Raw genomic sequence first — 72,089 nt, forward strand, 5'->3', positions numbered from 1 at the left:
TTAGAGATCTTAACAAAGCTTGTCCAAAGGATGATTTTCCCTTGCCCAACATAGATATGATTGTAGATCTTACAGCTAGACATGAAATTTTGTCCCTTATGGATGGATTTTTCGGGTATAATCAGATCAAGATTGCAGAAGAGAACCAGCATAAGACAGCATTCACTACCCCTTGGGGAACCTTTTGCTACACCATGATGCCTTTTGGCCTAAAGAATGCTGGGGCTACCTATCAAAGAGCTATGACAGCCATTTTTCATGATCTTATCCATAGCATTTTGGAAGATTATGTGGACGATATCCTAGTCAAATCTCACACCTTCATGGATCATCTTGCTGACCTGGAAAAATTATTTGATAGGTTGGCCCAATATCATCTCATGCTAAATCCCAAGAAGTGTGGCTTTGGGGTCACATCTGGCAAGCTTCTAGGCTTCATAGTTTCTAAACGAGGTATAGAGATCGACCCTAAAAAGGTCAAGGCTATCTTAGACATGCCTCCTCCCTAGACACCTGCGACAGCTTCGCTCTCTTCAGGGAAAACTTCAATCTGTCTGGCGCTTCATCTCCCAACTTGCAGATAAGTGTACACCATTTTCACACTTGCTAAAGAAGAATGAGAACTTCAAGTGGGATCTTTTATGTCAGCGCAGCTTCGATCAGCTCAAGCAGTATCTGACCAATCCCCCTATCTTGGTTCCACCAGTTCCTAGTCGTCCCTTGATCTTGTATATATCAACAACACCTACTGCTCTAGGGGCACTTCTAGCACAACATGATGATTATAGCAGAGAGAGAGCCATCTACTATATCAGTAGAACCCTAGTTGGTTATGAACTCAATTACACTCCTATGGAAAAAGCTTGTTTGGCAGTTGTTTTCTCAACTCAAAAGCTTCGCCACTACATGCTAAGTCATACCATCCAACTAGTCTCTAAGATTGATCCTCTCAAATATATGCTCTCTAGAACAACACTCACAGGTCGGCTAGCAAAGTGGGTTATGCTACTAAGTGAGTTTGACATCCAGTATGTGGACAGAAAGGCAATCAAAGGGCAAGCTATAGCAGATCACCTAGCTGATGCACCTCTAGTAGATGCATATCCTTTGCTCACAGAATTCCCAGACGAGCATATCTGCCTAATTGAAGAACAACCCCCATGGAAGCTTTATTTTGATGGCTCATACACCTCTCATGGATCAAGGGCAGGAATATTATTAGTTACACCTCAAGGAGATTACATTCCAAAAGCCTTCAAGCTACAATTCCCTAGCACCAACAATATAGAAGAATATGAAGCTCTTGTAGCAAGATTAAAGATAGCTGTAGAATGGAATATCACTGAGTTACAAGTCTTTGGTGATTCCCAGCTCATCATCAAACAAGTCTTAAATGAATATCAAACCAAAGATGAAAAGCTATTACCCTACAAAGAGCTAGTTGATCAGCTGACCCAGCATTTTACAAAGCTTCAGTTTACACAAGTGCCTCGAATGCAGAACAAGGCAGCAGATGCCATGGCCACTATCGGCTCGCTCTTGGAAATTCCCCAAGAAGCTACGTAGTATGAGTTTTTAGTTGAGCAGTTCCTCACACCTGCCTATGCGAATGAGGATTCAAACCGTGTTTGTATCTTGGTTGGTCCCCAATCCCCTTGGTACCATGAAATTCACGCTTACCTTAACGATGGTATCATATCCCCTCACCTCACACATACCCAACGCTAGAACCTCATCCGAAAATCATCCCGCTATGTTATCATAGCCAATACCCTATATCGTTGGGGTTATCATGATACTCTCTCTCGATGTTTAGATGAAAATGAGGCCGCGATGACATTAAAAGAAGTACATTCTGGACTTTGTGGTGCCCACACGAGTGGTATTGTCCTAGCATGACAAATCTTTAGAGCAGGCTACTATTGGCCTACCATTGAAGAAGACTCTTGTAAATTTGTCAGAAAGTGTCTCCCATGTCAGCAGCATGCAAATCTTGTGCATGCTCCAGCATAGGATCTACAACCTATTGCACCACCTTGGCCTTTTGCTTGTTGGGGCCTTGACCTAGTTGGAACTATCACACCTCTCTCATCTGATGGACATAAATGGATAATAATAGTTACAGACTATTTCACTAAGTGGGTGGAAGCAGTCCCCCTAGTCTCAGCTACAGGAGTTCAAGTCTCCAAGTTCATCTTGTACCACATTATTTTTCGCTTCAGCATCCCATCCACCATCTTCACTGACCACGGAGGTAACTTTGAAAATCTCAACATGGAAGAATTATGCACTTCCCTCTGCATCCATCACCGCTTTTCTAGCCCATATTTCCCACAAGGTAATGGCCAGGCAGAGGCAACTAATAAAACCCTCCTCAAAATCCTAAAGGAAGTTGTCAATGATTCCGGCCGTGATTGGCACCTTCAAATAAATCTGGCTCTATGGGCCTATCGAACTTCCTTCCATACATCCACAGGCACAACTCCATACTCCCTAGTCTATGGTGCCGAAGCAATATTACCTATAGAAGTTGAACTTCCCTCACTACGCATATCTTTGTGAGGGCAAATATCAGATGAAGAATACAGAGTAGCTCGACTCACCCAGCTAGATCTCTTAGATGAGAAGAGACAACAAGCCTATGACCATCTCACAGTCTATCAAACTCATCTCAAAAGGAATTTCAACAAGAAGGTGCTCCCACGACACTTTCAGCCAGGTGACATGGTCCTCAAAGAAAATATGAAAGTCCAAGCAGATCGAGAAAAGAAAGGCAAGTTTGAACCTACATGGCTTGGTCCCTATGTGGTTACTGCCTCCTTTGGCTCTGGAGCCTATCAATTATCTACACCAAAAGGAGAACTCTTGAATGATCCCACTAACATCATTCATCTTAAGAAGTTTTATGCTTGAAGATCCTTGGTATACCCAGCTTTTGAAAAATACAAAAAAAAATAGTAAAGAGAAATAAGCGTCCAATGGTGAAAACTTGGCAATTCAAGTGCCTTGGATAGGTACCTTGGTGAAAACCTGGTAATTCAGGCACCTTGTGTGCTAAAGACTAATCCATTATCTATCACTATCCTATCCCTCATCCATCCACCCACCATCCCATAAAACACCTACTTGTTCCCTTGGTGTTCCAATCAAATATCCAAAATCTGATGGAGCTTGTCAATACCTCCTGTACAGCTTGTAAATCTTGTACCAAAGCTTGTATTATACCTTGTAAATCTTGTACCATACCTTGTATATATCCAAATCTTTTCCAAAGCTTGTACCATATTCCAGCTTGTAAATAATCTTGTATCCTAGCCTGTATCCTATCACATGCACACACAGAATCCCATTTTCCTTAAGCTTTTCACAAACCATCTACCTATCCACCTATCAACTATTATAGACATCCCATCCTTCAAAAACATTTCCATCTCACAAAAAAACAAAACATGAACAAACTTGTACATTTGTAACATATCTTGGTCTGTCAGCTCATACATCCTCTTTAGCTTAGTACCATTGTACCTATCTAGCTTTCGTGTCAGTTCCTCCTTGCTCAACATCTTGCACACATCGCACAACCCTTGGTTAGCTATTCCAATACATCCTTTAGCTAGATCTCCTTTCACCAAAGTGTTATCCTTCTTAGTTCAGCTTGCCAGATGCATCACTCATCCCGATCCATCAGCTTAGGTGCTCTCCGATAGGTCATTGCAGGATATAGCTTTCCTCATGTCTGATCTTGGTCCGTTAGTACCTCGTCCTACCCATCTCGTTGGCAAACAATTCTCTTTTGGATTTTCACTTTCTTTTGATTTGAAATCTTCCCTTTTGGGTCTTGAAGTATCTTTTCCAAGCAATCTCCTTGTTCCCTCTTCAAGGTTGCCATGATCTTCCATATCATGGTATGCTGCAAATGGGGCAATCAGAGCGTAAGGTCTTGATCAGGTCTTTTGCTTGTTTTTTTTTTCTGCCTGTGGGTTACCTATTGTCGTTTCCACGCTGCTTCCTCTGGGATTCATGTGTGATACTGGGGCAATCCTTGTGTGTTTGTTTCGAGTCAGTTCGTCAATCCTCTGGATGGTTGATGAAAAGGCCTTGATGTTCTTGGTAACCTTGGCAATTAACCAACAGTCCTATAGAAAATCTAGTGCTCAACTACATGGTGGTACTTCTCTTTGAAGTATCCCCCCGCTCAAAAAGCTTCAATGGATTCCCTTCATCTCCATTATCCCCCATCCATATCCTACATTTGTCGCTCCTACCCCAGCTTATGCATCAGTATCTCTTTGAATCACTCCTCACGCTTAGCTTTAGGGATCCACAATCCTAGTCTTAGGGATCCACCATCCAAATCAATCCACCAAGCCTCATCTTTCGAGATCCACAATCCTAGTCCTAGGGATCTCCGAAACCCATCTTTCGCCAATCTGACTCTTTGAAATCCTATTGCATCAGCTTTATCATTCTATCATCCATCTCCCTACCATGGATTCCTTTTATAGCACTCCGCTTCTCCATCTCCCCCCCCCCCAATCCTGGAAAGTCTTAAGCTTGCTTTACTATTGTGCCTCTGATTTCCCTTTATCATGCTCCTGTAGTGAGAGTTTGAGCTAATTCAGCCCCTTCTCTTCGCCAACCTACATCTCAACTCGTCTCAATTTCTTGTACTTTTCAAGAAGTTGTCGAGCCTCATTTCTCTCCCCGCCACCTTCTTGAGGGGGCATCATCTAAGTCTAGTCTCTCCTCTTCTTATCCGAGACTGGGACAACCTTGTTGCTAAAACATCTTCCTCGTGTCGTCTTCATTCGAACTTCTTTGAAATAGTGTTGTCTCAACACTATGTCAAAGAGGGGAAAAATGTAGACACCTAAATTTGATTACACTACTTTGGTAATCTAATTTAGCCATCTCTAAAGGCATCATTAATTAAATTCTTATTTAATTAATCATTTGCCATCCCTAGTTGATTAATTTAATTAATCATCTATAGTCCTAATTGATAAATCAAATAATCTATTATTTATCAATTAAATCCTTTTCTCCTAAAATCCCCATTTATTAAATAAATCTATTTGATAAATGAAATCTTCAAATTCAAAAACCCCTAACCTATCTCTAATCCTCCATTTAGCCTAATCCACCCCATCCACCCATACTAACCAAGCTTAGCCACTAACTCACCCACCCTCATTAATGCCATCCACTTGCACATCTCTAACATCCCTAATCTAATCCTAAACCCAAGCCTAATCCACCCCCTAATGTTGTCACATTCCTTAAACAAGTTTAAGACTTTCCTAATCCAAACCAAAGTCTCCCCTCAAAAAAGCCCAACCACTAAGTCATGAGTGCTCTTACAAAACATAAAAGACTCTTACAAGCCCACTCATGACTCTTACACCCATCTTCCACACTCATTCCTCTTACATCCCTCTTACATATTCAACCCCACTCATCATGCCTTTAACCAACCCTTTACCCTACCCTCTCACACTCATCCTCCTTGTGACAAGTGTCACCTTCCCATTGGTGCTAAACAAGCACAATCCATGTGCTCTCCTTTGAGTGCATCCTAGCCCTCCTTAAGCCTTCATCCATCCTTGCATCTAAGCCCTCCATCCCTCTACCCCTTAGCCTATAAATTGAATCCCATCCCAAGCCATTTCATCAACAATCTTTGAGCTAAAGTTACCATGCTATTTTGAGAACCAAAGCCATCAATCTTACCCTTATAATGCCAAATTGAGAGCTCACAAAGCTACCAATTTTCCATTACCCATCTCCATTGAAGCAACTTTTGAGCATCTTGAGCATACATCCACAGCAAAAGGACACATCTACAGAATCCAGAAAGCATGGAGTGTTTTCTCTTGTGAGGTTTGCACTTCTGGTTTGCTTTCTTTGTCTAAGCATATATGTGAATTTAGTTTTTGGTTTGTGAATGTTTACTTTATTTGTTAATGTTCTTTGCATACTAATTCTTGTTCTACAATTAGTAGTAGCCAAGCCCATCAGTCCAGTATCATCCACAAATTGAAGGTGCGTATATGCTGGAATATCATTGCACCACTTCCACCCTTGAATAAGTCCCAGATCTGCTTGTGATTTTATAAATCTTCCCAAGCCCTCTGCCATAATGATAAATAGATATGGAGAGATAGGATCCCCCTGACGGAGTCCTTGAGAAGCAGAGAATAGGTCAGTAGGTTCTCCATTAATAAGAACCGAAAAGGATGGGGAAGACACACAAATGAGAACCCAATCCACCCATTCCATAGTAAATCCAAAAGCTAGAAGCACCCGACCCAGAAAGTCCCAACTAACTTGGTCATACGCTTTAGCTAAGTCTAGCTTAATAAACATAGCCTTTTCCTTGGACATGGCCATAGAGTGAATAGCCTCTGAAGCAATAACCACCCCATCAAGAATCTATCTCCCACTAACAAAACCTCCTTGTTCCTCAGAAATCAGAGTGGCAAGAAAAGGCTTAAGCCTCTTAGCAATTAATTTTGTGATAATTTTGTATGTGACATTACATAGAGCAATGGGTCTGAACTGATCCAACCTGTTAGCCCCATCAATCTTGGGAATGAGAGCTAGAAAAGTAGCATTCATAGACTTGAGCATTTGTTTATTTTGATATGACTCAAAGATAATCAATTTTAATTGATGTTTATTTTTGTAATTTGTAAAATGTTATTCAAATATAGATATTTTAATCAAATATAGACATTTTAAATCTTTTAAATTGTCAATTTTTAAAAATTATTTTTTATATAGTTTAATTTCATATTTATTTTAATTTATATATATATATAAGTTTAATTTAGAATTTAATTATTTTTATTTTTACATATCTAAACCAATGCTTTTAATAGATTTCCTTTTATTTTTTATTTATATATATAATTTTATTAGATTATACAAATTTATTTAACATATATAATTTTTATTATATTGATATTTTTAATTTATACTTTAAAATACATAATACTAATTTTGTATCAATTTTAATAAAGTTCAAATTGTTTAGCTTGGTATATTATCAACTTTATTTATTATAAGTTTGTTTGATTTTTTTAAAGCATAAATGTTATTTTTAAATTAATTTATGTTTATTTATTTTTATGCATTAGATTTAAGCTTAAGAATATTGTCTAGCTTCTTCAATTAGATGAATTTATCGCTTCAACAAAATATATCAAACAATTTAATCATTAAAATTAATCAATTTAACTCTTTTTTAAAAAAATTATATAATTTTATCTATATCTTATATATAATTAGTTGATAAATATCTTTGGTATGATAAATGTTCTTTACGATGTCATCTAATTTTAATTTACCATGATACTATAATGTTTATTTATATATTCTTTTATTGTTTTAATTAATATATATCATTGCAGTTATATAATTTAATAATATACTAACTATACTCTGTAATTTAATTTAATTTAACACTATAATATTATATTTTTCATTACTATTAATTTGTTATTTTATTAAATTAAATACATTATATTTTAACCAAAACTTACTTCAATCAACCATAAAATCATAAGGGAGGAACTTTGGCGCATGCGCCCCTTGTTTTACTTGGCATCTTTATATATGTGTGTGTGTTTATTTATTTATTACTTTTTATTTAATCTTTCTTGATTATTTATTTATTTAGTCCTTTTTTATTTTTACTATATATATATATATATATATATGTATATATGTATATATGTATATATGTATATATGTATATATGTATATATATTATTTTTTATTTTTTAAATAATAATTTTTATTATATATTTATTTATTCCCCCTTTTATTCACTTTCTATCTTATATTATCAAGTTTTATGGACAAGGAAGTGGATGCACAGAGAGAGAGAGAGAGAGAGAGAGAGAGAGAGAGATGTATGTGTATATGTATATTTATAAGTACATGTGTGTGCGCGCGTGTGTGTGCATATGCATTTACATATGTATTTACACACACACACACACACACACACACACACACACATATATATATATATATATATATATATAGTGTGTGTGTGTGTGTGTGTGTGTGTGATTGATTTTATTATTTCTTTCTTTCTGTTTGTTATTATTTTATTTTATTTTAAATTTTTAAATTTCTTGATTTCTTTTTGTTGTTTCTTTTCCTCTTCTTTGGTCCTATATTTGTACTTAATGTCATTTCTTCTTCTTCTCTTGATTGCTTTGATAGTTTTTTCTTATTCCTTTTGTTATTGTCTGATTGTGTGGGTGGTCATCTAGGTTTAACCTTGGGCAAGTTTAGTATTTATTTAATTTAATTTTTGATATTTTTTCTTTTTGTTGGCTTTTCTTGGTGGGCTTTCTTTTCCTTGTCTCTTTTGGTGTTGTTGGTTATCTATTTTTGTTTTTAAATTATTTTTAGTCTTTCCTCTAGTTGAGTCATCTTTCGGTCTTTCTGTCCTTGATGGTAGGTGTGCTCAATTATTGTGTTGTCTTTTTCGCCCTTCCTTTTATTGGATTCTTGGTCTACAATCTATCATTTTTCTCCTCTCTTCATTTGCATGAACATCTTGCTGATGGATCACGTAGCATGATCCAAAACGTTGATCATAAAAATCATTCACACAATCAAATCCAAAAATTGAATAGTAATTCCTATCCCTTGCCTATAGCCAAATAGCCCTAGACCTCTGCCTCCAAAAAGTCTCTTCCTTTGACATAATATTGTGAAAATTGACTAGTTTTTCATTTTCTTTAGCTAGAAAGGCCTAAGAATAGCCTTCCATTTGAATTCTATCCTAAATATCTTTTATCTTTATTAAAAAATTGGCTTTTTCCTTAAAAATATCTTCAAACTCACTCCCATTCCATTCGTCAAATTTCTCTTTAACATGCCTAAGCTTTTTGGAAATACGAAAGAGAGTCGTCCCTTCCACCTTAATATTCCACCAACGTTTGCAGACCTGAGCAAAACCTAGGTGTTGAATTCATATTTTCCCAAATCTAAAGGGAACTTTTTTTGTTATCTTTAAACAAATCTACCGCAAAGACCAAAGGAAAATGATCAGAGGCCACCTTAGAAATAAAAGACAGGGAGCAAGAAAAGTCTTCAGCCCAATCATGTGAAATTAGGACCATATCTAGGCGAGCTTGAATACAATTCTCCCCCACCCTCTTATTAGTCTAGGTGAAGCAAGTACCTTGAAGATCCAAGTCTATCAACCCTTCTCCATTAATAAAGTCCATCAAATCCAATCTTCCATCCAACTAACTCAGATTGCCTCCCATTTTTTTCATAGTCATAGAGAGGAACATTGAAGTCCCCCATCAAAATCCAGCCTCCATTATAATCTTTTCTTTTAAGATTTTATAATTTGTTCCATAACTTTTTCCTCATATTCTTACTATTAGGAGCATAAATGTTACCAAGTTCTAGTTGAAACCCAGATGTAAATGTTAAAACTTGACCACTAAGAAATTCTTATTAGAATCAATGAGCAAGCCAAAAACAATAGATTGATTTCACATAATTAGAGTAATTCTTGAGGCTCCTTTAGAATTGCTAGCCAACACCTCACAATTTTTGAAAAACCTTAACTTTTGTGCTTTTTCTTTATCCATTTTGGTCTCCTGAATAACCAAAATATTAGGTTTATGATCTCTAACTAGATTTCTAACCACATCCATCTTATGCAGATTGTTTAGCACCCTTATATTCTATGAAATAATCTTCATTTTTTCTTAGGGGTAAATTCCAAAATAGTAGCTTGCTCCATCAACTACATTATGTAAACTCTCCATTTCCCTCTTATTCTTGAGACTTTTCTTGCCCACTTTACTTGAAGATCTGACATCTACCTTCACTTTAGGGTAGGTCATCTCCATTTTCTTCCTCCTAATAGAAACTCCAGAAGATGACACTAAAGGGCAACCTTCCTTGTTACTTTTCTTCCTCATGCCAGCCTTCTATTTTTTCTCATCTTTGATGATTATTTGATCCTCTTGCTTAAGGAAATTTTTTGGATTAGTATCAGGAACCATATCACCCATAAAAGAATCTTCAATAATAAGTTCAAATAAGGGAAGGTTACCTTCATCAAGAAAGTTATCCATGTACCAGATCCTAGGATCTCTATGGAATTCTCCTCTTGAATTTCTTCTTCCTTGCATTCACCCTCCAAACCAATATCTTCTTGGTCTCCAATCAAGATTTGGGACAAGCAATCTAGCTGAAACTGCTCCGTATCTACCTTAGAACCATTCTTGAAAGGGGGAGGAAGAGAGGACTCCTAGTCTATTCTTAAGACCATATCATCTTTGTCTTCCTTCGCTATATTTTATATGTTTTCCTTCTCTATCTCATTATTTACAAAATCATCATTGCGGCTCACATTAATAGAATTCTTAACAAGGGTAGAAGTATTACCTTTTGGTTCCTTAGTTTTCCATACTATTTTTTGGGATTTCTTCTTTTCTAGCACCAACTTACTGGTCTTTTAAGGCTTTTAAAGAAATTTTTTAGCCCAATGACATTTTTTAGTCCAATGACCCACTAGTCTCCTCTTAAGGTTGTTTCCTTCGTTTCCTTGTAGTTCAAAGTAGGACAGGTATATATTTTTTGCACATATGAACATTGAGAAACTCAATGCGGAGTTGAGCAAGAACCAAAGTTCGATGGTAAATACATTTATTTTTGAGATATTCATTTAGTGGGTAGGAGATGGATGCTACACTATAGTTTTTATCTAATTACGCCGAGAGGTGTTCTATACAATGGCAATACAGGAATATGCCAAGATTCCTTGTCAATAAAAAAGATTTGGGAGCAGTTACAAACTTCCAAATTAAATATTAAAAAAGAATTCCCGAAATAATAGCTGGCCGAAATAATAGGAAGCCAAATGGAGGCCGAAATAATAGGCCCAAAAAAGTAAGGCCCGAAAAAGTAGGACCCGAAAAAATAGGGCCCAAAAAAATAGGGGTGAAATAATTTCAATATGATTTTTTTTTTTGTTAAATATAATTTTGCATGCACATTCATGCTTTTTTTTTTGCGGGTAGTGGGGGAATTTGAAACAAATTCATGGAATGTGAAGGGACGTTTGTTGGGGGATATGAGGAGCCTCTCAGAAATTATAAAACCAAGGCTCCTCATTTCATTTTCATTTTATGTTTTTGCAGGAAGGAAGAGGTGGAGGTTATTGGAGGATCAGATTGGAGTTTTTGAATAGGAGTAAATTGAAGTTTTGGAGTAACATTTTTGCAGGTGAGATTTCTATTTTTTATTTACATTTTTATTTAGATTTAGATGTAGATGTAAATTGAAATTCAAAATTAATTATAATATTCTACTTTGATTTAGATTTAGAATTTTGTTCATAACTATTTAGGCTTGCATTTAATAGTTTAGTCTTGCATGTTTGATTTAGATTTAAATTTGGATTCAAAATCTATTTCATATATATATATTATAATACTTTTCATTGTTAATGGTGCTTGATGGGAGTGTTTTAGGGGTGTCTTCTTTTCTATTTCTGAAATATTTTGGTCCAATATGTACTTTCCTAACCAGATCTATCCATTTTCTTCTGATTCATGCATAGAGCTTCTTGATGCTATTAGCGCGTTGCTGGGACTGAATGGGAATGGATTACAGATATATGACTGACTCTGGATCTGGATATGCATTTGGAATTGGCTCTGTTGCGGCTCCAATTTATAGGTTCCTTCCAATCTATGAGCACACTAAAATCTTTGCAGAATTCAGAAGATCCATGACAAATTGAAAAATTGAATTTTTGGAGCCTTTTGATTTCAATTTCTATTTGACTTTGATTTGGGTCATTCTATTTGGACAAAATTCCAAAGTTGCTCGGTCTTCTCAAATTTTATTTATTTTATTTCTCTATAAATGTTGTTAATAAGAATGAGTCTTGTTCATTTGAGTGTTGATAGCATCAATCTCTCTGTTTTGAAAATATAGTATTTGTAATGTTTTTATAAAAAAAACCTAAATGAATATTCGATTGTTCTGTGATAGATTATTCTGTGAGGTTCTAGCTTGGAGCTAATAAGATGCTCACTTCTAAAAACTCTTCGTAGTATACCCATGTGTCTTCTTTAAGTTCTTTACTAATCTTTATCGCCTCCCTGCAATGGATTGTTTTTCAGTATATTTTAGCCGGTGTGATTCATGAGTACGAAATCAGTTTAAACTATTGATGCAAGAATGCAAATCCACGGCAAACCCATTTTGGATTCCGTCATACTCTTCTATCAATGTGAAAAAAAATTATTTCCCACTTACATTAATATTAATTGTTATGGATTTACTTTCATTATATAATGTATGATATGAAAAAAATAATTTATATTAGAGAAGATACAAATAGTTGGAAGTCAAGAATAAATTGTTGTTACATAGTTTTAAAATCTGTATTATGCAGAACAACAAATCTTTTACATAGTTTTAAAATCTGCATTATGCAAAACAAATCTATGTTGTGTAGATTTTCTATTTTTAATTTACTCACATTTGAAACAGAGCAATTAAGTTTTACAATGGGGTGGGTAGATTTGGTAATTTAGTAATTCAATATAAAAGTCATCATTTAATCAATAAAATACACTTCAACACAATTTATTTCTGCCTTGCATCCTGAGCATTTGATATTTTAGTCATTCATTTTAATATTTTCAACTTTGATATTTTATATCTTGATATTGCTTACTCATCTTTGGAAGATGCAATGCCAAGATGAGACAAAGTTCATTCAAAACCATTAGATAAATGAAAAAAATTAATGCATTTAGTGCACAAAATAAAGAATGCATATGCAATCAATTTTTTTATCAATGTTTATGATAGCTTTTTTTTTAAAATAGAAAATAAAAAATAGAAAATAGAAATTATTCTTTTATGTATGTAGAAAAAAATTAGAAAGATTTTATGTATGTAAAAAATTAAAAGAATTCTATATACATCTAGATTTTTTGAAAAGAATTCTATTTACATCTACATATTTTGATTGAAATAACCATAATTAAAAAAATATATATATAAAATAGAAATGTTAATATATGTATGTAGAAAAAATTAGAAAGATTGCATGCATCTAAAAAGATTCTATTTACATCTAGATTTTTTTAGAATGGAAAAAAATGGATAATAGAAATATCAGTTGCATGTTTGTAGAAATAAATTAGAAAAACATGTATCTAGAAATTAAAAAGATTCTATATGTGTCTAATGTTTAGATTTTACTTTATTCTAAACTAATTATTGATGGATATATATTTTTAAAATATTTATGTAGTTTAAAGTTTAGATTTTAATTAATTTGTATGCAAATAGGAAAAAGAATAAATATTTTATATATGTGTAGATTAATTTCTATTTTTAAAATTTACAAGTAAATGAGTACTTTATTCATTTAAAGTAAACAAGTTTTTAAGTAATATATTTTTATTTTAGAAATATATTAATCATAATGTTCATTTATTATTACTTATTTAATATACTTACTCTCAAATCTAAGACAATAGAAATGATATTTTATTAACTTTGAAATAGGGAAGTGTTAAGCAAGTTCATTTACAAAAATACCAAAAATATATTTGGTCTTTGATCAAATTGGAGTTAATATTAGAAATATAAATATGATCATTAACAATTAAGCTAAATTCAATTCAAAACAATGATATTATTTAAATGTAAATAAAATAAGCCATGTTTACTTTGAAACATCAAACAACTAATTAACTAATACAATAATTAAAATAAATGAATCTATTATGACATAGAAAAATATTTTCGAAGTATAATTTCTTTGTTTTTCAATCAATATGAGTTTTTTTTTCTACTTGAAAAGATAAACCATCCTAATTGTCATCCTTAGTTAACCCTAACAGCAACCCCTACCTTAGCCCTAGCCCCAACAATGATGTACAATCTAACTATAATCCAACATTAAACTATAATTATAGCACTAAAACATATCCCTATTGATATTCTAAACTTTAATCATAACAAAAATCTCAACCCAAACCATAATCTAAACCAAAAACCTACACACTAATATTGGTTATAGTCCTAACCCTAAAATCTAACCCTTAACCATAATGTAAAAAAAACTCCAGAATATTGATCAAAATCCTAAACCTAACTATAGGGATAACCATGATATTAAACTCTAAATCCAGTCCCAAGGTCCTAACCATGGTATAAACCTATAACCAAACTCTTAAAAAAAATACTAATCCCTGATCCTAATCAGATTCCCAACTTTAAACTTGAACCATAAACCATAGTTGTAACCATAACCATAAACTTAAACAAAACCCTAAATTAATCATAGCTTAGACCCTAATCCTAGCACAAACCACAATCATGACCAAATATAAATCTTCACCTTACCCCTAATCATAATTTCAATGTTAACCCTAACATTAGTTTCAATGCTACCATGATATGAACCCTAATATAGACTTCACCTTGATCCTCACCCTAATCTTAAGTCTAATTAAACCCTGACTAAAACCTAATCTATATGATATATCTAACTATAATCTTAACTGTAACTATCATACAACCCAATGCTAACCCTCATGTATATTTAATCCCTAATCTTAACTCTAAATATTCTATAAACTCTTGAATTGACCTTGATTCTAACCATAACCCTAAAATCTAAATTGTAACCATAGCATGAAAGGTAGGGACCCCCGCTACGTGGCACAATTATGGGTCTTGGAGCCTCGCGAAAGCACTACAGAGTGAGGAAATGTTAGAAAGGTGACATGTGGTAGCATGACACAATTTTGGGCTTTAGAGCATTGAAGAAACAGTGCAGCGTAAGGAGGCGCTAGAATGGAGACTCATGGAAAGAAGAGGAAAGACTTTCATCTCGCTGGCAGAAAACTACGAAAAGAGATAACATGATGTGTTAACCTCCCACAAAAAATGCAAGGTTGACCACAAGGGGGAATTTGGTTTCCCCAAAAATGAATGATGGTCATCGATGAAGGTCTTCCTTTCGAAATAGACGTCATAGATGCATCGTGAATCCTCACCAATGAAGGATTAAGTCGCAACCATCGATGTAGATTCTCCCCTCAAAAAGGATGACTGAGATGCAACGAGGAAACTCCTCCCAATGAAGGATTAAGTCACATTCGTCGATCAAGATTGGCTTTATTTCCAATGGATGACTAAGATGTAGTGAAGAGATTCCTCCCAACGAACGAAGCAAATAGCACAAAAGGTGCGAACCCCCTCCATGTGGCACAATTTTGGGTCTCAAAGACTCATGAAAGCATTGTGGAGTGAGGAAATGTTGGAAAGGCAATGCGTGGTAGCATGATGCAATTTTGGGCTTCAGAGAATTGAAGAAACAATGTAGTATGACGATGCATCAGAATGGAGATGCATGACAGCATCTTGTGCAATTCTAGGCTTTAGAGTGTTTCGAAGACACTAGCGTATAAAGAAACGTTAGAATGGGAATGCATGGAAACAGCTTGCACTTTTGGGAAGATGGGAAGATAGCTCGCGAAGAAATAAGAGTTATCAAATCTCGCAGCATGAATCAACCTGACCAAGAAAAAATGATCCAGCGTGGTCAATGAAGAAACCGAGCCAACACAAAATGTTAGCCACCAACTTTAGCGATGTTAACCCTCTGCAAAGAACCTATCCCATTTAAGGTCTCTCAGATTAGACATCAGTGATGGGTTGAATAGGGGGAAAAAATAGCACACAATACCCTCCTAAATGAAATTCTAAATGTAACACTAATAACCATGGTCCTACTTCTTTTCCTAACCTTATCCATGAGCGTGGGAATATACATATTATTATATAGGGCACCTTATATAATAATAAATATAATCTAAAATCCCAACCCTTACTCCGCTCCTAACTATAACTGTGACCATAAGAAAACTTCTAAATATAACCCTTCCTCTAACTCTAACCCTAACCCTAACCCTAACTATAACTGTAACCCTATCCCTACCACTAACTATAACCCTGAATCTAACTCTATCATCATTGGACTTTAACCCTAATTATAACTGTAACCCTAAACCTAACTCTAACCTTAACCGTAACCATAATCGTAACACAAAACCTAACCCTAATCGTAGCTAGAATTCTAATACTCTGTCTACCCCTAACTCAAACTATAGCCCTAATTATAACTCTAACTCTAACCCTAACTCTAACTCTAACCCTAACTCATATTCTAACCCTAAACCTAACCCTAACCTTGACCCTAACCCTAACCCTAACCCTAAGCCTAACCCTTTGTCTACCCCTATCTCTAACCCTAACCCTAACCCTAACCCTACCCCTAACTCTAATCCTAAATCTAACTCTTGCTGTAAATCTAACTCTACCATAATTAGACTCTAACCCTAACCCTAACTTTAATCCTGACTGAAACCCTAACTCTAACCTTAACCCTGACTCAATCCCCTTACCCTAACCTTAACATTGATATAACTCTCTCTATATATAACCCTAACTCTAAATATAAACCTAACCCTAACCCTAACCCTAAATCTAACTCTAACCCTAACTGTAAGCGTAACCCTACCCCTACCCATAACTCTAACTGTAAATCTAACTCTACCATAATTGGATTTTAATTTTAACCCTAACCCTAACTCTAACCTTAACCTTGACTCAAAAATCTAACCCTAACCCTAACTCTAACATTAACCCAACTGTAAAATTAACTCTATTGGTAACTCAAACCCTAAACCTAACCCTAATTCTAACCCTAACTCTAACTCTAGCTCTAGCTCTAACCCTAACTCTAACCATAACTCAAACTCAAACCCTAAACCTAACCCTAATCCTAACCCAAATTGTAATGCTCTGTCTACCCCTAACTCAAACTATAACCCTAACCCTAACTCAAACTCTAACCCTAACTCATACTCTAACCCTAAACCTGACCCTAGCCCTAACCCTAACCCAAAACCTTACCCTAACCCTATCTATAACCCTAAACCTAACCCTAACTCTAATCCTAATCTTAACCCTAATTCTAATCCTAACACTAACCTTAACCCTACCCCTAACTCTAACCATAAATCTAACTCTACCATAATTAGAATCTAACCCTAACCCTAACCTTAACCCTAGCTCAAACCCTTACCCTAACTTTGTCCCTAAACATATATCTACGTATGACTATAACATTTTACATTACAATATCCCAATTTTTTTTTATAATCTAAATTAAATTCCTTATATTAAATTAAAAGATATATTTGACTCAAACCCTAACCCTAACCCTATCCCTACTATAACCCTAACCATAACCATAATGATGACTCTAACCCTAACCTTAACCATGAGCATTACTCTAAACCTAACATTAACCATAAGCATAACTCTACCCCTAACTCTAACCCTAATTCTAACTCTACCATAATTGGATTCTAACCCTATCCCTAACCCTAACTATAAGCATAAGTCTAACCCTAGCCTTAACCATGAGCATAACTCTAACTTTGGATTTGACTCTACCATAATTGGACTCTAACCTTAACCCTAACCTTAATTTTGATCCTAACTCAAACCCTAACCCTTTAACTCTAACCTTAACCTTGACTCAAACCTTAACCCTAACCCTAACGTTAGCCTTACTATAACCCTAACACTAACCCTAATCATAACCATAACCATAACTCTAACCCTAACCTTAACCATGACCATAACATTAACCCTAACCTTAACCATAAACGTAACTCTAATCTAAACCTTAACCATAACTCTAACAATAACCATAACCATAACTCTCTCCCTAACCTTAACCATAGCTCAAACCCTAACCCTAACTCCAACCCTAACTCTAATGCTAACCCTAACCCTAATTCTATCCCTAAGGTTAACATTAACTATAATGGTAACTTTGTCCCTAACCATATATCTATGTATGACTATAACATTTTACATTACAATATCCCAAAAATAAAAAATATTAAACTCCTTATATTAAATTTTTAAAAATATTTTGAAGCACAATTTTATAGTAACTTCATACAACTCTAATTAAAAATTAATTAACAATTTTATAGAAACCTTATCAAAATAAAAAATAAAAAGTAAATATTTTTCCTATTGCGCCGTGACTGCCACTAGCTTATATATACCTCTATATATATTACGCCGAGAGTAATCGTTCTCGAGGCGCCTATTTTTATTTTCATTAATCCCAACTTCGATTAGAATAACTTTGGGATTAAATAAAAATAGGCGCCTCGAGAACGATTACTCTCTGCGTAATATATATAGAGGTATATATAAGCTAGTTTAGATACATTCATAACGCAATCTAGAACTGAAATGGTTATGACAACTATATATAATAAGGTGCTTGTTTAATAGATTCATTTTTCCTATCCGACAAATACAAAAGCAATCATTTACTATTTACTGGTTCATATATAACAAGTGGTTTGATAGAAAATTGTTATCCAAGTGCATGCCAAAATCCTCAAGCTCCAACTCCTAATTTCTTACAAGGCTTCAAATCATATTGAATTTTGTATGCTTCTATACTCAGGAAAAAAAACATACAGAAATAAAAGGATTTACCTAGCAATGAAGGAGATCACAAATCAGAAAGCTCAAGACTCGGAAAGAGAAGATATGTTTTAAAAGAGAACAATTTGGAACGGTTACACAACCAATCACACATGGTAGAAAAACAGTATCAAAATTTGTTTAGTATTTTATTTTTCTATAAATTACATTGAAATATCGTTGCATGGATTGGGAGGGTCTCTTATGAGATTGAAGAGCCTCTCAACTAATAATGATTCATTAATAAAATTCATTTTAATAAAACTCATTAATAAAACTCGTTACAATAGTATATTGCCTATCAAGAAATACTAATAATTTGACTTAAAATAAGCACTCTAACTTAAAAGAATAACTATATCACTTAAACAAAGTCCACATATATGTAAGTGCTTGCAATACTCCCTCCTCTTCTCCCACCATTACCATTACTCTCTCTTCGTTTCCCACAACTTCCTCTCCATTCTTTACCTTACTTCTTCTATGTAGTATATCATCAAGAGTATCCCTGAGGTTACAACCTCTTCTTAAAACACATACAAACATCCATTTACCGCTTGTCAGTTCAAATTTGAATTCTGTATGCTCACGGAATGGTAGGAATGGATGGTCCATATAATTGACTTGAAATACATTTACAAGGAGGCATACTATAGCCGCATAATCCGAAGAATGCCTAATCCCGCCTTCTAGCAACCCTCCTCTCCCTTTCATCACGGTGAGGTTGGGGAAGGAAACAGACTCCATCGCTGCCTCCACGCTACTCCCTGCCCTTCCAACTATGCATGTCTGCTGTGCCAAATTCTGCCCAAAACAAATATTACTTCAGTCAACAAAATTAAGTATGCGAGAATAATTGAAGCAGTTTTCATTCTGGACTCTGTATTACCTTTGTGTCTTGAATCCAGCGCTGAAGAGCTGATGTTTTGTTTGCTGCTACCTCCAAAGTTTTCAATGTATCCATCTTTATCCATCTCCACGCTCTGAGCTGTTCAAGAAATTTGTCACAATTACTTATTGTTATGTTTTTTATGGAAGGTAGATTTAGAAAACTCGAGGGCTCATCTAAATAGGGACAATTACGTATGCAAAGTGAAATAAGGTTTTTTAGACCACTAACGCCTTCTATATTCTTCAGACTTGTACATTTCATCACTTCTATAACTTGAAGCGATGTTGGCAATCTCTCAATACAGGTTAGATCACGATTGTGATATAGCAGTAGAGTTTCAAGGCAGGGACAGGAGACTTGAGATAGTGATATCTTTGACAAACTTGTCGAATGTATGTCTATCCTCTTGAGCATATTTAAACGCTCCAGGAAGTTGGGAAAATGAAGCTTTAGTTGAGTTTGACAGGAGAAATTTTCAAGAGAGGGAAGGAAGCTTAATGTACTTAACAAGTCACCGTATATACCGAGTTTACTCAAGCTGGACAGATACACAATAGAGGCTGGTGCGCTCTTCATAAACTCACTTCCTATCTCCAGTGTTTCCAATTTCTGAAGTTGACCAATGCTAGCGGGAATCTCCCATATCCCTGTATCAACAACTGTGAGCACCCTCAAACACGCTTGATCTATGATTTGATTTGGCAATTGTACCAGCTTACGGCAATAGTTAAAGTTCAAATACTCCAGCTTTTTCATGTTTTCCAGCATATCTAATTTAAATCTGAGTTGTTCACAGTGATCTAAATCTAGATGTTGAAGGTGTCTTAGCTGCTTAAAAGAAACCGGCAAACTCTGCAGCCTACTATTACTTCTCAAAATTACAAATCGCAGATTTGACAGATCTCCGAAACGGCTAGGTAATGAAGTCATCATCTCACAGCCGCCTACATCCAGCCATTCCAGAGATGAGAGAGAACAAAACTCTTCTGGCAGATTCTCCAGTGCTTTACAACCATTCAGTTTAACACTTTTCAATTCCTTCAGACGTCCGATTGAAGTTGGGATCCTTTGTAATTTAAGACCATGTGTTATGAACAAGGATTTTAGATGCACTGGAGGCTGCATGCAGTGACAGCGTTCGTCAATACAGAAACCAATGCAGAAAAAAGGCAAAATCGGAAGCTTAATTTCGTTACTATCTGTGAAGACAATACTTACATTATCTGTATTAGGCCATAAATCTCTTAAGTTCACAGCATTTCCCAACGCCACATATCTCAGGCTTCTGAGTGAAAGCCACGAGGGAATGCTTCTCTTGTTAAACTTGAGCACATAAAGCCATACGGGGCCATCTGATGGGTTTGTGATATCTTTGATGAAATTTTCTCCCCTGCCAGTGAAAAGGAGATAAGCGAACATTTTGCGACGCAATGGCTCCTCAGTATATTCTAATCCATCAGCAAATATGCCTCGGATAGGCCTCTCCTGAATGGAAATCCAAGTGTACAAATGTAAAATGTAATGCGTGGACCAGCAGGTACTCATACAAACATGGTATTGAACAAAATGATAAATTGTCAGGGTGGAACTCACCCTAGCTTCTTTCTCTATGTTGATTGTATTCCCTGGAAGGAATACACGGTAAGATGAACGCCTACTTGCAAAGTCCCTTCCCAAATCCAGCAGGTGGTCATGCATTGTTAGTTTATCATCCTCGTCCACATTAACCAGACACTTGTTAACAAGTGTATCCAATCCTTGCAAGCCGCTCCACCCCGATCCATCCCATACTTGAATTGCGTGATCTCTGTGCTCTCCATAAAAGAAACAAGCCACATCTATGAACATTTCTTTCTCTTCTTCGTCAAGTGCATTGTAGCTGAGACTCAACCTCCCTGTGATATCCTCCGGCAAGATTCTCGAGATCTTATTAAGCTGAGATTCCCAGTAATTCCTCGGCTTGCCGAAAACAAGTCCGCCAAAGATCTCGAGCGACAAAGGCAATCCGTTGCAAATTTTCAAAAACTTTTCAACAATACCTTCGAATCCCTCTTGTGGGCGGCACTGTGAAAACGCATGCCAACAGAAAAGCTCCCTGGCACACAATTCATTCAGTCCCTCCATTCTGTATACAGTGGCACCCCACCTTGCAAGGACATTCAAGTCACGAGTTGTGACGATGACAAGACTGCCTGATCCAAGGCAGTCCTTACTTGGTAACAAAGCATCAAGTTGGGTCTTATGATCGACATCATCCAAGATGATGAGCGCACGAACATATCTCAACCGATTTACCAGAATAGATTTACCTTCTTCTATGTCATTGAAATCCAAGTCTTTGACTCCATGAATGTCCTTCAGAAGCTTCTTCTGCTTCTCATGCAAAACATTTCTGGTTGCAGCATCTCGCACTGCAAATACGATACTGCATCTCTGGAAAGACAAGGATTTTCTGTTATAGAGTTCCTTTGCCAGCGTCGTTTTACCCACTCCACCCATTCCTACGATCCCCACAACATGCGTATCGTTCTCATGATGATCCTGGGAAGATCCAACTGTTTTTCTTTCAAAGTCTTCGACTGCATCATCCAATCCAACAGGTTTTTGAGCTACCAGCAATGGTGTCTTTCCCAGTAGCTTAGATACCATATTTACAATATACTTCAACAGCATCGCCTCGTCTCTAAACATGTGCAACATTTAATAATACAGATAATGAACAAGCACGACAATTCAATGGTAATTGAAATAGTACATTTAAAAGATAAGGTCTGCTACTTACTTATTATTCTTGACGACAAAGCCCTTGAGAAATGAAATTTTCTCCATTGCTGTCTTCCACTCTTCAACCTTTTTGGAGGAGTATCTTCGCAGCTCTTCATATCGGGAAAATGCAGGAGCATATATTCCTTTTCCTTGAGCTACCCAGCGCAGATCACAAGGGTCAACATGATAGAAGACTGGAATAATTCTCTTGTCCGTCTTGAGCATGAAAGATAGCTCTGCCAAACACCAAGGGGATTTGGCATAGCTGGGAGAAAAAATGGCAATATGAATTGAGGCAGAGCGCATGGCTTCTTCGATATGTGCTGGAATGACATCACCCAGTTCGAGGGAATAGACATCAAGAAATACAGAGAGGCCCAAAGCATTAAGTTCATGGTGGATGTTATTGGCGAGGCTATATTTTACATCCTCTCCGTAATGATTAATGAATACTTCGAAAGAAGCATGACAAGGGCGAGGAGGGCGTGAGGAGGAAGATGCAGAAAATATCGATGATGGCACAATCTCCTCGAAAGCATATTCCATTATACAAAATGTATCAAGATTAAAAGAAAAGTCTGACAGTTTCATAAATCATAAAGAATAAATCAAATCAACCACAAAGCAAACGCACAAAAAATGCCTGTGATGAATTACCATCCGCGCGAGGCATTGTCTTGAAAGCTCAGAAGCCAAGTATTGTAGCAACAGTGTTCAACGTATCCGAATGAAACGTCCAATCATTGATTACCTAGGTAGAACCGTCTTGATCGATATTCCAAATGTAGTGGGTTTTCACGGTCAGCATGGGATGAGATATCAATGTATTGACCATTTTGTTCTATTTAAATATCACTTCAATGATTCTCGTGGCTAATATAACAGTGTTAGAAATTCAATACTCTAGTGTCATACTTTTGCCTCCGCAAAATAAATTCTTTCTTGAGTTCATTACAAAACAAGAAATGACAATGATAATGCTAATAATAATGATAATGATAACAGTGACGATGATGATGATGAAAGGCAGAAGCAAAAAACGGCACAGTGGAGGGAGTTTCCAAAGTTCATCCCAGATGGACATATTACAGGTGATTTTGAGGAACATTATTATAGTCTAATAAGTTTTTAATTAAAAATTGACCTCGATGAAACCGTCATTATATCGTGGATATTGAGGCTTTCTGTGATTTCTTCCCATGGGAGTCGAGGGACAACAGATGAAATAGGACAAGGAAATCATCACTCATATGGGAAAAACTTGGAAGCCAGCTGTTTACAATATATCCTCCTACAACGAAATAATTTCAGCCAGCAGTCTTGTTTAATTATTTAATTAACGTTCAAACAGTATTACGTTTAAAGGAAACCAGATTCGGAAAACTCTTTCAAAATTCTTTTAACTAGCTGTATGCACAAACAATATCAAGAGAACACGAAACAACATTACTAAATCTCTCCCTAAAGTTTTTTAGCAGCACTGGATGTGCATTGGTTGAAAAACATGGGCACCTTACCACATTGTGTGTGATGACATTTTTTAACTATAATTTTCAATGGTGGTGCGGACAAATTATCCATTGACCTTATACTTTGTCTGATAGAGATGCTGGTGTGTTAATTATTGTTAGTTGGACAGCTGTTATTTCTGACCCGGAAATAGCAGCACTATTTATGGGTAGCTTGGACAGCTGTTCGTCCTTATCTATGAATAGCGGTTGTATTTATGGGTGGTTTGGACAGCTGTTTGTCCACTTGCCAAAAATTAGTAAATGGTTAATATTTACTAATTTTAGAGATTCCCTTTTGGACACCTTGCAACCAATTCTATTATTGGCTGTTGAGTTGTCTTAATCTCAACCGTTGGTTTGATTTAATCTCGGTCGTTGGTTTACCAACAGGTGTAGTATAGAAAGGGGTCATTGGGTCATTTGGATTTGAAGAAGGCAGGAAGCTTTTGGAGAAGCAATTTGCAGTGTTAGCAAACAGTTTTGCAGTGTTAGCAAGGGCACAAGAGAGAAGCTTTTGTGAAGCAGTTTGCAGTGTTAGCAAACAGTCTTGCAGTGTTAGCAAGGGCGCAGTGTTAGCGCAGGGATAGCAGTGAGAAATATCAGCGGGAGAAATTAGGAGGTTGTCGGAGGTCTGCCAGTGTGAGGCAAGGAATTTTGTATCTCTTGATTTGCTGAAGTTTAATATAATTTCTCATCTGTAGAACTGGTTTTCCCTTAGGGGTTTTTCCAGGGACAATTTGTCCGAAAATATTGTGTTGATTCTGTTGCGCATTTCTTTCCGTATTTTAAGTGAAGTTGCAGTTGTGTTATTTTTCGATATTAGCTGGGAATTTATTTTCAGCAGTTTAATAATCATTTGTGATAGGAGATTAATAATCAGTGACTGCAATAGTTTGATTTTTCACATGGTATCAGAGCATTGTTAAGGGTAGAAGAGTTTTGCCCTAGGAAAAAAATTTTGATCTCTTTAGATTTATTATTGCTTTAAACCCTTGAGATGGCTTCAGCTGGTTTGAGAGATCAGGATAGATTGGATGGTGCCTCAAATTTTGGTGTCTGGAAGGCCAGAATTTCTTTATTGTTGGAAGAGAATGGTATCAAGGATTATGCTACCAGTGGTGTACCTGTACCAACGGATGCAACACAGCTTGCAGCATATAGGAAGGACGATGCCAAAGCGAGGAGGATTATCCTTGATGGTGTCAAGGATCATATTGTTCCACATATCTCGGAGCTAGATACAGCAAAGAAGATGTGGGACGCCATTCTAAATCTGTACCAGAATGCTACCACTAACAGGAAGTTGATTCTCAGAGAGAAGCTAAAGAATACCCGGATGAATCAGGGAGAAGATGTCACAAGTTACCTCACCAGGCTCAGACTTGTCAAGGATGAGTTAGCAGCTGTTGGAGATAGCCCTAGTGATGATGAGCTAGTGAGAATAGCCCTAAATGGGTTTACTAAACAATGGAGTGTCTTTGTTCAAGTTGTCAGTGGACGAGATACTTTACCGAGTTGGGATCGACTATGGACTGATTTCACTCAGGAGGAGTTTAGACTAAGTCTTGTCAATGGGGCCAACAAGAGTCAGAAAAATGAGGTGAAATAAGAGAACGTTGCCCTAGCGGGTAAAGGCAAAGCAAAGAAGGGATCTAGCAAAGGATCAAATTCACAAAGTGAAAAGAAGAAGAAGGACCTTTCTAAGGTTAAGTGCTTTGGATGTCACAAGTTTGGCCACTATGTCAGTGATTGCCCAGAGAGGAAAAAGGGTAAGAAGCAGGGGGCAGCTTTAGCAAGTGCAGAAGAACTCTCCAGCAGAATGGAAGATGAGTTTGCACTCATAGCTTGTATGGTTAGCTCAACCTCACAGTGTGTTTGGTATATAGATAGTGGGGCGTCATTTCATATGACAGGAGTTAGAGAGTACTTCTCCAGTTACAAGGAGGAGGACACCAACATCCAGATTTCTATGGGAAACTTGTCCAAACTCAACCCTGTTGGGAAAAGGACTGTTCAGTTTCAGAGGGAGAATGGAAAGATAATTCCTCTTCATGATGTGTTATATGTGTCGAGCTTAGGTATGAATTTGATTTCTGTATCTGTTCTTCAGGATAGGGGGTATAATGTACTCTTTAGAGGGACACATGTGTTGATTAAGCACAAGGATTGGAAATCACCCATAACTATTGGAGTTAGGAGTGATCGCCTTTATAGATTGCAGTTTGATACTCCTAAGGCACTTATGAGCAACAATAATCCTAGAGATCTTGGAGAGCTATGGCATAGAAGGTTGGGCCATATTCATCATGGAGCACTTAGATTGCTTCGTGAGACCGTGACAGGTGTTCCAGAGGTGAGCACAGAGCATGATGATGTATGTAAGGGATGTGTGTTGGGGAAGTTTGCGAAAGCATCTTTTCCAAGGAGTGACACCAGATCTAACGGTGTTCTTGATCTAGTACATTCAGATGTTTGTGGACCAATGTCAACGAAATCTCTCAGAAGATATGAGTACTATGTTACTTTTATTGATGACTTCTCTAGAAAGACCTGGATATACTTCTTGAAGACTAAAGATGAGGTTTTCAGTCGATTCCAAGAGTTCAAGGCTCTTGTGGAGAACTCAACAGGAAAGAAGATAAAGATTTTTCGGTCAGACAATGGAGGCGAGTACAAAGGAAATGTCTTCCAGGAGTTTTGCATCAGAGAAGGAATCAAGAGAGAATGGATTGTTCCTTACAATCCACAGCAGAATGGAGTTGCTGAGAGGAAGAACCGTTCTATATCGGAGGCAGCAAGAGCTATGCTACATGACCAGGACATGCCCCGTTACTTATGGGCAGAGGCGTGTAATACAACAGTCTACATTCAGAATAGAGTTCCACACAAGGTGTTAGGGAAGATGACACCAGAGGAGGCTTTCACAGGGAAGAAGCCAGATGTTAGTCACTTCAGGATATTCGGGAGTTTGGCATATTGTCATATTCCTGGAGATACACGTACAAAGTTAGATCAGACTGCAGAGAGGGGGTACTTTTTTGGGTACAGTGAGACCTCAAAGGCATACAGGGTTTTCATTCCGGGGACTAAAAGAGTTATTGTCAGACGGGATGTCAAGTTCTTGGAGGACAAGGCATTCAAGAGATCCAGAGATTTGCCAGCAGATGATCAGAGTGAGCAGCCAACAGAAGCTCCAAGACCAAGTCAAGGGCATCAAAGCTCAAGTACAGTTACCAGTACGAGTGTAGACTCAATTAGTGAAGATTCACAGAGTATGAAGCAACAGGTGCAACAGGAAATGCATTTGGAAGATTTAGAGGTTGACATTTCATCCTCTACAGTTGGCAGCAGGAACCATGTGATTCCAGATACACAAAGGGATACTCAAGAGTTTGTGGGAGCTCCTAGGAAGAGTACTAGACAGCAAAGACAACCAGCCAAGTTCAATGACTATGTGGCATTAGTTAGTCAGTTGGTAGATAGTGGGCCTTCTAGCTATCAGGAAGTTGCAGAACATCAGGTATGGCGAGATGCTATGGTTGAGGAATATTCTTCAATAATACAGAATGATGTGTGGGAGGTAGTACCTAGACCAACAGATAGGGCTGTAGTTGGATCACGCTGGATCTATAAGATAAAGCATGGTGCAGATGGTAGCATCGAGAAATACAAGGCTAGGTTCGTGGCAAAGGGGTTCTCTCAGAAGGAGGGAATAGACTATGAGGAGACATTTGCTCCAGTTGCCAGGTATACTTCTATACGAGCTGTAATCTCACTTGCAGCACAGATGGGATGGCAGATCCATCAAATGGATGTCAAGACAGCATTCCTCAATGGTGAGTTGAAGGAGGAGGTATACATAGAACAACCAGAAGGCTTTGTAGCACACAGCAAAGAGACCCACGTGTGCAGATTGAAGAAAGTTGTTCGACTACAATACATACCTACAGATGAGCAGGTAGTAGACATTCTGACGAAGGCTTTGGGAAAGGCCAAATTTATCTTCTTCAGAGATAAGATGGGTGTCATGCAGAACAGCTTCCTCGCTAAGAGGGAGTGTTAATTATTGTTAGTTGGACAGCTGTTATTTCTGACCCGGAAATAGCAGCACTATTTATGGGTAGCTTGGACAGCTGTTCGTCCTTATCTATGAATAGCGGTTGTATTTATGGGTGGTTTGGATAGCTGTTTGTCCACTTGCCAAAAATTAGTAAATGGTTATTATTTACTAATTTTAGAGATTCCCTTTTGGACACCTTGCAACCAATTCTATTATTGGCTGTTGAGTTGTCTTAATCTTAGCCGTTGGTTTGATTTAATCTCGGTCGTTGGTTTACCAACAGGTGTAGTATAGAAAGGGGTCATTGGGTCATTTGGATTTGAAGAAGGCAGGAAGCTTTTGGAGAAGCAGTTTGCAGTGTTAGCAAACAGTTTTGCAGTGTTAGCAAGGGCACAAGAGAGAAGCTTTTGTGAAGCAGTTTGCAGTGTTAGCAAACAGTCTTGCAGTGTTAGCAAGGGCGCAGTGTTAGCGCAGGGATAGCAGTGAGAAATATCAGCGGGAGAAATTAGGAGGTTGTCGGAGTTCTGCCAGTGTGAGGCAAGGAATTTTGTATCTCTTGATTTGCTGAAGTTTAATATAATTTCTCATCTGTAGAACTGGTTTTCCCTTAGGGGTTTTTCCAGGGACAATTTGTCCGAAAATATTGTGTTGATTCTGTTGCGCATTTCTTTCCGTATTTTAAGTGAAGTTGCAGTTGTGTTATTTTTCGATATTAGCTGGGAATTTATTTTCAGCAGTTTAATAATCATTTGTGATAGGAGATTAATAATCAGTGACTGCAATAGTTTGATTTTTCACATGGTGCACAACGGAGACTTCAAATTAGAAGAAGTTATGCACAGAAACTTAAAAGAAAATAATCTACAGCAAGGAAATTAAATGAAATAGAGGAATTATCTCTTAGAAAGCTAATGTTTGACAAGAAGGCTAATCTTAGACAATGGTTGGTTATTGTTCCTGCATTAGACTCTCAAGGCAAAAAAGGCTTATTCATGGGCTTTTCACATCAGCTCTCTGTTTGTACTTAATGGTACTCTTCGTCGAGTTTACTTTTTATTTGTTCATGCAAATCTTGGATTTCACTAGCAAAATCTTCCCCATCAACACTTCTCATCTCCATTGGACCCAAATTCCTTAACTCATACACTCCTCTATGATGTATCCTATACATGATTTGAAAAGGGCTCATACCTGTAGTTCTGTTAGGAGACTCATTATATGTAAACTCAGCTTGTACGAGCACTAAGTCCCATTGTTTTGGATGTATACTCACTAAGTTTACAAGTTATTTCCAAGGCTTCTATTGACCACTTTTGTTTGACCATCAATTTGGGGATGGTAAGCTGAGCTAAAACTCAAAGTAGCGCCCAATTTCTTCCATAGAGTCCTCCAAAAGTGTCCCACAAATTTAGTATCTCAATTAGAAACGATACTCCTAAGAAGTTCATGTAGTCTATCTCTCTCCTTGATTTTTTTTTGCAATATTAGTAGCATCACTTGTTTTTGTACATGGAATGAAATGAGCCATTTTAGAAAACCTATCAACTACTACAAATATTGAATCATGTCCTTCATGCGTTCTTGGTAGACCAAGTACAAAGTCCATACTGATTGAATCCCATGGCCTATTTGGGATTGGTAGTGGTTGACACAAACCCATATTTTGGTTGCTTCCTTTGGCATAATGGCATACTTTACATCTCTCCACAAAACCTCTTAACATCATTTCCCATACTTGGCCAATAATAATACAAATTTAATTGAGCTAGTGTCTTGTTTTGTCCAAAATGCGTTGCTAAGCTTCCATTGTGTTTCTCCTTCAATAGATTCTCTCTCATGGAACTTCTTGGAATGCAAAGTTGGTTGCCTCTGAGTAGTAGACCCTCCTCTATCATGTATTCCATCAAAGGACTTCTATCACTATTCAGGGGATTTAAACAAGCTTCATATGCTTCTTTGAAGTCCCTATCTTCTTTGTACATATCTTTCAAGTCATCAAATCACAATATACTTACTTGAGATTCTTATAAGATCAAACTTCTCCTACTCAATGAATTCACCACTTTATTACATATACCACTCGTGTTTTATGACAAAAGTAAACTTTTCAAAAATGCAACGCATTTGACATGTCTTTGGTTCAACTTATGTTGACTATTGATAAATTGCAAAGCATGATTGTTTGTAAACAAAACAAATTCCTTAGGCATGAGATAATGCCTCCATTTCTTTAATGCTTATACTATGGAATAGAACTCTTAATCATCTATTGAATATCTTTTCTTTACATCATTAAGCCATTCACTAAAGTAAGCAATAGGCTTTTCATCTTGACTAAGGACAACACCTATAGCAGTCCCACTGACATCACATTCAACTTGAAAATATTTAGTAAAATCGGGTAAAGACAAGATAGGTTCCTCTACAATTTTCCTTTTAAGCATATGAAAGCTCTTATCAGCCGCTTCTATACAATAAAATGTCATTTTATCTCCCTTAATGTTATCCACTATTGGAGTACGAATTCCAGTAAAATTTCTTATGAATTTTCTATAGAAACTAGCCAACCCATGAAAACTTCTTACCTTGTAGATGTTCTTAGGAGTAGGTCATTCAATGATTACCTTTATCTTGTCCTTGTCCATCTTTAGTCCTTGTGAGATGACAAGTCCTAGGTAAACAAATTTTGTCTTCAAGAAAAATACTTTTTGAGACTAATTAGTAGCTTTTCCTCATGCATTTTATTTAATATCATCCTTAAACGCTTCAAATGTCATCCAAGTAAACTATGACTACAAAATTACCCATGAAATATTTAAGCACCCCATTCATAAGGCACATGAAAGTGCTTGGAGTGTTAGATAAGCCAAATGACAAACTAGCCATTCGTAGAGACCATGGTTTGTCTTGAAGGTCGTCTTCCACTCATCACCTTCCCTTATTCTAATATGATGGTAGCCACTTTTCAAGTCTATTTTAGAGAAATATGTAGCCCCACTTAAACAATCCAATAAATCATCAATCCTTGTCAAAGGAAACCTATACCTAATGGTTATTTTTTTGATTGCTCTAGAATGTGTGCACATTCTCCAATTCCCATCCTCCTTAGGGCTCTAAATGGTTGGAATAGCACAAGGGCTTAAACATTCTCTTATCAATCCTTTCTCCAATAGTTCTTGCACCTATTTCTTTATTTCTTCATTCTCCCTTGGTGTCATCCTATAAGAAGTTTGATTTGGAAGAGTTGCTCTTTGAATCAAGTCTATATGATGGCTAATGCTCCTTAATTGAGGGGAATCATTAAAGCAATTGCAAAAAGTTGAGTACCAAAACCACGAAAGTCCTTGAGGAAAAAACATTGTTGCTAGAAACAGGTACCCATTTCTTAAAATTCGAATTTCACATTCCATGGGTTGCATTGTGTTTTGGCTTGGGATAGTATTGGTAGGATCAAGTCTGTGCTTGTTCCAGAAAATAGGAACATGAAATTTTTTCTTTGCCATAATTTTTTGGAGGACTACCCAAATGATTTTTTTGACTAAACAAAATCCCATTATAGTACTCTTTGTCTAGTTTCTAAAAATGTAAATTTTATAGTAATATAACTTATTTAAATAGTTTTACAATATTTATCAAGTCAAATTGGTAGCTAAACTTCAAATAGTATGGTTAACTAAAATTTTAATAACTTTTTTGATTTTATGTTTATTAAAAAATGAATCATATGTCACCAATCTACATAGAACACACTTTAATATTTGAAGAAAAAATTGAGGCTTTTTTTTTTGAAGATGAAGTTTTCATCAAATAATGGTTACACTAAAAGGTTTTCAAAATCCACTTTATGGTCAAATAATTTTTTATGAAAAAAAAATTCAATAAAAAAACAAGATAAAATATTCTCATCAATATTTGGTGTGTTAGGTACCTTTTCCCAAAAGGAATTTCAAATTTTCATTTTTTTGTTCTAGTCGTACACGTGTGGTATGATCCAAAAAAAAGAAATTTGAAAAAGTGGTTTTTGACATTTATACCATGTGGGTATTCCATAAAATTACATATTTGAAAACTAGACTCCGAGCACTACATTTTCTATTAGTGAAGTTTTCTAAGATTCAATTTTGATATGCCTCAAATTTGGACATTAAGTAACAAGAAATTTGAAAAATAGGAAAAACACTTCCACTTTTTAGCCAAAAGTGGGTTTCAACTTCTTGCACCCACCCAATAGGAAGATCATCCACTACTGTGTATTTATACTCTTCCAACATATCTTGAATTTCTTCAAGAAAATCAATTATCTTTGTACTAGTAACTTCACTTTTAAGCTTTCCTATCAAAACAAAGTTTACCTTTTCCTTCTTAATTTGGTGTAGAAATTGCTTACCACCCATTAGCATCACTCTAGAACTTGGTTTAGTAGAAATATTTTCCTCCTTTAAGGGTGTAAGAATGTGTTTCTTCCCATCTTTCTCAAAAGTGTAGGGATTGTCTCACCCATCATGCATAGTCTTTCTGTCATATTGCCAAGGTCTTCCAAGAAAAATGTGGCATAGATCCATGGGCATAACATCACACACTATTTGATATTTATAGATTCTTATTTGTAAATACCACTTTACACTACTCATTAACCAAAAATTTATGCCCTTTTTGCAACCATGATACTTAGGATGAGTTACCTTTTTCAAGCCTAGTTTATCCACCATCTATGTTGAAACTAGATTGTATGTACTCTCGCTATCTATGATAACCTTACAACATTTTCCTCCACTTTTTCATATTGTTCTGAACAATTTTTTTTCCTTTGAGGTGGTTCTATCACCTCCTTGCTCGGTTTCAATAACACCCTTTTCACCAAGAGCGATTCACCCACTTTAGGTTCATCATTAAAAGTGGTCGATTCTTGTACATATTCCTCCTCTTCACCTTAGACATTGTGTGCACTCCTTTGACTCATGGTAGGATTTTTTGGACACTCATAAGATCCATGTCCATATTTGTTACATATAAAACATTTTCCAAAAAATCCACTACCTCTACCTCTTGAATAAGGCATTCCTCTCAAAGAATAATTAGATTGATATGGTTGTTCTTGATGATGTGAGCTACTTGTTAGCTTCTTCATTTTGTGCTTTCCATTGTCCTCGGCCTCCTTGTGATCTCCTTCTTCTCAAACTTTGACTCTTACCTCTTGAGCTTTGTGTCTATTTCCTGGATAACTTCTCTTCTACTTTAAGAGCATATTGGTATGCTTCCTCTACTGCTCTAGGAAAAGAGAGGTTAATTTCATCTCGAATATTATACTTCAACCCATTGAGATATCTAGCCACTTTTTCTGCATCATCTTCAATATGACCAGCTCTATTATTCAAACTATAAAATTCTTCTGTGTAACTTTGAATTGACATGTCATTTTGTCTAAGATTTTGTAATTTCTTAAAAAGATTAAGCTGGTAATCTTTGGGCAAGAATTTACCATTTAGTTTTTCTATCATTCTATCCCAACTATTGATCTTGGCCTTTTCTTGTTGCATCCTTTCATCTTGTACTCCATCCTACTAGAGGGATACATGACGCTTCAATCAGGTTACCATAAATTTCACTTTCTTGTCATTAGAAACATTTTCATATTCAAAATAGTTGTTCATTGCACTAATCCAATCGATCAGCTCCTCAGCATCTAGGTTGCCTTCATACATAGGCACTTCCATCCTCGTCTTGGAACCAACTCTCATAATTTCTCTAACAATTCTTGTTTCAACTCCTTCCTCTTCTTCTTCTTCTCTTTGAGGTTGTGCCTCTTCATCACTGACATCCCCTATGTTAGCTCCTCTTCTTTGTGCAAGTTCCATAGATTCCAATTGTTCCTCCATGTGTCTCATCCCTTCTAGAATTTCTACATTGGCAACTTACCTTCTTGGACCTCTTCCATTTCCTCATCCTCAAACTCTGGGTGCCATCTCTTGGCAAAGAAAGTCTTCTCCTGAACAAAATCTGGAAAATGGTATGTATTTTTGCCAGGTTTGAACACTAATTTTTTCTTTTCTTTTTACAAACTTAAGTGAGATTTATTTTGAACAACTCCAAATTTCTCCTCACCGTAGATTCAATTTCCTCCACCACAACAACAATTTCCTCTATAATAGACAAATATGTAACAATTTCCTCTTAACAGTGCTCTCCCCAACGAAAAAAAAAACATGGATTTTTTTCTCAGACCTCCAACTTGTTTTGATTAAGTAAAAATGGGTTTTGAAGGCCCATAAACCTTTTACATAGTATCAGATAGAATAAGCTAAGAAAGCCCATGAAGAATTGTGCATCAGCACCCAAAAACAAAACAAAATAAGACATGAAGCCTTAATACAACAAACAAGGAAAAAAAAACAAAAAGCCAACAACTTGTTATTCATAACAATAGGCAGTAGATTTTCTCCCTTGGTCTATTCTCTGCAACTTCGCACAATCTCACACAACAAGAGTCATTGTATTTCAATGTTGGAAGTAACACAATAGAACTCAATGCTTTCATGGGGAGACTTTGACTTCTAACCTTCACCATTCAGACATTCTTTTATGGGTGATCCTCCCCTGTGATCTACAGGCTCTAATACCACATTTGGTGCACGACAGAGACTTCAAATTAGAAGAAGTTATGCATAGAGACTCAAGTTAAAAGAAAATAATCTACATCTAGGAAAATGAATGAAATAGCTTGAAACTTCACTAAATAATTTATTTTCCTCCCACACATGCTCAACCTATCTTTTCCGCTTGCAGACTTACTATATATATAACCTCCCAATCCATTAAATCTAGAATAGATTTCTATTATTACTTGGTGACTAATTATCTAAAAATTCTCATCACTTCCTAATTAGGATAAATATTAAAAACAGTTCAAAGGAATTATGTCTTAGAAAGATAATTTTTGATGAGAAGGCTAATATTGGACAATGGTTGGTTATTGCTCCTCCATTAGATGCTCACATTCCTATACAGTGTTACTAGTTGTGAGATACTGTATCTTAAAATTTATATCTCCTCAGCTTCATCAAAATTTGAAGTGGATGGTATAGCCAACTAGTGACCATTGCATCATAATTTCAGTATAAATAAATATAGATTTGGTGTTTATAGTTGAGACCTATCTTTCACTGATGAAAGTTAATTTTAGTGATAGTAAGGATGAGAGAATGAAAGGATGTTATATTGTTAAAAGAGAATTGGTAGGGGTGGCTCAAAACAAATTGCATTCAGATTGACTTGGGCTTCAACCATAGACAAGTCAGAAGGGCCAACACTACATAAAGCTACTATTGATATAGGTATGATTGAAATAAGTGGTCTCACATTTGTGGCAATATCGTGTGTTAGTTTTTTGCAAGGGATATAATTATGCCTCCCTTCACATATAATAGTATGAAAAAATGAAGAAAGGAAAAAAAGTTTATACAAGAAAATAAGAAGATAAGAGATTAATCCTTGAAAATTATTATGTAATAAATATTGTCAATACACTTTTGTTGTTTGTATTTCTCTGAATAATTAACAATACCATGATAATTTTCTTTTGATCCAAATGTTTGGCGGTAATTCAATTAGTTTGGTAATTCAAACACCTTGTTTGTTGAAGTTACTTATTTGAAAGGTAAACATTTGTATATTTTAAGATTATTTAAGTTAAGGTATATTTCATATAATAATATATTTATTACTTGTACAAAAATAAAAATTAGAATGATATTATATATTTTTTGTTTCAAATATAAAATGGACGAGATTAAAAATGACTATTCTAATCTAATAAATATAAAGTTGAAATTTATCTATGGAACATCATTTCCTTATAATTTTATTTTATTTTGTTATTGTATGCTATTACTAAATGTTATTCATTTCAATTCTTATTTTCTCACGAGTTATAGTATTACATAATTTTGAAATACTAATCTTTTTTCATTTTTAAATTGTAGCAAAGAATTCAAACTATGGACATCCAATAAAATAAATTAGAAACGGTTGTTGGAAGTCCAAACAATTCTGTAAAATTGAATGGTTTTTTGGAAATTGATATTGGCAAATGTGCAAAATTAGTTACATAGAGTACTCCAAAAATATTGTTAAAAATATTGAACACATGACCTTAACGATTGATGATCCTCAAGAACTGGAAACACCAAAAATGGAAGATGTTGCAAAAGTAGTTTGTGAGACATCTCTTAAAGTAGTAATGTTTCCTTCAATAATGAAAGTATATCATTGTGCAAATAAAGGTTGTAATACTAACCTCATCATTGAAGAATATGTCATGACATCATTATTGAGAAGTGTTAACCATATACTCAATTCTTGTTTGAGCTTTGATAATTCTTAGTTATTAAAAATAGTTATAGTGGAACATGTCTTTCATCTTTGATTTATGTAAGTTTGACAAATAAAAATATATTTATGCTATTTGTAAAATATTTTTTTCTACTTTTTAATTGTAATATAAATGGATTTATTTATTGTGTGGTATTAAAAAGTTTCTTTAAATGGATGTGGAAAATATGTCAAAAAATAATTACAATGTACATGTCACAAATGTATGAAACACTAAATTTATCTATAACCCGAATCTTGATTCTAAGCATGGTATAAATCCTAATCTTAACAAGTTTATTACAATGGTCATGTCACAAATATATAAAACACTAGACATATATGTAACTCAAATCCTAATTCTAAGCATAGCTATTGTACAAATCCTAAGTCCAATCATTTTGTTATACATGGCTTTCTAAATTGTGTAGCATTATTATTTTTTTAAATAGATGTGGAAAATATAAGTGAAAATAATTACAATGTACATGCTACAAATATATGAAACACTAAATGTGTCTCTAATCAAAGTCCTAATTCTAAGCATTATCTTAAACATAGTATAAATAATAGGCTTGGCCATTACTTGAACTCTAAAATTAAATAGAGGGGTGTATTCTTTGATAGAGGTCTCGTCCTTGGAATGAGGAAATATTTTCTCATTAAATATTACATCTCTTCTTCTGATTATTTTCTTATGAGTTAAGCTATGAAGTCTGAAGCCAAACTAATCTTCTCCATACCCAATAAAAATGCAAGGTTGTGATTTGGGATCCATTTTACTTCTCTTCTCCTTAGGCACATGAAAAAAGGCTTGAAAATTCAAGACTTGAAGATGAGAGTATGAAATTCTTCTTCCCTACCATTCCTCTTCTAGGATTCCAAAATCCAATCGTGATGAAGGACTCTGATTAATTAGATACACAGTTGTAGTACAAGCTATGGTCCACAATTCTTTGCCTAGGCCAACATTTGAAAGCATACACCGTCCTTTCTCAAGAATGGTTCTATTGAGCCTTTCTATTGCCCCATTTTCTTGAGGGGTGTAGGGAGACTTTCACCCTTCAAATACTATTATCTACACAATAGGTATCAAACTCCAATAACCAAAACTTACCTTCATTATTCGAGTGCACTAGTTCTAATGGTCTAGTGTTCAATTCATGCCCATCATTCAAGAAGTTGACCCAATTTTTCTTGCCATAGAGACAATGTTCACAAAATTCCAAATTTTTTGAATGGAGATCCGATAGTTGATTCCTTTTGAGCATTACCTCAAGTCCATTCTTACTCATGTGGCCTAGCCTTTGATACCAAAGTGCCACATCATTGTCCACCACAGTCATGGTAGAACCTACTTTAGTAGGTCTTTCAAAGAGATATAAACTACCAACTTGATTACCCTTTGCAATAATCATGGAAACTTTAGTGAATTTCCAAGAATTTGGATGAAAAAAGGGATGATATCCTTCTACAAAAAGATGACCAATAGAAATCAAGTTTTGCCTCAACTTGGGAACATGAAAAACATCCTTTAGTGACCATTGACCTCCTTCCAACTGCAACATAATGCCATATTTACCAACTATCTCACAAGACTTATTGTCTCCAAGAAATACTTGTCCCAATTTCCCTTCATGATAATTTGTGAAGCAATCTGTACAAGAGACAACATGAAAAGAGGCACTAGAACCTATCACCCAAGAATTTGATTTTGTGTCACTTGTTGAAAGCATTAAAATAATTTCATTCTTTTCAAGTTGTATTAGCTTCACTATTTCTCACCTTCTCTTGTACCTTCTTGTAAGTTCAACAATTTTGCTTTGAGTAGCCAAACTTACCATAAAACTAACATTCTCCATTTCTACCTCTTGACCTTAATGTATTTGCAGATTTAGATCTCCTTTGATTGTGATTGTTATCTCTATGATGGATTTTTCCCCTTGTCTCAGTGATGACCATGGTGAGAGCATCACTGGAAGAAGTCTCTTAATTTCTTCTTCTCATAGCTTCACTCAAAAGAGTGAAAGCTACATCATCAAAAATCAATTTGATTTTGGCTGAAATTAAAATGCTAATCATTGTTACAACTCCATCCCAGCTGCTAGGTAGTGAACATAATAAGAGAACAACTTTTTTCTCATCATCTTGCATCATTCCCACCAAATTTTCTTGGTTGATAGGAGTGTTGAGCTCATTGAGGTGATTGGAAATAATCCATCCTTCCTTCATCTTTATTTTATATAACTTCTTCATGATGAAGACTTTGTTGGCAGCCAATGTCATTGCATACATGCCTGTAAACTTATCACACACTTCCTTTGTGGTCTTCTCATGTATGACATTAAAGAGAACATCATTTGCCAGTGTAAGAAAAATTGACGTTTTTCCTTCTTCTCTAAGGTTTCTCAATCTTCATCTGACATAGATGCTAGTTTCCTTGTCTTTCCTTGCAGCGCAAGAGAAATATCTTGTTTAATTAACAATGACACCATCTACACCTGCCAAAGGCTCAATTTTTTCCCTACGAATTTCTCTATTTTCACATCATCTATCTTTTTAGAAATTCAACTCCAATTTCCAAACTAGCACAACTTGTGCTCTGATATCAATTGAAGAGGATTTAAATGCAAAAATGAAAACAATAGATATAAAAAAATTAAACGAGAGAAAAAAAGAGATAAACCAAAACAAGATTTATCATGGTTCACCACAACTTGTGGCTATGTCCACACTAAGCAGGGTATTGTGTTTTGATTATATGAAAATTTGATTACAAATTATGCAAGGGAAGCATATCTAAAGACTCTAGTTACATAATATGATGAAGAGTCTCAAAAACTAAGAGACAAAATTGAAAAGAAATAAAATACGACAATTAGCCTTCACACTTTGACATTGTCATGGACAATTCAAATTTATTGATTATAAGAATTTAATTTTCCTAAGTAACTTTGAAGATCAGGGAAAAAATTTAACCTTTCTTCATTCATCTCATGTTTTCTTAAAAGAGAAGAATAACATCAAACCATAAGACTAAAACAATGACTTCCTGTGGACGTTGAGAGTATAATTTTCCTATTGCTTTAGTCCTTGCATTTCGAGCAAATTTTTTTGTTACACCTTTTGGACTTCCTTAAGTGTATAATTGTATACTATATCAGTGATCTTTTTCTTTTTTTGCAAAGGTGCATTTCATTTGTACTTGTCATTTACAGGATGCATCTTTCTTACACCTATCTATTTGTTTGCAATACTAATACTAGAGAGATATAGCTGTCCTAAATCCTTAAACTCTCATCCAACTTAATGGTGACATTATAAAGTCATAACATTGCAATTAGTTTGAAGGCAACTCTAGCATTGTTATTTTGGCCAAAAGGGAGACTTCAGCACCATCACATATGTAACTCTTGTTTACCTGATTTTGCATTGTCTGAATTTTGATTGTTCTCTATTAGAGGGGGAGTTCACAACACATTGAATCATATAATCTTCTGATCTACCAAAAGCTTTGGCTTTGCTTGGATTCAGAGTAGCCCAATTTATGTTTGTCCCAGCTTTATTGCCATCGTGATGCCCTTTTTCATCTTTTTAGGTTTATTTCTTGGGGAACATTCTTTCCCCAAAACCCCAATAGAGGCTATTCTAATTGTTGTTATATGAAGGCCAACAATCATACTATTTTTTCCCTCTAATTATGTGTCTCTTGGTTTTACGAAACTTCAATTTTAATGTAATTGGAGCCTTTCTATATGTTGCTCCTACATTGTTTGTATTCAAACTTTTATATTATTAATACAATACTTTGCTCAGTCTAGATGTAGCCACATTTGTGGTGAACCAAGATAAATCTCATGTTGTATTTTTCCTGTCTATTCATTTGCATCTGTTGTTTACTTTTCTCTTTCAAATCCTTTCAATTGGTATTAGAGCACATGTTGTGCAGATTGGAAATTGGTGTTGAATTTTTGGAAAGATGAAGGATGCAAAAGTAGAAAAATCCATAGGGAAGAAATTCAGCCTGTGGAAAGTGTAGTTGCATTCTTTGCTAGTTAAGCAAGACCTATCAATTACATTGGTGAATGAAGATTGGGAAAAGATTAATGAGAAGGCAAAGACATCAATTTTTCTTTTGCTATCTCAAAAAATCTTCTTCAATGTATCGAAAAAAAAGACAACAAAGGAAGTTTTGGATAAACTTCAAAGCATGTATCAAACGACATCGATTGCAAATAAAACATTTATTATGAAGAAGCTCTACAAGGTGAAAATGAAGGCAGGGATTGTGATGTCAAATCATATAAATGATTTCAAAACTTTATTATGTCAAGAAACCTCAATTGGTATGACTCAAGATGATGAATCTAAAGCTATCATCTTGTTCTATTATTTACGTGATAGTTAGTTTACACTCGAAAAGGTGCACTTCTCTAAACCATTCTATCCAAGGTATTCCATAGATTGGAAAGCTTGAATGGAATCTTAGATCTCCCTAGTCATGGAGTGCAAGGGGCATACAAATGAGCATACAAGAGCTCTCAACTGAGCCTTAGAAATGTAGCCCTTGCTAGTAAACCACAAGATGAGAGATTCTTTAGACAAGAGCAAGAGTGCTAGTGTCAAAGAACTCTTAAGCATGCAATGCAAGGATGAAACTATGCTAAGATGAGATGCACAATGCAAGCTAGGCTAAAAAATAATGAGAATGTTACCAATCTAACTAATTACTATGTGATTTAAGCTATTGCAAAATGAAATTTAAACTACATGCAAGCATGATTCTAAACTAGTATGCAATGGATGATAGAATGAGACAAGAAATGAGAAGTTCTCCAAAAGCTCCAAGGAAGCCTGTTAGAAAACCTGTAGCATAACAATACTCAAATGATGATGGATGATTTGAGGGGGAAAGCTCTCTCCCTTTTAAAGTTGTACGGACAGTTGAGATCAAGATGAAGATGATGGATGGTCAATGATTGAATTCAAAAATTAGAGGGATCCATGTGTACACACAATGCAACCAATAGAATATGAGTTGACTTATCATATAAGACAAAGTCTCACAAGCCTTTTCTTTTAATTGTAAAATAGAAAAAGGACTTTATGTGTGCACTTTAAGTGGGTTAGAAGAATGGGGTCTTTTATTTAATTAAAAGGGGACATGTTCTTTTAATCAAATAATGAACTTAGGATAGCATAGTCAAACTCTAGATTATAATCAAATTAACTAATTATTAGCAATTTGGTCTTGGGTAAATAATTTAATTAAATTAGCAAAAATGTTGAGAAGGGGGTTAATAGTCTAGATGACCATTTTTAGGTGATTACATTTGCCCCTCTTTGACTAATGCATGATCAATCTAGGAACACATTATGTCAAAGAAAACATAAGCTAAGTAGGCAGTGATAGATATAGATATCTGATTCCGAAGAATGAAATGCCGAAAGAGATAGAAAATCCTAAATGTCCAGCCTGATAGCGGTAGTACTGAACACTAGAAAAAAGATGATGTCAGAATTCAAGAAGAATGCTAACACCTACCAGATAGATCCAGAGCAAATGAAAAGATCAAACATATGCTCCTAGGAAATAGATAGTTGTAGCAAGCAGTGATAAAGTATTTTTGCCCCCTCGGGATTGAAATCAAAATGAGGTAAGGGGATGCAAAAACCAGCTAGATATGAAAAAATTGGAATATAGCAATGTCCACGATGACTGATAGATGTTTAGAACCCAAGAATGATAGAAATGCCCCAATTTGATTAGAGTTGACCCTGAAGGATATAGCATAAAAATTAGGTCAAAACAAGTGGAAAGATGATTTTAGATATGAAAAGGTAAATTTAAGTAGATAAGTAGCATGGAAATGATGAAGATATGAAGAAATGAAGATGCCCCAGCAATGATTCGGAGATTAGACCTCAGAAGGTCAGCTAACTACCCAGAAGAATGTAAAATTTTAAAATACAATATTGACCATCAAGATAAACTCAGATTTTGATTTTGATCCCAAAAATGGATCCAAGACCTCCACATTAGCCAGGGGTACAATTTTCGTGCAATTTGGAGGAGTTTGAAAATTAAGTCAAAATGAGGTCAGAGGCTATAAAAGGGGCCCAAGTGTCATTTTCAAAATCATTTTGTCTTTTGTGATTTGTTGAGAGCTTGTGAGTGGTTCAAAGGCTACCATGGCTTTCATGAACATTTCGCTTCACCAACACCATTTCGAGCGCAACCAGTTGCACAACCAGCTAGAGCAGTATGGGGCGCTAGTGAGTGACCTCTTTTTTTTTTTTTTTTTCAAGCTTTTTGGTGTTTTTCACATGTTTGGGGGGTTTTTTCATAGAATATCACACGATACTTAAAAAGTATCGCACGTTTACTTTGGAAAATATCACGCAATAGATTTTTGCCCAAAATATATTGCATGCATGTTGTATAATATATCGTATGGGACATACTCATATGCCATATGCACCAGTGCAAAATATCGCATGAAAAAATTGTGTCGCACAAATTTAGAAAAAGTATCGCGCGATAATTTTCCAGTATATTGTATCACTTGTAGTAGGAAAAAGTATCGTACAGATGTTTTTTAGCATGTTTTTGTGAATTTTTTGCGTTATGATCACATTTGTGATACATTACTGACATGTACATGTTGTGTGTTGATAGGAGGTATTTTCGGTGTTACTTATCAGAGCCCCCAAAGTGGTGAAGTTTCATGTTGTGGAGTATTTGACCAATGATGAGCATGCTGCCATATCTGCCATGGGTTTGCGATGGGTCATATGGATGCCCCATATATGGGCGAACCATGGATTGTTGGCTACGTTGGTTGAGCGATGGCATAGTGAGCATAACACCTTTCATCTACCGACTGAAGAGGCCTCAATTACATTAGAGGATATGTATCGTATTCTTTGAGTGCCCTGCCATGGCGAGCCAGTAAGTTGTTCATTTGATTGTTCTTGTCATGCATAAATATTCAATGGGCTCAAGCATGCCTATAACATTATCTGTGTCAGCGTAAGCATAACTGATTTTGGCATCATGATTCTTTTTGGTGGCTTTGGAGGTTCCACCTTTTTCATATTTGGGTAATGGTTGTTTAAAGGCCTTATGGTCAGCAATTTTAACAAGGCCATCTGTGACAAATTTGCCAGCCTCAATGAGATCTTGAATCACATCTTTGAGTTTGAAACATTTTTTTGTGTTGTGACCCTTGCTTCGATGATAATTGCAAGTGTGATCTTCTCTCCACCATGGAGGTCTAATGGGTGGATCATAAGGACATGAGTTGTCTTGCAAGGTAACCAGTTTGTTTGTAATTAAGGTTTTCAAAACCACTTCATAAGGCTAAACCATTGGTGTATAGACACATCATTTTTTTTGTAAATTTAGAGCTCTTATCAAAGGTTTGTGGTTTTGAAACTTCTTGTTGTTTTGTAGCATAGATTGCATTAGAAATGTTAAACGTAGGTTCCTTGGTCTTAGGAGTGTCCATTACCCCGTCATTGACAACATACATGTTTTTATTCCAAGGTGTGCCTTTGTCTTTACCATTTCCATTATTAGTCTTATCCTTGTTTACAACAATGTCCCCCTTTTTGATAGCAACATCCTCAAAGCGATATGCACTTTCAACCATGGTGTTGAAGGATGTGAATATTTGTTTTTTGAGATTGAAGTATAACTCAGGTATAAGCGTGTTGACAAAAATGTCAATTTTTTCACCCTTAGGAACTTGCCGAGGATACCATGAGTATAAGGATCTCCATCGTTGTAGGTATAGTGCAAAAAGTTCCCCTAGTTTTTGCTTAATTTGACATAAATCCAATACAGTCATAGGATGTTGAATGTTGTAGGAATATTGTTGGATAAAGTGTTGTGTAAGCTCGTCAAATGTCTTAAGAGGGGGACTCAGTTTTGTGAACCATTCCATGGCTTGTCCTCTTAGACTTCTAGGAAATAGACACATAAGAAAGGTGTCTTCATGCATAAAGTCCATGCTAATAGCATAGAAATGTCTCACATGATCGTGAGGATCACCATTTCCATCATATTAGTCATACTCTGGAACCTCTATATCCTTAGGAAATGGTAGCATGTACAAACTCCTATCAAATGGAAGAGCACATATTGAATCGATAAAGGAAGTCTTAGGTTGCTCTTTTTAAGTTTATAATTGTGTAAATTGTTTCCTAAGTTCTTGTATCTCTTCCCTTAAGATTACAGCCTCAATGGGCTCCGGATTGTGAATTATACGTTCAACATTGAAGCCTTAGGGTAGTTTCCATCTTCTTGTTGCCATGTATCGAAAGTATTGGTCTCTGTTTTCTTCTAAGGCTCTAAGCATTAGTTTTTGAGCGAAGCCATCTTGTTGGAATTTGATCACATTTTTGCTAGTTATTTCTTCATCGCTATCATGATGGGATTGTCTATGTGATGAAGGGCACATATCTATGGCAACTCTAGGAGTACTTGGAGGCGTGTGGTTGCCATCATTTTTGTCAAAAGGATTTCAAGAACAAGTTCCTTTATTCCCTTCATAATGTGCATGATTGTTAGTTTCAACTCGTTGATTTTCCCTCTCCATAGCATATATAGCTTCCAAGGTTTTATGGGTTTCACGTGCTTGTTCTTCTAAGTGACGTTTGATTTCATTGGGGTGCACCATAGTGACCACAACATTTGTACCCTTGGGTGTCTCAAAGGGTGTACCAAATGGGTTTTCAAAACTATAAAGTGGATTATGCTGAATGTTAGTTGTTTGTGTTTGAGGAAATTTGAGATTTTTATCACAAGGTTTCTTGCAAGGATGTTTAGGTGGTGTTTCCAATTGCTTGAAGAAGAAAGGAGTATGGTCATCGTTACCAACTTGATGTCTAGTTGTGACTAACATGTAAAGATTCATCTTTGTTTAATAGGACAAGAGAAGTATGTCAGATTTGAAGCTTTCAAAACTAGAATTAGTCACTTGTCAAAGTGTCTTTTCAACTTAGGAAAACTTCCTAACATGCGGATGTGCAATTAGGACCAAGGAAGACTGACGTGATGCACCTTAGACCAAAAAAATTTGAACGCAGACATTGTTTTGGCAATAAATAGTCTTAGGTGATACTTTCTCAGCAAGCAAGCGACAATAGGACAACATAAAATGTTGTGCGATATACTTTAGAACAGGAGGGTGACACTTTTCTTATAGATGATAGTTTTCCTTAGATGAGATGATAGAACTTAGTAAATGAGGGCGACAGAATTGACAGTAACAAGGTGATACAATTTTCTCAAAATAGTGTCACGTGATATTTCTCGTGAAGACAGGCAATACAATGCTAGTTTTTGTGTACAAAAGACTAGTTTTGACTCAAAATTTGTGTTTCAGTTTGTCAATCAAATGATTTTTCAAATCAAATAGTGTATGTTTCCAGTTTGTGTCAGTTATTAGCAAGGTTTGCAAACAATAGGTGTTTTAACATGTCTCAAATAGTTTGAACAAGGGTAAAAACAACCTTGCCAACACACATTTGTGAAATTAGAACAGTCTTCCTAACAATGTTACCAAAATATTTGAATTGTAAGAATGTTAACATGGGTCAACACATCTGAAAACAATAACCAAGCAATCTACCTTAAGGTCACGGTTCATTACTTAACAACTTGGCCCATGCTTAATGCTCCTTTGCCTCACACCAAGTGGTTGCCCACAAGAGATATTGATTTTGTCATGGAAGTGTCATAAGCACAAGCAAGGGAGCACATATGGTGAGGGTAAAATCTTGGGGTGATCCTAGTAGTCCACTATGATTGATCCTTGCACTAAGAAGTTGAGAGGCTAAAAAGGGTAGTCACTAACTTAGAGTGTTTAGAAAGGGCTTCCATTCATAATGTTCCTCTTGCTCCCAATTACGGGACACCCCACCTTGCGGTGGGTAACAGACCTCGTGGCCACAAGAGAGCCTTAAGTGTTCTTGCCCAATGATCTCCTCATGGTCGCAATCCCACAAGCAATCACACTAGGCAAAGGCAAACACTACGTCTACCAAGGTTTTGTGTCCTTGGTAGCCTTGAGTTTATAGTGGGTTGGAATAGCTGGGTTCGCTTGTCCCCACTTGGGTCATTCCTCTTGGTTTCCCAAGAGTAGGCCCTCTAAAGGATTCTAAACTACCACAAAATGGATCCACTCTCAAGAGTCAAGATTTCTGATTCACCACAAGGGTGAAGAGCATACTCTCCTATCTCAATTGCTTCCCCCAAACACGCCAAGAAGTTTTAATTACTCCTGGATAAAAGCACAGATCTGTGTCACCATTTATGATACCAAAACCTATTTTGGTCAAATCTCATTTCTCTATCAAAACTCAATTTTTTTCAAAAACTAAAAATACCCTTTTATAGATCTCAGATTCAATATCATCATTATATAAATTTTTGAGTGTTTTGATTAGTTATAATATGTTATAATCTCAAAATATTATAAGTCGATATTTCAACATTTCAGAAGATGCTCCCTCAAAAAAGGAAAAAGAATAGTAAATCATATTTGAAAAAATTAAAAATTATATTTATCTCTAGAGGAGAGAATCCTCTTCACGAATATGTATTTTTTTTCAAGAAGGTATAGATTTGATAGGAAAGTTTTGATGGGAAGAAAAAACTGTTAGATTCTAATAAGGTCAAACTTAAGTACTTATAACAAATAAAATATACCTAAAAAATAATTATTTCTTTTTTGTTCACTAGCTATACATGTCATTTAGAAGATATTTTTAAATTAGAACAAAAAAAGATAATTTGCATATACTTGTTTGACAGGAACTACACCCTATATTTTTTACAGCTAAAAAAGGGTCTTCAAAATAAAATAAAATGAATAAATTCTTACTCAAAAAAATTATAAAAACTATAGGCATAAAATTCATCCAATTCTACACATTTCATCAATTTACATCATCTCATATTTTAAACACAAATACCATTTTTTTTGTCATTAATGTTGAACTGTCACATTCTGATATCCGGTTTCTTTATAAAAGTTGACATAGATTTGTACTTTTACCCTCCATGCTTTTGAAATCCAAAGGCAAGTCAAGATTTTTGATTCACCACAAGGGTGAAGAGCATACTCTCCTATCACCAAGGGACACCAATTGTAAGTGTTAATGTGCCTAGAAATAAGCAATTAGTCTATGTTGCACATGAAACAAAAGAAAATCAAGCAAATGTTTGGTTTTTATGCGTCGGGCAGCCTTGCAAACAACCATTAGTAACCCTTTTGCATTTGAAGCTTTGACATTCGTTCTTTTAAGCAATAACAAGGTTTTCAAGATGGCAACCTGCAAACACAACCTGTTAGCACCACGAGTTGGTTCCAAAAACAAAAACAAGTCTGTAAATGGACCTCTAAAAAGCAGTTAAAGACCTGCAAAAACCAACAATCAGCAAGCAGACACAAAGAACTAACCAAAATACCCTAACCAACAAGAAAATCTCTATCAGGCAATAGTTTTTCACTGGAAGAATATTCCGTGATACTTCACAGTATACAAGGGCAAAAAAACTTTCCTCTATGATATTTATCCTTAAGCCAGACAATAGAAGTTTGTATACATGGGCAACAGAGTCAAGTATTACTGCACAACACCATTTCCAAAAAATGTATCGCACGATAGTTATGTCAACTATCGTACAAAATGGGAAAAATGTCGCCCAAAACTATGAGTACAAAAAAGAAGAAGAAAAATTTAGGATAGTATATGAAAAAACAATGAAAATAGAAAAAGAAAGGACAAAACCCTTAGTTCTGCCCCGTGGTGGGCACAAAAAATGTACACTCCAAAAGGTCACTCCTCTAAACCATTCTATCCAAGGTATTCTATAGATTGGAAAGCTTGAATGGCATCTTAGAGCTCCTTAATCATGGAGTGCAAGGGGCATACAAATGGGCATACAAGAGCTCTTAGCTGAGCCTTAGAAACGTAGCCCTTGCTAGTAAACCACGAGATGAGAGATTCTTTAGAAACGAGCAAGAGTGCTAGTGTCAAAGAACTCTTAAGCATGCAATGCAAGGATGAAACTATGCTAAGATGAGATGCACAATGCAAGCTAGGCTAAAACAAGATGAGAATGTTACCAATCTAACTAATTACTATGTGATTTAAGCTATTGCAAAATGAAAGTTAAACTACATGCAAGCATGATTCTAAACTAGTATGCAATGGATGATAGAATGAGACAAGAAATGAGAAGTTCTCCAAAAGCTCCAAGGAAACCTATTAGAAAACTTGCAACATAACAATACTCAAATGATGATGGATGATTTGAGGGGGAAAGCTCTCTCCCTTTTAAAGTCGTACGGACAGTAGAGATCAAGATGAAGATGGTGGATGATCAACAGTTGAATTAAAAAATGAGAGGAATCCATGTGCATACACAAGTCAACCAATAGAATATGAGTTGACTTGTCATATAAGACAAAAGTCTCATAAGGCTTTTCTTTTAATTGTAAAATAGAAAAAAGACTTTATGTGTGCACTTTGAGTGGGTTAGAAGAATGTGGTCTTTTATTTAATTTAAAGGGGGACTTTTTTTTAATCAAATAATGAACTTAGGATAGTATAGTGAAACTATAGGTTATAATCAAATTAATTGATTATTAGCAATTTGGTCTAGGTAAATGATTTAATTAATTTAGCCAAATTGCTAAGAAGGGGGCTAATAGTCTAGATGACCATTTTTAGGTGATTACAATTAGGATGTCATAGTTACTATTGTTAACATTTCAAATTCTGCAAAGAGCAAACTGGGTTATAGTGAAGTAGTAGCCACTTTACTTAGTGAAGATATGAGAAGAAGTAACAAAGACTCCTCATCTGGTGATGCTCTCGCCATGGTCAGCATTGAGACAAGGGGAATAAGCCATCATAGAGGTAACAATTACAATTGAAGGAAATCTAAATCATCCAATAGATCAAAGTCAAGAGGTAGGAATGGAGAGTGTTGCTTTTGTGGTAATATTGGTCACTCAAAGAAAAATTGTCTAGCTTACAAGAAGGCACAAGAGAAGGTGAGAAATATTGAAGCAAATACAACCTATGAGAAGGATGAAAGTATTTTAGTTCTTTCAACAAGTGACACCAAATCAGATTCTTGGCTGATAGATTTTGGAGCTTCTTTTCATGCCACTTTTTGTAGGGATTTTTTTACAAACTATCATGAAGGACAATTTGGAGAAGCATTTCTTGAAGACAATAAGTCTTGTGAGATAGTTGGTTAAGGTGACATTATGCTACAACAAGAAGGAGAAAACCAATGGTTGGTAAAGGATGTTTGCCATATTCCCAAGTTGAGGCAAAATCTAATTTTTGTCAGTGAGCTTTTTGCACAAGGATATTATCCATTCTTTCATTCAGATTCTTGAAAATTCACTAAAGGCTCTATGATTATTTCCAAGGGCAATAAAGTTGGTATTTTATATCTCTTTCAAAGACTTACCAAAGTAGGTGTTGCTATGACTGTTGTGGGCAGCAATGCAACACTTTGGCATCAAAGGTTAGGCCACATGAGTAAGAAAGGACTTGAGGTTATGCTCAAAAGGTATCAACTACTAGGTCTCCAATCAACAAACTTGGAGTTTTCTAAACATTGTCTCTACGGAAAGCAAAAGATAGTCAGCTTCTTGAAAGATGGGCATGACATGGAGGCAAAACCATTGGAATTTGTGAACTCAAATATCTTTGGTCTTATCAAGGTAAGTTCCTTAGGAGGTGCAAAATATTTTGTTACTTTTCTTAAAGACTGTACAAGGAAAGTTTGGATATATATGATGACCAATAAATCTAAAGTATTTTCTAAATTCAAAGTTTTCAAAGCTCTTGTTGAAAACCAAAGAGATCATAAGATTAAATGCTAAAAAATGGATAATGGGGGAGAATTTTGTTTGCCGGAGTTTTATAATTATTGTGTAGATAATGGTATTCAAAGGGTGAAAGTCGTTCCCTCCACCCCTCAAGAAAATGGGGGGCAGCGGAAAGGCTTAATAGGACCATACTTGAGAAAGCATGGTGCATGCTTTCAAATGCTGACCTAGGCAAAGAATTTTCGGTTGAAACATGTAATACAACAGTATACTTAATTAATTAATTGAACCCCTTCATCCTGGTTGAATTTCAGATTTTCGAAAGAGGAATGGCAAGGAAGAAGAGTTTCATACACACATTTGGGTCTTTGGGTGTGAAGCCTATGTACATGTCCCCAAAGACAAGAGAACTAAGATGGACTTTAAATCACAAAAGGGAGTTTTCATTGGTTATGGAGAGGACCAATTTGGGTTCAAAATTTGGGATCCCATGGAAATGAAGGTTATTCGAAATAAAGACATCATTTTCAATGAGAAAACATTTCTAGCTTTGCATACACAGGAAATATCAGAAATGGAATATGTGCCAATCTTTGCACAAAAGAATATTGAAACTAATTTACGAGTTCCCAATACAACTTCGTCTAGTCCCACTTTTGTTTTGTTTCCAATATCTAATTCTACAACAAACACATAATACAGTGAACAAAATGAGCGATCTGAGGAAGCATGCAGGCAATGTTTTGTGGTAGAACAGGGGAATACAGATATGGATGTCTCTCTTCCCACACAAAATACAGAGACGTATCAAATTATCTCTCCAAATAGAAAGCAAAAGCCCCTTCTAAAATCGTAGGAAGATATGGATAGTAAGCATAAAAATGCCAGTCAAATAGCTTTGAATCACAATGATTCACTTCACGCTGCTAAATGACATTATACTTTCCATCCACATGGGTCACACATTGTCTCAAGACATGACATCCACGATATCTCTCCACCTTTGCATAGCTACCCTGAAGAAGAACTCACATCTATGGATCATATGCATCCCAATCCACCATAGGAATATCATTCATTTGATGATTACGGCATCCAAAGTACACGCGGGTCTAAAGAAATGTGTTCCAACAGTCAAATCCTCCATGATGTTATGCAGGGCAGCATTGGAAAGTTTTGACAGAGACCTGTCATCGTGGATCCCAATCATGATATGGCAGATCCCAAAACATTACAAAAAACAATTGGAGTCTTTGGAAAATACTGATAGCCAAATCAGATTAGGCGGCAAGAGTTACTGTCAACAAGGCATTGGAACATCTTCTGGAGACCACAGTCAGGTCGCTCAAGGTAGAAATTACTCAGGCCATATAATTGGCAGAATAAGGGATTATGTTCTTGATTCCAATCAACAACAACTGGATCGTGGTTTACATATGCAACCTGTGGCACACATAGACCAGTATCCAAACATGATTACCTCCCAAAACAATTTGGGCACGTCCTTCCTAACTCATGGGTGTAATAAAATAGTAGGGTAAGGACATATGAATTATAGTCATATCAGTCAAGAAGGAATTTAAAATTCGAATGGAAGAACTTCAATCTCTAGTTATCCATTTGAATTAGTTCAAGATCAAACAAAGAGTGCAACACCCCAACTAAGGAGATCTACTAGAGAAAGATAAATGCCAGCTAAATACTCTGATTATGAGTTATTGTTCGTTGAAGAGGCAGAGCCATCAATTCTAATTTCAGAATTCTCAGAACCAACAACTTTTAAAGTTCCTCTCAAGGACTCAAATAGTGATAAATGGCAAGCCGCAATTGGATTCTTTAATCAAGAATCAAATTTGGGATTTGGTTACTCTTCCACCAAATCGAAGACCACTCAAGAACAAGTGGGTCAAGATAGCAACTAACGAATAGTTTTGGGCTTGGGAGTTACATGGGATCTTGAATTGGAGCAACTTGATGTCAACACCGCATTCCTACATGGTGATGATGGCCTAGTTGATCTTAATTGGCCTGCCTTCTAACCATACCTTCATATTATGAATACAAACGACTCAACATAACCTTTATCCATTCTGCTTTGAAGACCTTCAAAAAACCTAGGGCGCGGGTAAGCCCTTACTCGACAATAATCTTATGTTCATCCTTTAATACTCCATTATCACAAAGCTTCTCATAAGCTGCTTTCAGCTCAAAATCTCCGACTTCTCCAATTTTGAACATGTAACAAGTTTGTACATCTTGAATTGCTAGAACATTTGGTGGAATTGACAACAGAGCACCGATTTCATCTTTTGTTGCTTCAAAATCTAAATGATTCTTGAAATTAGGTGGCGGACACTGATCATTCCTCATAGTTTGTGCATTGCTCTCCTTCAGTATTTTGCTTACAACTGCAGATGATGTCATTTCGAACTAGGGTTTCGAAACAAACTTTTCTCTGACAACCTCAGAAAACACCTAGCTCAAAAATAAAGTTCACTTACTAAATTCTGTCAAATTGCCAATGGCTCATAGTGATTCGCTCGCTTTATCGCTAAATTCGCCTTGATTGCCTCTAAATCGCTTGTGCACTTGAATTCACTTGGTAAAGTGAAAATGAATGCCCAAATTTGATATATGCCTTCAATTTTGACAATTAGGTTTGCAATAAATGCATTTGTACACTGGTAGGTGCACAACAATTGTCTTAGTGTTTCGTGCCTCTTTTCAAATACTCAGCCACTACCACCATGCTCAGTTAATACCAATTCGCTTGGCCAATACATCACCTTAGTCATTGTAAGTTCTCGATCTATTTTGCAATGCTCGATCAATACATATTGAATCACTGATGCTCGGTACTCAATAGTAAAACATATTTCAGTGTCTAATACTAGTCTCAGATTTGTCCCAATGCATCTTGATTCATGCTGATATGGACTTTTAATCATTTTCTTGTTAGGAATTGCTGATATTACATTAAGTATACAATCTCTTACATACCTTCTTTTGCTCAGTTAGATGAGGTGTGATCACTTGATCCATTGGATTGGGTGATTTCAACTTTGCTTTCTCTACTGCTTCCAACTTCCACTATCTCTTTCCATGTTTTCTTCATCCCAACTTTTCCTTTCCCTTTCTTGTTTCCATTGTTTGGTGCTGGTGCTCGGGTACTGCATTTCTTACTAACATGTCCAACCTTAAGACAACTAAAACAAACTAGGTTACCATTTAACCATTTCACGTAGTTACCTCTAAAATGTGTCTTAATGCAATTCTCTGGAATGTGCCCATACTCTCCAGAATAATTACAATTATACCAAGTGTTGTAATCCCAATTGTAAGAGTTACCTTGCTTAGGTGCATGAGTTTTCCTTTTAGATGTTCGATTAGATTTTGCTTTGGATCTGCACTCATCAGCTCTATGTCCATATTTCTGACAGTTATAAAAATGTCCTTCAAATCTAGGTGTAGTGAGTGCATCACTTTTCTTTGATCTACATTCATGTGCTTGGTGTCTTTGCTTCTTGCAATTAAAACAGTTACTAGTATTTACTTAGGTTTAGAGTTTTGCATACCATTTTTGCTCATGCATATGTTAGCAGTGTGTCCAAGTTTACCACAATGATGACAAGTAGGTTTGTCTTTGGATTTTCCATTTCTTTTTTATTTATTCTTTGATGACTCTCCTACCTCAGTAGATGAAGAGTTCTTGTCATGTCCTAGACCAAAAGTATCACTGGATGACCTTGGTGATATCATCAGTTTCTCAAAGTATCTGATAGCTTCACTTGGTTTGCCCATTCTCTCCAGTATTTCCTTCTCAGATCTCAACTTATTTCTTAGTTGGTCACTTTGCAATCTCCATGTCCTTTAGATATTCAACTCCTGATTTGTAATTAACAATTGGTTCATCATGTCCAACTGATTGTTTGTGAGCTTTTGCACCTAAACTGATTTTTCTTCAAGTTTGGTAGTCATTTGTCTTTTGTCTTCTTTAGTCATGGCTTTGTCTTCTTCTACTTTCTTCTTTTTTTCAATCACTTTACATAATCTTACTAATTGAATTTCTTGTTCTCTCTTGAGTTCTTTGACTTCTTTGTTCAAAATGATGTTCTTTTCTAGTAGATCTACAATTGTTGCATCATTGTCATCAGTATTCCCACTGTTAAGCAATCCTTGTGTATCAACTTCCTTGTATTGTGTATTATTTTTCCCAATGGCCATTTCTTTCCTTTCCTTTAAGGATTAACTCAGCTCTTCTTTTTCTCCTTCAAGTTGGTGCAATATGTGTTGGATTTCAATCATCTAGTTCTCAATTATTTTTTCCATCTTATATTCCTCCATCTTCAAGATCTGATCCTCTCAAATTATTAGAATTTTTCAAAAGAACTACGCTCTGATACCAAGTGTTGGAAATCTTAATGGGAAACAAGATGTTGAGAGTGGGGGTGAATCAAGATCTATAATACTTTTACTAATAAAACAATTCACACCTAATCCATCTCTTATCTTAGATCTTATACCATATAAACATGTAATGATGAAATGAAATCCATCTAACATCCATGAAAATCATCAACACATAACACAGTGATTTTGGTTACCCAAAAAAACTTAAATATGAAGGTGAAACTAGGTTGGGGATGAAACACACAAATCTTCACTATTGCAACAACAAAGTTAACCTATTAGGGTTACAATTTGATCATATAATGATCTACCTTATGAGGGGTCTGCTCTGTCAAAAGCATTTAAGACTGTTAGGTCTTACCCTATTAAAGGATTTTATACTTACAATAAAGTAATGACTCTATTAGGAGATTTGAAATAGGCCTATTAGAACCACTCTGTTAAGAGATTTGCCATGGCTCAATTTGTAAAAACTTATTTAGTACACGACCCTTCAGTTTTCTTTGAAAGCTGATTACAGATCTCCTCTCTTCAAAATCTCAATATGATCTCCTTATCTAATGTCTATGTTATGCCATTCACTGCTTTAGTTGCAGTGTTTGAGCTTCTTTCAGACTTAGCCTTCGCTCTATACTTAGCTTGTTCGCTCCTTCACTTCGCTTTCATTCACATACATGCTCCTCTTACTTCTCACTCACTCTGATCCTAAGGTAGGAACCCTTCTTAAATAGATAGTCCTCGAAAGTTCTAGATTAGGATCAATGATCCATATTTCATCTTTTTTTTGTTTTCCATTCTGATTCTATGATTGGTTACTTTGCTTTCCAAGTGATTAATACCATATGGAAAAATGCATAATCTCCTTGTTAATTGTCTCTTCGTTCTTTAAAAGTTGTGTAGAGATCGACTAGAATGATTTACATAAGTGTTTGTGCAATTACAAACTCACATGTCAATACTAGTTTACTTGACACTTGAATGTTATGACGCTCGGTCATAACTAACCTTCATGTAGTCACTCGACTTCTACATAGTTTGTTCACTCGACAATAACTAACTTTCTGCTTGCTTGGTCTCAACGAAATTACTTGGCTTATACGCTTGCCTGATCTCAGCTAGGGTGCTTGACAACTTTTAACTTGCTCGACATGTGTTGACAAATAAACAAGTCCTTTTGTAGCTCGGCCTTCTCTGAATGGTTCGGTCACAGTGATGATCGTCCAACATTGCCTTGGAAATGACTAAGTGTTAGACACTAATAGAAAACTTAGGCTTAAAGATCAACAATTCCTTGACCAAAATGTCAATATTCTACTAATTTCCCTATTATGTTATGATGATAGACCTATTACTGGAAAACTCAACCAAAACATATGCAAATTTCATCCAAAACTTTAGTGGCCTTAATAGAATCATCCATGGTTTCTATACTATCTACCTCTAAGCTTGCTAAACCATATGTCCTTAATACTGCAATATATTGTCATTAATAACAACCCTAACCTTACTACCTTAGCCAAATTTTCAACAATCTCCCCCTTTGGCATTGATGGAAACATGGGAAAATTTAGCTAAGTGTAAACTTCTTAGAAACTTCGAACATTCAAAACGTGTGACCAAAACAAAATTTCAAAACTTCAAGAGTGTGGATCATTGATATATACCATCTATACATATTGCTCCTCATACGATTATACTATATATAAATTCTTCCATTTACTACATACTTAGTAAGTTGTGCATACCTTTCATATGCATCTCCCCTTTGTTATATGCTTATCATACTTTAATTTTTCCCAACCTTCTCCTCCTTTGACATCAATGACAAAGGTGAGACAAAACTGCTATGTACAAGTCAAAATTATGTTCCTATCCTTCTTCCTCAAGCTTGATTCTTAGCCAAAAGTGTTCTACAATCTTTAAAACTGATCTTTAAAACTACAAACCCTTTATCCCAAGGAGACTTGATGGTTTCTCCAACATTAATCACTGCGCACAGCCCATAATCTGCATTTTTTGCTCGATTAACGTCCATGAAAGAAAAATTCTCATAAGATTCCTTTGCTTCTTGGAGTATGACCCAACTGTTTCTACAATAAGTCAATCCTTGGAGATAAATGGTCTTATAATAGACCGAATTCCATCATTAGCTTATCTCTGTCATATTCCAAAAGTTTCAACTCATCACGAGCCTTGCTCACTTCCAGATCTATCTCAATGATCTTTGACTTTATATCATTATTCTTTATTTCTTCTGCCATTTCTTCCTCTTTCTCCTTAATGGCCTTTGTAATCTCAGAGGTATGTTTGTGTGCCCTTGCACATCCATCATATACTTGTTTTCCCTCTGAAATACATTTCCTCCAATCGTTGGTACAAGTGTCTAATACAACTAAATCATTTTTCACATTTTCAAATATTTGATTAAGCAACTTAGCCTCATGATTAGTTTGAGCGTTTACCTTTGATATCTCCTCTAGAGTGGTGAAATGTGCATCAAATTCTTCAATGATTTTCTCTAATTTATTCTCCTCTAATTTATTCTCTAATTTATTCTCTGCAAATTGAGTTTGAAATGGTAAAGTTTTCTGAAGTCTATCAAGTGCAAGGTCTACTACCTTTTGTCTGTTCCTCTAACTTCTTTTTCAATCCTCGACAGCTTTAGAAAATGCAAAAGCTGACAATTGCATGTATCTTTTAGAGTCTGTTGCTCCTTTCGTCAAACTTGAAACGTCTCCTTCAAATAGAGTTTCCAAAGAAGGTGCATAAGTGCTTGGAATTTATCTGTCCTCTAATAGTCATCAGGCTCGGACTCTTTTTTTCCTTGCTCATATGTTGCCTCTGTGGTGACTTGGTCTTGCATGACTATCTGATTTGTATCTTGCTCTGCCCGATCCTCATCATTTATTGTTTCTTCCGTATCCAAATTGCCAAAAAAATGTATTGATCTTTGAAGGGATCTTCAACTGATGTGTCTAATAAAGTAGGCATTCCTCCTATGAATAAATCATTTTGATTCACGGTGCTCACAAACTGTTGAATGTCCTTATCATCACTTTTCAAAATGGTAGGTCCACTAATCTGAATTTCATTTGGTTTAATCTTCATCACTTTAGGGTCCTTTAAGACTTTGTGTGCTACTTTTTCTGTTTCCTCAATAACTTCAATGTAATCACCTTCCATTATTTGAATTGGCCTTTATTTTCTCCTCAATGGTGGTTCCATCTTCTTTAGAACAATCTTCAACTATTCTTGACTAATTACTAGACAAATCTTTCTCATAGTATCTTCCCTCATCTTCTTGTAAAGGTCATCAGGTATGCTACCTTTTAATTCAAAAACTAATCTTTTAAATTTCAAAAGGTACCTTACCACTATGACTTCTAGTTTCCTTTGTTGATTTATATCATATTTATCATAGAATTTGTTTAACTAGTCCAAAGTTACCTTCTTCTGATAGCTTGGTGTTTAGCTTTCCAAGATCTTGCTTCCATGGAGATTCAATACAAACTATTTGATTTTGCTCTCAATTCATTCTACTATCACTATGCTCTTGCTCAATATTGGAATGGCAATGGAATCAATTAGAAAAGCTATTCCAAATACCATAACTCTTCAAATAATTTCCATCCTCGCATTTGTGCATATAAATTTATGTGGTGTTTAACTTCGATTCCTCGTAATCTTTTCATGCCATAGGGCCCCGTTTGGTTGCTGGAAGATGAGGGCCAAAACCAGGTTATCAGAGGCAAAACCAAGTTTTGCAAAAAAAATTTGGTGTTTGGTTGGTTAAAATTATAACCCGGTTTTCAATTTCATCTTCCAATTTTGGTCAAAAATTGGGAGAAGTTTCTTCCAATAAAAAGGTGAAATTCGAAATTAAAACTAGGTTTTGAATTTTATGACATTTTTTTTAATAATATTGTGGGGTCCACAGTATATTCATCTTCTGTGTCAACCAAACGGACCATTGGCTTTCCAAACCACAAAACCAGGTTTTCGAAAACCTGGTTATAAGATAACTTGGTTATGTCAAAAATTCATCTTCCCCAACCAAATGGGGCCTAGCTGACTGTGGGAATGTAATTCCATCATTGAGGGTCTATTTAATATTTTTTTATGTGATATCCCCTATTTATGCTTAAACAACAATAATTCGTGTTGATGTGGAGGGTTCATTACTGGGTACTTTTCCCATCTTGTCTTTTCAAGAATAGTTTGACTTTTCTACCCACAGTTTTGTGTTTTTTTGGTGTTCCTTCTCTTACAATTGTTTTTATCAATGCTCTCTATTTTCTTTTCATTCATATTTTGATCTCTTTTTACATTGTTCATATTCTCTCTTGTAGTAGGTGTTCTTATATTTAGTGACCTTATGTTGGATGTTCTTATATTTATATTGAAACCATGTAATCTGCAAAATCTTGTTTTGTATCCTAAGTTGTTCCAAATCTGACATGTCATAATTCTATTTCCATATCTTTGTCCTAACTGATTAATCTTTAGTGTAAAAGCTCTTGCAGCATGTGCAAAGTTGTTGCACTTATAACTCTATTAGTGATGTTGTTATTCATTGTCAAAGATCTATTATTTGCATTGTTAGTCCTTTTCATTCAATCTTACATTTTTTTATATATTAGATTTTCTACTAGATCTATGTCCAAAAATAGAGCAATTAAAATAATAACCAGAAAAGTGTTTAAAATACTTAATTGTGCAATCTTTCTTCATAAGTCCAAGTGAGTTGCATGAAAAACACATTCCATTGAATTGTTTCCTTGGATCTTGAGGTTATTCAGATTGATTGGGTACTCGATTTTTCTAATATGCTTGTTGACTAGATTATTGATTCATACGTTATTGTTCTTCTATCTCCTACAAGTCCTTGTGCCATGATCTGTTCATCAAGTTTTTTTTTACTCGTCAAGATGTTGTTTGGTTTGTGTAAGATCTCCTTTCATAATTCAATTATATTTTGTAAGTTCTTCATATCTCAAATTTGTACTTTCAAGTTCACATATCACCTTCATAAGTTGTGATCTCAGATCTGCATTCTCAAATCTCAAATTCGTCTTCTTCTTTTGCTCATCTTCCATTATACTCATCTTCAGTTCCATGATCTCAAGTTCATGATTTAAAATTTCATTCTCTTTATTAATCTTTGTAGCTCACTCATAATCCTTGGTTTGTTCAGGTGATTCCTTTTTCTTGGATCTTAAACTTTCAATCTAATCTTTCAACTTTTGAATGAAATCTTGAACATTTTTAAGCTTGATTTCCAGTTTGTTTCTTTCATCATTGACCATATCTAATTCCTCAAGGGCTGCTTTAAGATTCTTATGTAAATCTAATGAATCCATAGTGATCTCCCCCAAGATGTTAGGCTCCTAAGTAACTACACTCTGATGTCAATTGTTAGAAAGTAAAGTACATTGATATAGCTAAGAGGGAGGGGGTGAATCAATTATGCATTTTAAATAACTTTCTTCCCAACTATGGATATCATTTATAAATCTTAAACTTGCATATATGAGTAAATTGAAAAGTAAAACTATGCACATCATAAAAGAACTCATTACACCAAGTTTTGTCAACTAGGGAAAACCTAGCCAAGGGAAAACCCTAATAGGGATGGTGCCAACAAACTGATCCACTATTGAAAAGTATCATGTTAAAGATACTAACTATGTTAAGAGTCTATTACATGGATATAGTGTATATGTCCTTATGATAGGACTAGGCCTTGTTATGAGCCTCAACCCTATTAGGAGTTATAATTACAATATAAAATACAAGTTGAGCTCACTACCCAAACATGCATATACAACTTTACAAGTTATATGAATAGATACAAAACCTTGTTTGTATAGATATCTTGAATATATGATTTAGTCCTTGTAGTTCCACACATATAAAACTTCATATAATAGTCTTCTCTACTCTAATCATCAATTTCACAACAATACATTATCATCAAAGTGTGCATATATAAATCATATTATTACAATGCAATTGGCAAGTTTACTAAACCAAAAGATCTTCCTTTATACCAAAAACTTTGAACTTTCAGCCTCAACCTTCTTCACACATTTCCAAAACTTAATATCACATTCTTCCATCTGAGGGTTGACATCTAGGATGTTGCCCCTACCTTGTCAAGATCTTATTTTGACAAGTCAAAACAATTCCTTTACCAAAATGCCAACATTCTACCAATTGCCCTATTCTATGATGATAAACTTGTTGCTGGAAAACTCAACCAAAACATATGCAAATCCCATACAAAACTTTACCAGGCTTAATAGTATCATCTATGGTTGCTTCACTATCTACCTTTAAGTTTGCTAAGCCATATATGTCTTTTGTGAAGCTTTCTGAATGAAATAATTTGCATCTACCTTTTAATCTTCCTTAATCAATTTTCTAAGTTTTCTTATACAAAGGTTAACCTTTAACTTATGTTTCCTTAATATTGCAATATGTTGTCATTAATGAAAACCCTAGACATAATACCTTAGCCAATTTGCTAACACATTTTTCATTTTTTGTGCTCCTTTTAAATATATAAAATAATGCACATATGTGAATCTCCTATGTTGACATTCATGTATGAACCAATAGTCTTCAACGTTCATCCTATTTTTAAGTATCTCTTTTCCAAAAGCTATGCTTTGCAAAAGCATGTACTATGCAACAATATGTGTGTAATCAATGATACTTTCATTTTCCCACATTTGTGCTTCTTGTAGATCACTCAGTGGTGTTCTAGGTATCATTGCATGCAAATTTGGTTAGTGCAAGTCAGTCACACTTATCATAAAAAATGTTGTTGGTGTTCCAAGTATGAAGAATGTCTATTAATTTTTCTCAACACTTTGTCCAATATGATCTTTTTCTCCTTAAACTAGCTCCAAATTTCATCAACCTATGTACTTGATGAGAGTGGTGTTTTCTCCATATGTTCATGCAACTCTTATATAGTGATTGACATTTTGTATAGACTTCTTTTAATGCAAACACTTGTAGAGATATATACTCAATGTCTCATAATAATATTTATTATGTAGTAATGAAACATTGGATTCTTTTCAAATCCATTATCTTAGTATCAAATGAGGTTCTTAATATATTTATATAAATGTACTTTCCTTAGTTGTAGTTTCAACCAATTACATTTTCCATTAGAAAATAAAGAGGGGATTGTCACATCAAGCGAAACTGGTGCCGTATACTCATTATGGGATACACGCCAATGTTAAACCAATCCATCATTAGTATTAGGTCAATGTTAGGATTTTAGACCCATGCACAAATCAGCTTCATTTCCCCTTGGGCATTTGGTGACTTTTATGCCATTGATTTTGCGTTCTCTATTATATTTCTCTCATTTGTCTCCACCAAAAGCCCCACAAAAACAATGTCATTTTTGTCTAAATCAAACTACATATGCAAATGTTATGGTTTGTATTTGGTGATATATTGCCCAAAGCATTTTCATCAAGTATCACATTTGAGTAAAGTTTATCATTCATTGTTTTATATTGTAAGATAACATAGACACAATATCTTTTTACTATGAAATTATAATGTGTTCCATGTTGATCTTTTCTACACATTATAATTACTGAAAGATATTTAACCAAGTGTATTAATTTCTTCACAACACTTTCAATTTTTGTGAAAAATGTATTGTGTGCCCTCAATATTTAAACTAACCCCTAATTGAATGTATCACTTGTAAACTTGGACTAGCATATGTGACAAGCATTTCTTCTACTTGATTTGCCAATTCTATCGATTGGGCCTCAAGATCCCTATTTATTTTTAATGAAAACTTGTTGTTTGCATCTATTACAAATAGGACCTTGACAACTACGAGATACACAAATTCCAATGTAACAATCTTGACAAATGTAGCACATTGTTGGTGATGCCACCCTATCTAATTTATTACGAAATGACACTTGAAATTTCATAAAATTTGCTTCTAACAATCTATTAGCATCTGAAAATTCATTTGGAAGAGATGCAAGATTTAATCGTTGTGGATGTTGATTTACATTGTTTTGCATTACTACAACATGTTCTACTAACCTAGAAACTTTTTTTTTTTCATTCCTTTCAAAACATTCTCTAGATATATTCATTTCAGTATTGTTATGGTGTCTTATTTGTTTAGTTTATCCTTGTTCAAGATTTTTCAGTACTTGTCTTTCAATATCAAAAGTACATACCTCGACATCCTTTTCTCTTAGAACTTGTGAATAATCCTCCTTATATGTGCATTGACATATTTTTCTATTTATGCATCTAAATTGTGGGTTGTCCACATCCTATCTTTGAGAATGAGAGTGATGCTCAGGCATTTCATAACCTATGTTTTTATCAATATTACCCTCTAGTGTTGTTTCATTTTGTAATTGCTCAATAGTGACCTATGATCTATGTTTACCATATTATTCCATATCAATCTTATTCTTTTAGCTTTTCTACTCATCCCCTTGAGCATTTTTTAATTGTTGCATATGACATCTGTGATATACTTAGTGATTTTCTCTATTGTGTTATTTTCTTTCCTCCTTTGTCTTGAAGAAGGGTTTTCTCAGTCAAAATATGGCTATTATATAAAATATATAAAGAACTTAAACAAATACAAAATATTTATCTATATTATTCTCATTTAAAATAGAAATGAAATAAATAAATAAAGTACATAGTAAATATTAATGTGCAAAATTGTCTAATACTATTAAAATAATAATTCAAATGTAGAAAAAGTATAAATACTAAAAATGATATGCTTATATTATAAATGCTAAAGAAAATTTTTATTACAACATTATGCGACAAATACAAAAATAAATACAATATTATATATTTTTGATAAAAAATAAGATTTTATTAATCTTTTACTAAATACAAAACTATTTGTTGCATACTACAAAAAAGTTTGTTGCATATCATTATGTTAATTCTTTAATTAAATTTGGTTCAAATATCTTTAAAACCCCATAATTAAATTTAAGTCGCCATGTTCATATTGTTCATCATAGAAAACCTCCCTAACAAAGTCTCCAAATGTAGCAGTATGTCATTTGGTCTACACCCATTTCAACTACTTCTTGGATAGTTGTAATGTCTTTGCCTTCATCTACATGTAGACGAGGTGTTATGAATTTAACATCTCTTGCCAATTTTTGGACTTTTCTTTTGGTGATTTGTATTGGATTAAAATCAAATGACATACTTGTTGTATTTGGAGGCATTTTTAATAAGAGTTTTTATGATGAACAATATGAGCACAATGACTCTAATTTAATTATAGGGGGTTTTCAAATAAATATTTGAGCCAAATGTAATGCAACATATTGATATGCAATTTTTTTGTAGTATGTAACAAATAATTTTGTATTTATTATAATATTAATAAAATTGTATTTTTTATTATCAAAAAAGCTAATTTTATACTTATTTTTGTATTTGTTGCATAATATTGTAATAAAACTTTAGTATTTAATCAAAAGTTACTTTAGCATTTATAATATGATGGTACCTTTTTTAATATGTATACTTGTGCTACTTTTGAATTATGGCTTTAATACTTTTAAATTAATTTTACACATTAATATTTACTGAACATATTATTCATTTATTTTTCTAATAATATAAATAAATATTTCATATTTGTTTAAGTTCTTTATGAATTTTATATGGTAGCTAGAGTTCGATGGTGGAAACACTTCTTCAAGATAGATGAGCAAAGAAAACAACATTATAGAGCATATCAAAAAGTATATTGTAGCTGTCGTATGCAACAATTGGCAAATGATCAAGTGGATGAGCATGAAAGAAGAAAGAATAAGATTGATAGAGAACAATATAGGAAACATAAATTAGAGGTCGCTATTGAGAAATTAAAAAATGAAACAACAGTAGAGGTTACTGTTGAATAAGTTGTAAACTTCCTGAGCATCACTTTCATTCTCAAAGACAAGACATGGATGACCCACAATTTAGAGACATAAATAGAAATATGCATCAACATACATCTGAGAAGGATCATTCATCATAAGTTCTAAGTGAAAAAGATGTTGAGATATGTCCTTTTGATATTGAGCTACAAGTATAAAACAATCTTGAACTAGGAGAAACTAACCAAATATGACATCATGGCAATACTGAAATGAATAAACCCAAAGAAGGTTTTGAAAGGAATATGGATGAAGTAGCTTCTAGTTCAATAGAATGTGTTGTAGAAATGTCATAATATGTAAATCAACATGCACAATGATCAAATCCTGAATTTTTTTGACATAAATTCTCGAATGCTAATAGATTTTTAGAAATTGATTTTCTAAAATTTCAAGTATCTTTTTGTAATCAAATAGATAGTTTGACATTGCCAATGATGTGCTACATTTCTCAAGAATGTTACATTAAAGTTTGTGTCTCTCATAGTCCTCAAGGTCGTATTTGTAATAAAGGTCTTATTTGTAATAAATGTAGACAAGAAAAACACAACCATAATTATAGTGTGGATCCTAAGGCCCAACCGATAGGATTGGAAAGTCTAACTCAAGTGTCAGAAATGTTCATCACACATGAGTCAAATTTTACAACTGATACATGCAACTAGAGGTCAGTTAAAATATCAAAGGCACACAATAAGTTTTCCACAAAACATTGAAAGTGTTGTGAAGCAATTACTTAGTTAAAGATCTTCCAATAATTATAGTGTGTTGAAAAGATTAATGCAAAACACACTATAACTTCATAGTAAATAGAGATTGTGTATGCATTGTCTTACAATGTAAAATAATGCATGATAAGTTTTATTCAGATGTGATTGTTGATGGAAATGTTTTACATAATATATCACCAAATATAGACAATAACAATTTTGGCGAGTCAAGAATAGTGCATATGGAGTCTTATTCAAACAAAAATGATAATTTTTTAAGTCATTTTTGGGGGAGACAAGTGGCAAACATAGAATACAACACACAACACCAATGACATCAAAACTACTAATTTACCCAAAGAGAAATGAAGTTGATTCATGCATGGACCATAAATCCTAATCTACACCCAACAATAATGATGAATTGACCTAACATTTGTGCTTCTCTCATAAATGAGTATACCACACCATGTTCACTTGAAATTGCATTCCCCTCTTTATTTCCCAATAGAAAATATGATTGGTTGGAACCACGACTAAGAAAAGTAAATCTACATGAATATGTTAAGAACCCACTTCAATATAAAGATAATAGATTTGGAAAGAAACAAACTTCATTACTATCATGATAAAAAAGATTATGAGCATAGCTCCACAAGTGCTTGCATGAAAAAAAGTTTGTATGAAATGTCAATCACAATATAAGACTTGCAAGAACATATGGAGAAAATTACACACTCCCATCTAAAAGATTGATTGATATAATTTAGAACTAGTTTAAGGGGAACAAGATCATATTGGACAAAGTTTTAGAAGAATTAACAGACATGCTTCATTAAATTGGATTTCCAACAATGTTTTTTTACATTAAGTGCATCTCACTTCAACTGGCTAGATTTGAATGTAATGATACTTGGAACACCACTGAGAAATCCAAATGTTGTTGTGCAATACATGCATTTATGAAACATAGCTTTCAAAGAAGAGATACTTTAAAATGAAATAAATATTTAAGACTATTGGTTTGGATAAGAATGATAACAACAAAAGGGATCCACACAGGTGCATGATTTTATACTGTTAAAAGGAGCACAAAAAATTAAAAACATGTTTATTAGAATAATCCGCATCAATTGTATTATGTTGCATCATATCTCCATTATTTGGTTCACTATACAACATTTGATGAGTTACACACCTTCAAAATATACATGTGTGATTATAAAATGTTAATAAATCAAACCTTTTCATTAATGTAGTCACTTTACAATAGAAAAATATTATATTAAAATATCTAAATTTATTTTTGAGAGAATAAATTGTTGGAAATATAAGAGGAGAAATTGACAGCAGAGGGGTGAATTTGTTACTACAAAAATAAATCTTAGATCCCTTAGATGTCAATACAAATCAAAACTTTGATTAAACTATATTCTGTCATAACTTGGCAAACACACATGCACTCGGTTTACATTAGCAAATATTGTAACTCTGCAATAATTGAAATAACAACAGTAACTCAACAAATGCAAAACTTAAGATATTTTTTGCGATTAGCCTTAAGATTAACTTAGTTTCATACACATAAAAGAAATAGCATAAACACAAGTGACACCAAGATTTAACGTGAAACCCAATTTGGGAAAAACCACCAATTGTAACTAGTTATTGATTTTTACTCTTTTGAAATGAGCCTTGTTAGGAGCCAACCCCATTAAAGGTTACAAAATAAATTGTTAGGTGTGTCCCTATTAGAGGATCTAATCACCCTATTAGGAGTGGTCTTGTTAGAGGTCTTTAGATACTTCAAATAGAAATGCCACCTTGTTAGAGGATTTACAAATAGTTGTTAAGCCAACTCGATTAAGAGATTTAGATCACTGCTACAATGGTTAGAGAGTAACAATGAAATGAACTGATTTTTGATGCAACTAAATTGTTCATTATAGATCTCAATTTTGGCTTGAATACTTAATCCTTCTTGATCGAATGCATCTTTGCAGCTTAGCAAGGATATTCTACTTATCCTTCTACTTCGCTTCCTATGAGCATCATCAAATCTTCTGTTATGTTCGACATAGTCAATCCTCAACTTGACCTTATATTTATATCTTACACATTGTCAAGTTGGCTTGAATACAACTATTAAATCTATTAAACTCATTATGCCAAAACAAGAAAATCCTTCGTTATCCAACCATGCTCAGTAGACACTAACTCAGAAACTATTTTTCTATGTTAACCAAGTGAACTCGGTTAACATTGTATTTTCAAAAAGTTCCTTTGGTAACTAAGTGAGCTCGATTAACACTGGTTCCATCCAAAATTTTCTTCATTAACCGAGTGAGCTCGGTTAACACTCAACTTTTGCAAACTTTCCTTTAACGATCGAGTGAACTCAGTAGATATTGAATTCTGAACTTGGCAAACTTTGTAATGCTTAGCAAACACAGGAAACTGACTTCACTGCCCGAGTGAGCTCAGCATACACTGGCTGGCAATGATATGAAATTTTGTGTAACATCAAAGACAATACACAATTAATCAATTTTTTTCAACAATCTCCCTCTTTGGCATTGATGACAACACATGTCATAATACAATGAAATTTTTAGAGCAAGAATAAAGTAAGAAACATATCACTAGTTTCATTCTGATTCTCCTCCATGAGAACTCCCTCTATTAGTGTAAAATCCCTCTACCTTCAGTTTCTCTCTCTGTCAGTAAAACTCTATCTTCAAAACCTTCTTCTGATAACAAACTTTCCTTCTTTCATATCAGACCAAGTTCTTCTTCTTTGACATCTCTAGAGTAATAAAATTTCTATGAGATATGATAGCAAACTTCTCCCTCTTTGACATCACATGCCAAAGACAATGTTCAATGAATATTAATGTACCTCATGTATAGATTCATTTGCAATGTGTCTTGTCAATACTACATCATCTATTTGATCTTCAACATGCTTTGGTTAATGCATCACTAAACTATATTTAGTGAGCTTCAGATAGGGGAATGACCCCTAACTTACCTCTTAGATACAAAAATGTATCTTTAGGTAATGCCTTAGTAAATATATCTACAATTTTCTCTTTAGTATTCACATATTCCAACATTACCTCTTTATCTTGTACCAATTCTCTCAAAAACTGATCTTTTATAGTAATGTGCTTTGTTTTGGTGTACATCACAGGATTCTTGGATATATTAATTGCACTGGTGTTATCACAGAAGATAACCACTAGATCCTTGATCTCTATCTTCATACCTACCAACAGTTTCTTGAACCAAACAACATTGGAACAATTAACTACTGATGCCACATATTCTGCCTCTGTTGTGGACTAAGAAATACAATTCTAATTCTTGCTTGTCCAAGACACTAGTCTTTTACCAAGAAAGAATGCTCCACCACTTGTGTTTTTTCTGTCACCAACACTTCCTGCCCAATCAATATTTGTAAATGCTTTCAAATCCAAATTGCCTCCTTTTTTGTACCATAAGCCATAGTCTTCAATACCAATTGCTAATGCAATATCAAGCCTTGTATGCACTATATACTGCAATTTTCCAATCATTGATCTATATTTGATTTGATCTACCTCTTTCGAATCATCTTTTTTGAAAAGCTTATGTCTAGTACACATAGGTGTTCCAACAGGTTTTGAATCTTCCATTCCAAACTTATTTAGTATCTCCTTGATATATTTGGATTGAGTAATGTAGATACCATCTTTCTTCTGCTAGATCTGCAATCCAACAAAGAATTTTATCTCTCCAAACATGGACATCTCTGATTCTTAACTCATCTCTTTTGAAAATCCCTTGCATAAGTCATCATTTCCTATAAATAAAGTATCATCCACAAATATTTTTTCCAACACAATCTTCTTATCTAGTCCTTCCTTGATATACAAATTGTTGTTATCATTTGTTATTATTTGTTCTTTGAAAACCAATCTTTATCAAGTAATTATGAAGTCTTTCATACCAAGCTCTGGGAGCTTGCTTGAGACCATACAATGCTTTGTGTAATTTGCAGACCGTATCTCTTTTGCTAAGATCTATAAAACCTTCAGGTTGTTCCATGTAGACTTCCTTATCAAGAATTTCATTCAAGAATGTAGATTTTACATCTATTTGATAAAATTAAATTCTCTGTGTGTTGCTTATGATAGTAAAGTTCTAATACCTTCTAATCTTGCAACAAGAGTAAAAGTTTCACCATAATCAATACCTTCTTCTTGAGAATAACCTTTACAAACTAACCTTGTTTTGTTTCTTGAAACTTTTCCATCTTCATTTAACTTATTTCTAAATACCCACGTTGTGTCAATTACATTTTTATCCTTGGGTCTGGGAACAAGAGTCCAAGTCTTATTCTTCTCTATATCTTCTATTTCTTCATTTATAGCTTCAATCTAACTTTCATTATCCAAAGCATCTTTAACATTTCTAGGTTCAAATCTAGCAAAAAAATATATACCTTTTAATTTGTTTCTTCTCATTGTTCAATTAGACTTGTCTCCAATGATCTGATTAGGTACATGGTGTCTTCTAACATATCTTGCTAACACAGGTGCTTCGGATTTAGAATATGTTACATTAACCTCTTCATGATCTTGGTTTGCTTTGGAAACAACTTAGTAGCTTCTGACTGTGACTCGAGTCCTTCAGACTATGACTCAAGTTGTACTGGTTGCAACTCGATAGCTTTTTGAGATTTTGGGGACTTGGGAGGTGAGGCCTACTGACTTTTAAATAGATTTGGCAACGTATCAAATTCATAGTAAACAAATCTTTTGTAATCCTTAGATTCTTTGTTGCTTTCTTCTTCACTCTTTTCTACAAATTCATCAATTCTCACATGTGCACTTTCTATGATCTTATGAATAGTTAGATTCAAACACTTGTATGCTTTACTTTTGTAGGAGTATCCTAGGAATATGCCTTTATCACCATTGACATCAAATTTACCTTTCCTAGATTCTTCCAATATATAACATTTTCTACCAAATACTTTCAAGTAACTTACATTAGGATTTTAGCCATACCATATTTCATAAGGAGTTTGATTTGAGTCTTTCTTAAATTGTACTCTATTCAAGGTATACACTGTAGTACTAATTGCTTCCTTCCAGTATTTGATTGCAACACTCTTTTCTATCATTAAGGTTCTTGCACAATCCATGATGGATCTGTTCCTTCTTTCAGTTATACCATTCTGCTCAGGTGTACCAGCGGCTGATAAATGTCTCTTAATTCTTTTCTCAATGCAAAATTAATTGAACTCATTGTAAATGAATTCACCACCTCTATCTAGTCTCAAACATTTCAACTTCTTTCCAGTTTCTTTCTCTACTCTTGCCAGATACCACTTAAACTTTTGAAAAGATTTAGATTTTTCTTTTAGATACATTACAATCATCATTCTAGAATAATCATCAACAAATAGAATAAAATACTTATCTCTACTATAACTCCCTATTCCAATAGGTCCACATAAGTCTATATGAACTAGCTCCAAGACTTCTTCTGAATGATAGTCTTTGCTTTTGAAACTTGTCTTTCCCATCTTACCAATTTGAATATTTTTGCATAGACCCATATAAGGTTTCCTTAGACTAGGAATACCTCTCACTCTTCTATTTTTGCTTATCCTGACTAGATTATCAAAGTTCATATGACACAACCTTTTATATCATAATCAGCTTTCTTCTACTTGAGCAATAAAACATGAACTTTCACTGAGATCTAGGTAGAATGGGTTACTTTTTTTTTGTTTGCTAGACCCAACTAGATTTCCTTTTCCATCTAACAATTTGGCCTTCTCAATCATGAATTCCACCTCAAATCCAATGTTATTCAACTATGCCACACTCAGTAGATTATGCTTTAGTCCTTCAATCCAATAGGAATTGTCACATCTAAGTTCATTGGTTAGTGAGATACAACCTTTTCCCTTTATGAAAAAAGGTTCATTATTTCCAAATCTCACACTACCACCATCATAATGTTTCATGTGTTCAAAATTTGTTTTATTACCAGTCATATGATGTAAGCAGCCACTATCAATAATCCATGTATCATTTTTGCTAACATGAGAGATAAGTATCATTTTATCTGCATCATCAGATTCATCTTTTACAACAATATAAACCATTTCATCATCTTTACTACTATCTAAATCTTTAGCTATAAAATAAGATTTCTTACCTTTGTCCTTGTAGTTTTTGTAGTTTTTGAAATCCTTCTTGCCTTTGTACTTGCTGAGTTTCTTTTCATTTTTGTCTTTTTTGTTTGGGCACCTTGCAGTAATGTGTCCAACTTCTTCACAAGAGAAATAGATTAGAGGAATTTTACCTTTATACTTTCCTTTGCCTTTGGGATACCTTCTTGCAAGCAATGCTTCAATGACTTCAAGATAACTGTCAGAACTATCTTCCTCTTCACTTTCAGATTGTTTTCTTTTAGATCTTTTAGCTTTCTTCTTAAGTGATACCTTGGCTTCAAATGCAAACACAAGATTTCTAGAACTAGGAGTATAATTATCATAGTTATCTAGTTCAAATGTTGTCAATCTTCCAACTAGAGCATCCAAAGTTATATTGTTATTTGGATCACATCTCATCTCTTGAATAGTAGACACTTTGATTGCATAGATAGGAAGAAGGGTTTTGAGTATCTTGCTTACCACTGTTACATCTTCAATTGTTCCTCCAAAGGCTTTCATAGCACTAACACTAGATTTGATTATTTCTACATATTTTGCAATGTTTTCATCCTCTCATTTTTATTTGATCAAACTATCCTCTAAGACTTTCTACTTTGATTCTCCTTATAGTGTCATCTCCTCCATAGATGGCTTTTAGCTTGATCTACATTTCGTAAGTAGTTTCACAATCTTTGACCTCATCAAATTCAGCATGGTTGA

At 34.7% G+C, this 72,089-nt stretch overlaps 1 protein-coding gene across 1 annotated transcript; it reads right to left on the reverse strand.

Annotated features, from left to right (window-relative positions):
* Window positions 1–18,963: 18,963 nt before the first annotated feature.
* On the reverse strand, window positions 18,964–52,488 carry LOC149548240 (TMV resistance protein N-like). Its single transcript, XM_089794239.1, has 7 exons — window positions 52,202–52,488; window positions 25,146–25,204; window positions 22,278–22,797; window positions 21,089–22,178; window positions 20,714–20,980; window positions 19,493–20,614; window positions 18,964–19,407 (listed from the first exon to the last, which is right to left on the reverse strand). The coding sequence occupies exons 1-7, from the start codon at window positions 52,486–52,488 to the stop codon at window positions 18,964–18,966; spliced, it is 3,789 nt and encodes a 1,262-aa protein (XP_089650365.1).
* Between the last annotated feature and the right edge of the window lie 19,601 nt (window positions 52,489–72,089).

This window comes from Cupressus sempervirens, chromosome 7 (assembly GCF_028749045.1).
Source record: "Cupressus sempervirens isolate cs-2001-9-10 chromosome 7, ASM2874904v1, whole genome shotgun sequence".
Taxonomy (NCBI): domain Eukaryota; kingdom Viridiplantae; phylum Streptophyta; class Pinopsida; order Cupressales; family Cupressaceae; genus Cupressus; species Cupressus sempervirens.

What these genes read in the sequence shown, in the direction of transcription:
- LOC149548240 (XM_089794239.1), bottom strand. Translation starts at nt 52,488, where the DNA reads ATGACATCATCTGCAGTTGTAAGCAAAATACTGAAGGAGAGCAATGCA. An exon ending in ATCCTTGACAAGTCTGAGCC is followed by an intron (nt 22,798 to 25,145) that starts TGGTGAGGTAAC and finishes TAATGGAATATG; the next exon opens with CTTTCGAGGAGATTGTGCCA. An exon ending in ACATAGAGAAAGAAGCTAGG is followed by an intron (nt 20,981 to 21,088) that starts GTGAGTTCCACC and finishes ATTTCCATTCAG; the next exon opens with GAGAGGCCTATCCGAGGCAT.